The sequence below is a fragment of the Solanum verrucosum genome, unplaced genomic scaffold (assembly GCF_900185275.1).
Source record: "Solanum verrucosum unplaced genomic scaffold, falcon-dt-bn FXZP01000102.1, whole genome shotgun sequence".
Lineage (NCBI taxonomy): Eukaryota > Viridiplantae > Streptophyta > Magnoliopsida > Solanales > Solanaceae > Solanum > Solanum verrucosum.
In genome coordinates, this window is record NW_026019930.1 from 4,682,400 (window position 1) to 4,754,488 (window position 72,089).

Below are 72,089 nucleotides of genomic sequence, written 5' to 3' on the forward strand. Positions count from 1 at the left end.
AATGAAGAAAAATAGTGGGATGTAGTACAACCTTTAGAGAGAGGCGAGAGCAAGAATATTTTATTTAATTGCAAAGGCTGAAGATACTTGGGTTTAGAGACGCGTGATTTCATTCATTTTGTTGTGGCTATGGTAATAGTGTCACAAATCTGTCGGATTGGTTAGAAACTATTGAAAAAGACTTGAGAAATGAGTGTACAAACATTAGCTCGAGTGTGATAATAAGTGCCTTGTTTTGTTTCAAGTTTAATAATGAGTACGATTGAAATTTTAGTGGAAAGATATTGTAAGATCGATGGGGATGCGATCAATGATAAGCGAAGATTCAGGATTTCATAAAAATCTTCAAGGTATAAACTAATGTTGATAGATAAGGGGATTGTGTTATACGGTTGAGTTTACCATTCAGAGTTTTCATTGTAAGTCTACATTCGTGGTGATATATTTTATCAAGGTATGAATGTGTAAAGTGAGGAATGATCAATTGTATCAGGTATTGAGCATGTGAAAGGACTTACACTTAGTTTGAGTCATAAAGTTTATTACGGTTGACTGTTAAGTACCTAAGAAAGGTTTTCCGTTAAAAGTGTTGGTTTAGAGTAACGTAAATGATTGGAGTGTTCATGATGGTTGTTAGTATTGAGAGTGTGAACCTCAGTGAAAGGACATGAAGAGTATGTGGAGTCAACTAAATGGAAATGTCTGGTATCGACTCTTCATAGGAAAACCTTTGGTGTTATTCAATACTTATTATGTAAATTCTTACGTGACCATCTATTTCTTTTTGTACACGGTTGTGAGTATGATTCAATAGATATGTTCACGTGTGTTTTCACTTTTGTGGGTGGATCCCTAGTGGTGGATCAGGTGTATTGATCCTGCGATGTTCTCTTGGTTGAGTAGGATAACTTTGGAAGACGTGGTTAATTCAGATGACTTATGTGGTGTGATCTTGGAGTTCTTAAAGTATTTTAGTGGTTCTACTTGTACCACCTTACTTATGAGAATTTATAGAAGAGCTACTTTGCGTATTTATGGTTGTCCGACAATCTTGATATTCATCCTGTCGTCGAGGTCATGTATCGATTATGTGTGATTGCATATGGGGATCATTGAATCCAATTCTACTATTCTTAAGAGGTAATCTACAATTGCTAAATCTAGCATTTAGATAGTGTTGTTGGATGGTTTGTATGTTTGGACATAACTCTCAAGGAGTATCTGATGTCTGAAGATTGAAATTTTTGTAACTTAAGCTCATGGAAATTTATGTTGTGGGGTGGAGATATTGTTAAGAACAATGATTGTTTGAGTATCATGAGCGTGTGTTGGTTGGTTTAGGTTCACCTCTAATTGTGGCGAGTTTTGATTTTGGATTTTATCATGGTTATGTGAGAAAGGATTCGTCCTAATGTTTGTGTCAAAGTCCTTGATAACATGTTGCATACATGTGTACGATCAACTTTGGTGGTTATTAGGAATAGCTTTGTTGTTAGTTAAGTGCACATACAACAATATTTAGCACTTGAGTATTGAGATGACTTCATGGAGGCATTGTATGGGAGGATATGTAGGTGTTCAATTGGTTGGTTTGAGGTTGAAGATGTGAAACCTTTGAGAGTTGATTTGGTGAAAGATGCTCAGGGGAAGGTGAGAAGTATCCAATCTAAGCTTCTAGCAGCCCAGAGTCAACATAAAAAGTATGTGGGACAAGTATCCCAGTTATTCGATGATTCAAATACTACTTTATTCTTGCTTTAGCCCTTTTCTCCTAGTTTGTCACTCGGGGACGAGTGATGGGTAAATTAGTATCTATTGTAACGACTTGTTCCCGTCATTATAGAAAAACCAATGGAGAAAGAAATGGGGCCAAAAAACTTTTAAGTAGTAACTTTGGATTTCCTAGCATAGTTCAGATTTGGACAAAATCGGAGTCAGTGAGGTATAGTGAAATCTGGTAACAAATGAGAGATCTAATTAAGAATTTGATTACATGAGTAGTTAGATAAGTCGTTAAGGAATCCGTACGACTTTACGAAATTTAATTCGGGTGAGTAGAACTCCCGAAATTGATCTTAGCGTGAATGGTATTTTCTGAGTGTTGTTGGTTAAAGGTGTATTGTGAAATGAGGGTCTTGGAATTATTAAAATAACTCACTGTTTCGTGCAAGACGCTTTGGCGGTGGTTTTGGTCGCTCTGGCGATGCCACTGTAGCGGGGTGAGGGTCGCTGTGGCTGGCCAGATGCGACTTAAAGTCATAAATAAACCCTAAAAATATTTTATTTTGTACTTTTCGACTTTGAGAGCTAGGAGACTACCCCCGGAGAGTTCTTGATCATTTTTTTACCATTCTTGAGGCTAAAGGTAAGGATTTTACTCCCCAAATCCACGTTTCGATCCGTAGAATGTAAATTCATGAGTAATTATCGATAGGGGAGTGTTTTGATCTGGAATTTATGGTGGAAAAAGCCCTAATATGGGTATGGGGATCAAGGGTTTGGTCTAGGGTTATTGGGTTTGTTATAATCCAGATAATTAGGCCTTTGATTGTTGATCATTGCGTATAAATTATTGTTTGTAGACCTAGAACAAGCGGAAAGAATTCGGAAATAGAAGATTCAAGTGCCTTAGGGGATTCAAGCTTGAATTCGAGGTAGGCGATGATTGTGATTTCATATTGGTGTGATATATGTTTGTAATTGCTCATTATAATACATGTATGTATGCGAATGTTGCATTATTGATCACCCTAATTGTAAATGAGGATAATTGAATAATTGTATGCCATGAATCACCTCTTGTTGTATGATTGTGAGAATATACATTGTGATTGTGATTGTGATTGTGGTTTGTTGAATGGATTGTGTGTTACGTTTCGACACACTAACTTGGATAGGTTACCACGTTTCGGCATAAATATGGAATCGGTTGCCACGTTTCGGCATAAATATGGGATCGGTTGCCACGTTTCGGCATAAATATGGGATCGGTTGCCACGTTTTCAGCATAAACATTGGATCGCATACCATGTTCCGGTATGCTAACAGTTTGGGTGTGGGTTCCATGAGAGGACCATTGAATTGGGTTTCGTGAGAGGACTATTGAATTGTGTTGTGTATCTACTTGTGATGATTACGTTCATATCTAATGATGATTGATATTGGAAGACTGTATGTTGCTCTAAATTGATAACCAATGTGTATTATTGAGAACGTGTGATGCTACATTGATCCTGAAAGGATGACTAATATTGTATATGTTCGGTATATGCCTGTTTTATAATGTTGTGGTTACTTGCATGTGTTTCACTTATTGGGATAGCCGCGTGATCCTATCAGTACACTGTGGTTGTGTACTAATACTGCACTTGCTTGTTCTTTGTTGAGTACAGGGCATTTTCAGGTGACTATTGATAGACCTCAGCTAGATGATTGTTGAGCGTGATCGGATTCAACGGTGAGCTAGTTCTTTCAGGCTGCCATGAACCTTTCTTGTTTAAGTCCACTCTCTTCGGACTCAGACTATTTGTTAAAGGTGTTTGTTTAGTTTTAGGGTTGTACCCCTTGTTCTTAGACTTGTCGTTTATAGAGTTTTGGTACAATAACTTTCAGGTTCTAGGGGTTGGTTAGTTGATTGTTAAAACCTTGGAGTTTATGGTGACTCCATTTTTATAGTCATTTAAACCTTCTTCCGTATCTTTAAATTTCTTAGTTTTCATAAAGTTTGTTTGTTTGGGTTGTAGTAATGATTCTCCCACCGGAGGGTTTGTGTGGGTGTCAATCACGACGATCTGGGTTGTGACATCATGTGCTTGATATCTTACTAATTTTCTTATAAATGAAATAAATATGGTATAGAGTATGGTTTTGATGGATTAAATAAGAGAGGAAACACTATTAAATAAAAAGTGTGGGGACTATAATTTGTGTAAATGAAAAAAATTAAAAATTGCTATATAGTAAGAATTATGGTTAAATAATCTTTTTTCAATTCTTGATGGTTTGCATACGTAGTTGTCAAAATAAAATTAAAAGGCATTTTTAGTAATTTAACTTTTGATTTGAAGGTTTTTCATTCTTTACAGACATTTAAGATTTTTAACATGCACATTATGCATAAATTTTATATCAGTTATTATATTTCTCACGTGTCTAATATCTCACTTCTTTTCTTATAGATGAAACAAAAGCATTATTAAGTAAAAAGTGTGTGGACTGTAATATGTGTAAATGAAAAATTTGTAACTAGCAATATAGTAAAGAACTTTGTATTTACTATATTGTCAAAGTAAAACTTTGTATTTTCTTTTGGTGTTTAAAGCCTCTGGGTCCATTGATAATGACTTAGATTTTGTTATTAGCAATCTCATATATTGAGTTGAAAAACAAAAAAAATCATTTAGGATTGTTCAACTTATTAGAAGTATAATTAAAATGTTTGTTGCTCTGCCGTGCATAATAATATAATAATTATCTTTAGCTAAATAATTTTTTTTGTAACTGATCAAGGTATAGTTTTACTTTCTTATCATATATAATTACTTTTACGAGGAAATATGTCAAAAATATTAAGTCATAATTATTTTGAAATAAAGTATGCTTAATTGATGATTTGATATTATTAGACTATATTTGATTTGTATATTCATTCACTTATATATACTGTTTATGATATATATGACACTATATGTACAATACATTTTTTCAAGTAAGGAAAAATTTATTGTAATCACAAAATAAATAAAAAATGATTTTATTTATTAAGATTGTGAGTATAATTTTGTTTATTTCTTAATTATTTTCTTTAATTTTTCTCTATTATTTGAGGACCACTAATAACATATTTTTCAAACATAAGTTGATTCGGATATCCTTTAAATATATTTGATAACAATGTAAACTTTGAGAAATACTGTATTTGATATCTTAGTTTCTCTATGAATATTTCAGAATTAGTTTATGAGATATTGAGCAGTCCACTTCAAGGAATATGGGTCCCTTTTAATAAACCTGAGCAACGTTTTAAGGTATAGTAGCATTCAAGTTTCTTTTTCTTCTACTTAACCATTTCAAGTTTAATTAGAATGGGGACTAAAGTAGAACAACTAAAATACTATTTCCTTCGTCTCATTTTATGTGAGGTAGTTTGACTCGACACGGAGTTTAAGAAAGAAAGAAAGACTTTTAAATCATTTCAATAAAGGTAAAATAAATATTTTATCGTTAAATTGTTACTTTATATATAGAAATGTGTCATTCTTTTTTGGGATTAACTAAAAAGGAAAGTAAGTCACATAAACTTGGACAGAGGGAGTATATAATTTTCCGACATAAAATATATTTTTTTTACTTATGATGATATTATTGCATCAGAAGTCATGATATCTACGATATATATGTGACTTTAAAATTTGTTTCTTTCAAATTCTAAGTTGGTGCACATTTTATAATTACTCATTTATAGTTTAATGCTTTATGGAAAAAAATCTTATTATTTATTCAAGTAATTATGTTTTTTTAATCGTAAATTAATACGGAAATGCATGATTACCATGTCCACCCGCCCCCCCCCCCCCACCCCAAAATGAATTGGATGATACATAGTTTCGAAAGCTTGTATTTGTTCATGATTAAATTTAATTGTGCATCAAATTTTTCGAACCTTTGAGAAGGATTTTCACAAATTATTATTCAATTATTCTTTGTATTGTGAAAGAATATTTTGACGCAACTGTTAATTCATCTTAGATATATCACATACACTGATACACACAATTTAATATACACATATAATTAGTGGCGGAGTCAGGATTTTCAATAAGGGGGTTCAAAATCTGAAGGAGTAAGCATACGAGCTAGTCGAAGGGGGTTCGACATCTATTATATACATCTAAAAAATAATTTAACCATGTATATGTAGTAATATTTTCCGTCGAAGGGGGTTCGGATGAACCCCTAAAGACATGCTGGCTCCGCTCCTGCGTATAACACGTATATCGATAAATTAGTATAAAAAAAAATCTCAACAATTCACTTAATATGAACTAGAAAGATGTGTAATAATTATAATGTGTATATATAAATAATTGAAGTGATGAAAGTCACTTTCAAATTTGCATAGGATACCTTTGAGATGGAACATTATTTACGATGTCTACCTAGCAGATCTCTCTATATATGTGTATTGTATTATTTTAATTAAATAATTAGGATAAGCATGTCGCTTGTTGGGATCACCAAACACCTAATGAATCTTTCCACGTGAAGTGTTCTTTCCCCCTCACTACTTCACCACTTTCCCAATCATTAACTTTCATCTATACTATAAAAAAAACAGTTGAATCAATTTTCGTATCTAATTTATTTATTTGTATGGAATCCACAGATCCAATACTAAAGAAATTACTGCCAAAAACATATTAATTAATTATGAACATGCAACATAATTATTTGTTCCTAGCATGACTTGTGAAGAAGAGTAAAAGTTACATTTCTTTCTACGTGACTGCAGTGTACTGTGTAAGGAATGATAACAACTACTAGGTTAGTACAATCCTACTTTTTCTAGTTTAAAATTAAATATAAGTTTAAAATTATTTTAAATTATTTTCAATCTATTTTTATGGAAAATATAAATAATTAAGAACCCCATTAACTAAAAACTAAATATGAAAAAAAATCCCAATAATTTTTCTAAAAATTTAAATAACTTACTTGTTTAGAATTAAAAACACTGAAACAAAACTAGAAAACCCGACATAATATAATGTTGAGGTGTGGGGGTTCCCTTGTTAATCTTAACTCTTCCAAGACCATTAATACTGTGGGGGTTGGGTGGGTTGACCAAGGGATACCGAGACAGGAATCGGGATCAGAAAAAAAATAATGAACTTGAAATGTTAAATTTATAGGTTTATTTTTTTGTTTACTCTTATTAGATGAGTCATTTTTTTTCTTAAAAAAGAAGTTGTTTTCGTAGAAAAAAATATAATGGCCAAAACCAATTATGAAATTTTTTTGAAAGCATTTTCTTAAAAATGTTTTCTACATTCATCCATAGTGTATATAATAGACAATAGTACTGGTAATATTTTATTTAGCGTTATGTCTGTCCCAATGATTGTGGGCATATAATGTTTTCTTCCCCTGCCCTATGTAACAGTAATTTATATATACTCTAGGCTGACCTAATAATACATCATTATACTTTTAAGCTACTTATAAACTACCCTTTCAATAATTTCCTTAATTAATAATATAGTTTTTGTTGTCTTTCTAATAACTCTTACGGTATGTTTGGTTATTTTTCTAGTCCAATAGGCCGTCCCTTGGAAAGTTGTTTTTTTTCACTTGTTAGCATGTGAGAAATGTAATACTATTATTTTCTATTTTACATAATATGAAATCTAGCAATCCAGTCACTCTACGTACAATAAATAAACAACTGGTTTAGTTTGTCTCATCTTTTCTAGTCCTTTTAACACTAATATTTCAAAAATATTAAAAACTATTCAAAAAATCGATGAACAAAGTCGTTATTATTTTATGAAAAATTGGTGTCAAATGGATGAACTGTGCAACATCGGTTTCGTCGTAATTACAAACCGGTGCTAATCAAGTCGTTATTAATGTTTCCATTGCTTGTTTTATACTCCATTCATTATCTGATTCTTCCTCCCCGCTTGTTTCATTTTTCTCAATTGATTCTTCCTCAACATTTGGGATGAAAATTACCTCATCATCATCAACTTCTTCTAATATGTGTTTAGGATGTTGTAGACTATTTTCTAACTCCACCTTCACTGGTTGATGAACAGTTGCCACATCGTTTTGGTATGCTGGTTGCACCCAATTTTTGTCTTCCAAAATTTAATTTATTACTATTTCAAACAATTTGTTATTTTAGAAATTTTACAATATGTTCTTAAGATTAATTTCAAGGTAATTTTGCAATAATAGGTTTATATAATTTTCATTTTAAACAAATAGTTGCATAATTAGTTTTTATTTTAAAATAATTAGGTTTTATGTCAAAATAATTATTTTACATCGTTAAAGTTAAGAAGCTCAATAAATTAAGGGCAAATTACAAAAATCACATATTTTTAAGGTAAAATTACAATTTATCCCTTAAAAGTTTATAATTACAGAAATCCCTCAAACGGATACAATAATATAAGCGATGATACATTAATCGGATGCGCGAGATACATTAATCGTTAAGTAAGATACATTAAATTTTATACATGATACACTAATCTGATGTACATTTTATACATGATACACTAATCTGATGTGCGAGATACACTAATCTGATGCGCGAAAATGAGGGATTTTGGAGATTTGTAAAACTTATAGGGGATAATAATAATAAGTAAACTAAAAGGTGAAATTTCTGTAATTTATGAAGTATAATTTATCTAGTTCCCGTTGTATCAACTTTGTATCAATTCGAGTCAAATTCAATTTAATGAAAATATAAATAAACCCCGGTCCCTCAATTCATACCATTTTGAGATTATTATTATTCTCAAAATAACCCAACACCCGGATCCTATTTTCTTTTGAGCAACTTTCACATATAGCAAACATAAAAATCATATTTGTATGTTATAACTATGGTTTGCATAATTGCGCTCCATATCAAATTTTATGTTTGCTATGGAGCTTTTGATTTGTATGATTCGCTTGATACATCCAATTTTATACAAATTGTTCAGTTTTGTATAAATTCATTTATACATTGTAATTTGTATAATAAGATATGTATTTGTATAATTATAAGTGTGTGTGTGTGTGTATATATATATATATATATATATATATATATATATATATATATTTGTATTTGTATATATATTTTTCTCTCGCTTTATACAAACACAAACACATTTTATACCGAATGGGTAATTGTATACCGAAAATGACTAATTGTATATCGAACCAGATGACAAAAAAATGGAATGTTTATTGCGAATTACAAATAAAATAAATTATGGCTATAACATTTAATTTGAATTAATAGTTTGTTAATTCATACAATTTTCCCATTTCTTTTTTCTTAACTTGGACCACATACCCAAAACACCTTCTATATACTCTTCTCTCTCTCTTTTTCCAAATCCACACCCTTTTGTTGTATATTCATAAAAATTTCATTCAGAATCTTTGTTGTAAATCATTATTAATTAAGGATGTTATATGTGATCCACGAAAGTTAACTAAAACCTACCTCATAGAATAATAATTTCTCACTATAATATAGTAATTATATCTATTAAAACATTCATATATTTTAAAACTTCTATAAAATAAATATATACACAAATATATATATAACTAAAGAATTATTCCATAAATATCTAACACATATTAGAAAGGTCATACAATTTTTTTCTTTTCAAATTCTAATTTAAATCAAATGCTCTTGAATCACACACAATGTTACAAAAAAAAAACTCTAATTTAGGCTCTTTAAGCCTTCAAAACGGAAAGGAGGACAATCACAAATACCAGAGATGTTACACATAATACTTCTCTGATTGATAACATTCTGGTTCTTATGAATTTCCATATGAATCTCCATATTTGGATTTTCTCTTAGTTGTTTTTGTCCAAGCATAATTGATGTAATTTTTTGAAAAATTCATGAATATTTAAGACCATATTCATAAAAAATGGAACTCTCATCCAAATTCATGTATCTCCTCAAATTCTGTCTATGTTTGTATGAAACTCATGATAATCGTTTATTTATCTCCTTAAGAATCTTTTCATGCAAATTAATTTCATTTTATGAGTTTGCCACCAGGTTCTCGCATCCATCTGACTTAAATCTGTGAGTTATCGAGAAACTTGAGATAACTATTGGAATATATACTACTAACCATATGTTTTAGTCTTTTAGATATGTATTTATTATAGAATAATTATTTATTTAGTTTTAATAGATCATATATTCGCTTATGATGTTTACATACGTATATACACTACTAAAAAACTGCTAAAAAACGACAGATAGAAAAGCGACGGACGGCGTCGCTTTGGAGCGACGCCATTTGCCACATTGTCCGTCGCTTTTTAATAAAAATAATTATTTTTAAAATTATTTTTCAAAAAGCGACGGACGGCATCTCTTAGTCCATCGCTTTTATTCGCGGATTTTTGCGCCATATATATAATTAATTAATAATTAATTGATTAATTATTTTTTTAAAGGAGTGACAAACAGCATCTCTAAGTCCGTCACTTTTTGGTCAACATGACTGGTCAAACATTTAAGAAAAGAGACAGACATCGTCTCTTAGTCCGTCGCTTTTTTGGTCAAATTTTTTTTAAAAAGCGACGGACAAAGAGACGTTGTCCGTCGCTTTTCTTAAAATATCGTTGACCAGATCGGGATTTTCTTATTTTCTTCTCTCTCTCTTCTCTCTTCACTCTTATTCTCTCCCTTCTCTCTATCGATCTCCCTCCACCGGTTGCCGCCTCCACCGTCGCCGTCGCTGCCCTTGCCTATTGCCGCCAGTTGCCGCTAGTCGCCGTCCGTCACCTCCCGTCGCTGTCTCTCCACTTTGTTAAGGTTGGTGTTTAATTTTAGGTTTTTTTTTCAATTCTAGTGATTATAGTTGGTTGTTAGTTAGTATATTATTGTTTTAGTTTGTTGGGTTGTGTTATTATTAATTTGATTTGATTATTGTTAGTTAGGTAGAGAACTGGAGATTTTTTATTTTAGGGTTTTCTTTTAAATTGGGCATTTTTAAATTGGGTATTGTAATTAGTGAATGAATTAGGGTTTTTTGATTTTAGGACTAGTTTGAACTTGAGACTATGTAGTTTGATTGTGAATTGAGATTTTTTTTTTAATTTGATTGAAATATTGTTAGTTAGTAAAGTGTTGATTTGAAGTTAGAAATTAGTAATTGAAGTGTATATGATGAATGTTTGAATATCATGACTATATAGTGATGAATGTTTGAATGTCATGAATATATATTGATCGATGAGGTTTTTTTTGAATTAGAACTTGAATATATAACTAATTGTTGGATTAGAAGTTTATATATAACTAGATATGAACTTGAATTTAGAACTTGAACTTGAAACTTGAATATAACTAATTAATTCTTGGATTAAAATTTTATATATAACTAATTTTAGAAATTGGATATGAATTATTGAATTTAATTAGAACTTGAATTTTTGTAGGATTTTAGAACTTTAATTAGGTTGTGACCTTTAGAAATTTTGAATTATTGTAGGATTTTAGAACTTTAGGTTGTGAACTTTAGAAATCTTGAATTATTGTAGGATTTTAGAACTTAAAGTTGTGAACTTTAGAGAACTTGAATTTTTGTAGGATTTTTGAACTTTATAAGGTTGAGAACGTTAGAAATCTTGAATTATTGTAGGATTTTAGAACTTTAAGTTGTTAACTTTAGAGAACTTGAATTTTTGTAGGATTTTAGAACTTTAGGTTGTGAAACGTTATAAATCTTGAATTATTGTAGAATATTAGAACTTTAAGTTGTGAATTATAGAGAACTTGAATTTTTGTAGGATTTTAGAACTTTAAGTTGTGAACTTTAGAGAACTTGAATTACTGTAGGATTTTAGAACTTTAGGTTGTGAACTTTAGAAATCTTGAATTATTGTAAGATTTTAGAACTTAAAGTTGTGAACTTTAGAAATCTTGAATTATTGTAAGATTTTAGAACTTAAAGTTGTAAACTTTAGAGAACTTGAATTTTTGTAGGATTTTAGACTTTATAAGGTTGTGAGCGTTAGAAATCTTGAATTTTTGTAGGATTTTAGAACTTTAAGTTGTGAACTTTAGAGAACTTGAATTACTGTAGGATTTTAGAACTTTAGGTTGTGAACTTTAGAAATCTTGAATTATTGTAGGATTTTAGAACTTAAAGTTGTGAACTTTAGAGAACTTGAATTTTTGTAGGATTTTAGACTTTATAAGGTTGTGAGCGTTAGAAATCTTGAATTATTGTAGGATTTTAGAACTTTAAGTTGTGAACTTTAAAGAACTTTATTTTTTGTAGGATTTTAGAACTTTAGAAATCTTGAATTATTGTAGGATTTTAGAACTTAAAGTTGTGAACTTTAAAGAACTTGAATTTTTGTAGGATTTTCGACTTTATAAGGTTGTGAGCGTTAGAAATCTTGAATTATTGTAGGATTTTAGAACTTTAAGTTGTGAACTTTAGAAATTTTGAATTTTTGTAGGATTTTAAAACTTAAGTTGTGAGCTTTAGAGAACTTGAATTTTTGTAGGATTTTAGAACTTTAAGTTGTGAACTTTAGAGAACTTGAATTTTTGTAGGAACTTTAGGTTATGAAACGTTAGAAATCTTGAATAATTGTAGAATTTTAGAACTTTAAATTGTGAATTTTAGAAAACTTGAATCTTTGTAGGATTTTAGAACTTTAAGTTGTGAATTTTAGAAAACTTGAATCTTTGTAGGATTTTAGAACTTTAAGTTGTGAACTTTAGAGAACTTGAATTATTGTAGGATTTTAGAACTTTAGGTTGTGAACTTTAGAAATCTTGAATTATTGTTGGATTTTAGAACTTAAATTTGTGAACTTTAGAGAACTTGAATTTTTGTAGAATTTTAGAACTTTATAAGGTTGTGAGAGTTAAAATCTTGAATTATTGTAGGATTTTAGAACTTTAAGTTGTGAACTTTAGAGAATTTGAATTTTTGTAGGAACTTTAGGTTGTGAAACGTTAGAAGTCTTGAATTATTGTAGAATTTTAGAAACTTTAAGTTGTGAATTTTAGAGAACTTGAATTTTTGTAGAATTTTAGAGCTTTAGGTTGTGAACTTTAGAAATCTTGAATTATTGTAGGATTTTAGAACTTTAGGTTGTGAACTTTAGAAATCTTGAATTATTGTGGAATTTTAGAACTTTAAGTTGTGAACTTTAGAAATCTTGAATTATTGTAGGATTTTAAACTTTAGGTTGTGAACTTTAGAAATCTTAATTTATAAAATTTATGAACTAATTATTAGGTTGAACTTTAGAAATCTTGATAAAATATAGTCTTTATGAATTATTTGTAATTTTGAAACGAATTTTGAAAGACTTTATAAGTCTTTAAATTGTGATTTAGATATTTTTGAATGTTAATTTAAGTTTGTTGTTTTATATTTTGTGTTGCTTCTTTATAATGTTTTGTGTTTGATTGGGGCTGAATTGAATTGCTTTTGCAGGTGGGTAGGCCAGTTTCTGTTGTAAAATAAATTTCAAAAAAAGCAATGGACAGGGTGATTTTGTCCGTCGCTTTTCTAGATTTTATTTTTTTTAAAACTCAAAAAAGTGACGGACAGGGTCCTTTAGTCCGTCGCTTTTTTTAATTTAATTTTTTTTAAAACCCAGAAAAGCAACGGATATGGTCCTTTAGTTCGTCGCTTTTTTGGGTTTTTCAAAATTTTATTTCCAAAAAAGCGACGGACGGCGTCTCATTGTCCGTCGCTTTTCAAGATTCTACAAAAATTAAAAATTAATTAAAGCGACGGACTTCTTCTTTTTTTTTAAAAAAATAATTAAAAAAGCGACGGACGGCGTCATATTCTTCAATAAAAAATTAAAAAAATAATCAAAAGCGACGCAGTCCGTCGCTTTTGGAAAAACGTCGAGCCAAAAAACGACGAGATTGACTGCATCGCTTTTGGCCAAAAAAGCGTCGGAGTGATAGTAGATGCTTTTTTTCGTCTCTTTTTGGCAGCTTTTAGTAGTGATAGTAGATGATTAAGTATATAGAATTTTAGCTTATACACAGAGGATTAAAACATCAATTCTTATAAGTATAAAGTTTTTTGTTTACAATCTAAGATGGAAATTGGACATGTCACCTGTACGAATGTAGCACAAGATTATATATAATTTATCTTGATTATGAAAGCGATATAATTCCAACTTCTTGTGCTAGTGCATTTGTATGTGTTGAACCGAGTAGAGATAGTTCCTTTAGATTGATTGACAAAAACATCTTCTCTAAACTATTAAATGTACTTATATTCTTAATCCTGATATATATATATATATATATATATATATATATATATATATATATATATATATATATATATATATTGTCACGCCCCGAGCCTACATCCTAGACGCGACTAGCACTCGAGAACCATTGCTCGCCCCAACTCTCAGCGAAAGATTTTCTCAATAATAGATAAACTCAAAAGTAGAAACTTTACTCATATTCTTAAAATAAATAAATCATAAATGTGTTAAAAACACTCACTGGACAAAAGAAGCAACCCAAGTCTAGAACATTAACAAATGAAAATGAAACAAACTTCTCAAAACTCTACTATCTATGAAGCATCTACTAACTGAGATGTACGTTGGGAGAAGACCCACGACATCTTAATAAACAAAACTAAAATGTAAGCTCAATGTGAAACCCTCCGAAAAGTAAGGAGACTCACCAAATCTTAGTTGGAACACGAATGGATCAACGGAGCGCCAGTTGCTGCTCTTGATTACCTGTGTCTGCATCATAAAATGAAGCAGACCAAATGACATTAGTACATTGAATGTACGAGCATGTAAGGGGAACACTGAACATAACATAACAACTTGAACATTGAAAGAAGGAAACATACTCACCTCAACTCAACTCAACCTCAACTCATGGATACTTAACTCAATACAATATAAAAGCAACAATAAAGATGCAGTTTATATAAAACAGTATACAACAACTCAATGTATTTAAAAATACAATAATAATATTATGTCTTTTAGTGTAGTTTTATGTGTCATCTAATTTATCAACTATATTATTTGCAATTGTAAGCTTCCGCATGATGCTCTAATCACTTTCGAACCCAACAGTTCTTCCTTCAGATTCCATAACAACACCAAAAGCACATAGATTCCATCAATAAAACATGAAGAGTAAAATCAAATATGAACAATTCTTATCCCTAACACACTAAACTAAAATGAAAAAAAAAATAGAAAGCTAAAGACAACTTCAGAGGTTATTTCGCAAGATTGAACTGTGTAAAATGATGGTCTCCAAGAAGAAACTAAGGTTAATTCAAAAAATTTCTTTCCTCAAATTTCAACTATGTCAAACGAATATATTCTAAAATTCCAAAGAACAGAGGATTTGAGAATGAAAAAAAAAACACTTTAAAGTACACATGTTCAAAGGAGAAGGATCAAAAAATCAATACAAACCATTAATCTAGGAAAAAAAGAGAGGGTAAAATTGAGAATTTTCAATTTAATACAACTAACAAAATTTCTTGTAAAACTCTAAAATGTAGTGTTAGTATACCCACACTCTCATTTCTAATAAGACTAGAAAAAATGGCCCGTGTCACCACGGGCCCAATATTATTAAAACCAAACTTATTAATATATTTCTGTCAAAATAACAAATATTAGGATAAAGTTATATATAGCATAAACTCATATGGAATTTTTTTTTAGTTAAACTGCACTATATATATTTAAATAAAAGAAATATATTTTTATTTTTTCGTGACCTTGCTCTTTCTTTTCGTAACGTCTACTTAATTACTTCCTCTATTTCATATTAACTGAGTTTTCTGGATCTTTTTAATTGTTCAAAATAATCGAATTGTCCCAAGTTCAAGATAGATGTTTGAAATTTTTTTCATATTTGCTCTTTTCTTTAATGGAGTTTGATATTTTTTAAGAGTTAAATTGAACTACTTACAAAGTTATGTTTATGATTTACAAAAGATAATTTTGGAAATTATGGTTTAAATTATGTCCTTCAATTTTTTTTTTAATAAGTATGCGCTGTCTCAGAAATTCAGTTAATATAGAATAAAGAGAGTATAAAAAAACAATTGAACTATTCTTCAATAAGTGTTGGATCCTTACTGTTATTAAGACTCTACTATTTCATTCATTCATTTTCGGTGCAAAGCCTTCCAGCTAGGGAACTTCTCATCGTAGAGAATTCTTCTTTCGATAATTTCATTTACATCTTCAAAAAATGTGACCGTGACTCATAAAATTTTCATCGATCGTCTTATGACTATAAATATTTTGATGATATGGAAAACACACAAACACAATGAATTTTTAACCCATGAATCATAGTAATAAGCCATGAGAAACTTAATTCGAAAAGAAAATTATTAAGTACTACAAATAAAATCTCGGCATTAGTTAAAAATATTTAGGATCAGTTTAGTCCAACAGAAATGAGAATGGACATTGCTACTTGATTTTTGGTATACTTCCGAGATTCATGTGTAACATTTGCAAAAAAATAAAAATATCCTTGATTTTCTCAAATATAATAAACATTGAGCAAAATTATACAATATATGACAATTTAATATTAATTTTATTAACACTAAACAATACTAATTACCGCAAAATGTTCGAGTTCTACACGTTTGTTAATAATTTTCTCCACTTGAATATTTTCATGTACAAAAACTGACCAACAGGACCCACATCTACGATATAGTGTAGGCATTATACAATGGGTCCCACTATATTCACTGTCACTTTAGTGTAGGGCATTTTCCGTAATTTTTATAGAAAAGAAGGTACTTTTTTGAAGTCATTAATATTGTGCAAATATCAAAGCACAAAAGACAGCCTTTTCAAACAAACTTTATCTTATAAAATGCTTTATAGACAATTATACCCTCACACTTTTCACTTAATGTCAAAAAACTGACATGAAACTGCCTCAAACTCTCTCTTCTAATATATATAAATATAAAAGTAATAAATAATAAATATAATAAATAGATTCTATGTACAGTTAAATAGCTACTCCCTCCGTCCCATTTTATATGAGGTACTTTGATTTGACACAGGGTTTAAGAAAGAAAAAAATACTTTTAAAACTTGTGGTCCAAAATGAATGATAGAAATTTGTGTGACTGTAAATTATTTTATTAATAAAATAAACATTTTATAGTTAAATTGTTACTTTATATAAAAATGTATCATTCTTTTTTAGATTGACTAAAAATGATAGTAAGTCACATAAATTGAGACATATGAAATATATCTTTTAGTAGAATAGGTAGATAGATTTTCTATTGCTTTATTAGATATTTTGGGTCAACGATAAATTGATTAGCATTTAGTAATTGATATATCAGGACCAAATCTATCTACTCTACTCCTTAATACTATTTCGGTCATTTTCTTAGTTAGCAACCCGTTTCCCTAAGCCACAAAAACTATTTTTTAATACTCTTTCAATAAATCTCTGTTAAGTACTTTATACTTATATGTCAAGACGAAAATGAATAATGTTTAGATTGTAGAATGCAAGCTTTTGTGTGTGCTACAATGAGCAGACCTTTTACTACCGCCGCCTTGGTAGCTCCGGTCACCCACTCTCTTCTTCCTCGTCATCTCCGCCTCTCAAATCTGCCTCCATCTCTCACTGCAACAACCGACACTAGTACGTTTCGCCGACGTTTCTTCTCGCCGTACAATTTCCGACCTGTTTCCGGTCCGGTGACAGCCGGTTTAGGTGGTTTTGATGTTACCGGAGATGGTGGTTCAATGTTTCAGGATGCTGGAGCGACGGCTTTGGTTATCGCCGGCGCTTATGCTTTTGTCTCCACTTTTGATTTCTTATCCGAGCGGAAGCTAATTGAACAGGTCTTCTATCTCTCTCTTACTCACAAACACACGTTAGTATTATACTGTATCGGATTCACAAATATGTCATGAGTGTACAATCTGATTTGATTTTACTTAGCAGGGTAGAGGACCAGATAAGGTGTGAGTATGTATGATAAAAATCTTTTATTCCATCAAAATCAGCACTAGCTTAGAAGTTTCTACTGTTCATGAAAACTTTGTGAATTTGTTTCTTACCTGGAATTACGACAAGTATTTCCGCGGATTGCCCCTAATAGGGGTTGGTCTTTGATTTTTGCTCGTTTAATGAAAATTTGTGACCAAAGTGTCATTATGTATGACCTTATTTGGTAAAATATAAGTTTAGAGGACTTGTCCCACATAAATTATGTAGGAAAAAGTTAAGTGTCGCATGACCTAATTGTTGGGGTTGGAAAAGTGTGAGTGGTAAATGAAGTCTTTTTTTCTCTAAAAGATGCAATTTGAATAACCTTTTTTCACATTGAATGGATTGTAACCTTTTCTATTAACGGTGACTTTTCTGATTAGTGATGAATTTATTATTAAGACACGATGAAGTGTATTGTTGGAGAGGAAATTAGAATTTGGCAATAAAAAGTTAATGATGAGTTATCTACTACCTAACTCTTCAAAATTGGGCTTATTTTAATCGTATTGACTTGGTCTCTCAAGAAATGTAAAACCAGGGTTGCCCATGTTCTATGCATTAGCTTTGGTACACTATTTCAACCCTATTGTGTATTGAAGTCTGTATTGTTAATACATGAAATCCATTGTATTAGTAATGCAAGAGCTTTGATGCATGCATTAGCTTGATTAAAGACTTAATTACCCTTCAAAATAAAATTAAATATCTTTTACCTCATACTTGTAGAGGGTATCTTTATAAATAAATATATTTTCACAAAAAATTATGCAATGTATACTATATTTAATACACCAAACCAAAAAATGCATAAGAATTAATCTTTGCTACAAGCATTACTAATACACTCTATTTCTTATACACCCTACCAAACTTACACTAAAAGAATTTTTTTTTTTGATGACAAGGGAAATCCGCAGCCGCTACCCTTTGGGTGCGCACAGGGTAAAACCCTCGCTCCTATGCAATAGCTTGCAAACCACATAGGAGAGGTAACCTGCACTAGGCAAGCCCGGTGCGACGAGCTCGACCCAGAAGGCAAACCCCTTGCTTTCGCTGGCAAGGGGTTTCGAACTTGAGACCTCCAACATGGAAGTCCCATTCCTATTTATTTTATTTAATACAACTTCGCTCAATCCTAAATTAGTTGGGTTAGCTATATGAATCATCTATATCCGTTTCACTCAGTTTGATCCCTTCATTCCATTATTTATTCGTTTATCTAATGATTTGACTAGGAAACTTTCAACAACTTGTGGGTTGAGAACCATGAAGTCTCAGTTTCAAATCTCTAGGTGGATAGAGTTACCTTAGTACCTGTTATTGGAGGAAGGCGGCAGGTATCCCGTGGAATGCTGGTACAGACACCACATTTATAAAAAAAAAAATAGAGGAAGGGGCCTATCAAAAATAAAATAGAGAAACGGGTGAGACATTTTAGGCATGAAGCAAAAGCTCACAGAAATTAGAACATTCTATGAATAGTTAAGATACTTTCTTTTGGGAGCGAGGAGGGAGAAAGGAAAAAGATAGAGGGATTGTGGTCTTGTGTGATGTCAGCACTAATGGTTCTTTTAACACATTATAACGATCACTTGATTTTCATTGTTTCTCGTGATATTTATTTTCCCCTCCGTTCATCGAAACAGAACTTAAGCAGAAAGCTGGTCCACATATTGTCTGGTCTGCTTTTTATGGCTTCCTGGCCGATTTTCAGGTATTGTTATGTCATTATTGATGAATACAGATCCATCTTTGAATGTTCTTACTGATGATTTAGATCTTAGATTAGTGCATCAAGATGGGCTCGCTACTTTGCTTCTGTAGTTCCACTTACAAACTGCCTGAGACTTGTGATTCATGGCCTATCTTTGGCTACTGATGAGGGGCTTATAAAATCTGTTACTAGGGAAGGAAAGCCAGAGTAAGTTCCCTTTGCCGCCTTGTTCAACAGATACATGGCATTGATTCCTCTCTTACGTTTTAGCCATTTCCTTGCAGAGAATTGCTGAGAGGGCCTCTATATTATGTTTTAGTGTTAATTTTGTGTGCGGTTCTCTTTTGGCGTGAGTCACCAGTTGGAGTAATTTCATTAGCAATGATGTGTGGTGGTGATGGTAAGAGCTGAAGCTCATATCACTTGGTCTATGGTGAGAACTTTTTACACTTATTGTTTTTTAAACTTTGTTCTATGTAGGAATCGCTGATATTGTTGGAAGAAGGTTTGGGTCCACAAAATTACCTTATAATAAACAGAAAAGTTGGGCTGGTAGCCTCTCCATGTTTGTTCTCGGTTTCCTGGTATCGGTTGGGTAGGTTTTGGTCCTTGTGCTGTTTGTTTTTGTTTAGATATTGAATTTGTTGTAACATTTATGCTGATACTAGACTTTTTCATATGGTGAAAGGATGCTGTATTACTTCTCGGCGTTGGGATATTTTCAGTTGGATTGGGTTTCAACTGTAGAAAGAGTAGCTTTGGTGTCATTTATAGCAACTATGGTGGAGTCTCTCCCTATAACTGGAATGGTAGACGATAACATTTCTGTTCCTTTGGTAAGCATGGTTGCAGCATCATTGGCTTTTGCTTATTAGAATGTTGTTATCTTCCCGGGACTATGCTGTCATTGAATAAGTTTCTTACATAATTCCTGCTTTATCTTCTTCTTGTGGTGCTCTTATCTTATGTATATGCTCAGATGGTCTTTGATGCCCAAACATATCAATTAGTGAAAGATAACACAGGTTCATTTTAGATATTCACAAGTCACAACTTGTTGTCTCTCTATGCAAATCCCCTTCCCCTTCTAACTAAAATTTTAAGAAATAAACATATATCCATTTAAACATTTCCGCTCTGTTTGACCCAAACTGCTAAAAATATAATATTAACCCTTTTATTCTCCTGCTTTCTCCTCTGCCTTTTTTATTTTATTTTATGGTTTCAGCCTTTCTTTTAGTAAATGTCTGTTAAATAGGAATTAGATTGTGATTAAAATATTATTAGCAGGATGCAGTGAGATTTTATCAAGAGAGAATCCATGGAAAAGCACCGGATAATAATATATGCGAGTTCTCTTTTTCTTTATCCTTTTGCCTTCATTTAAAATCATTTAAAGCTAAAAAAGCTAATGATCAATAATAATAATAATAAAAAGAATCCGGAGACAAGAGGGAATAATTAAGTGAGATCAGAAATTGAGCTGCCCCTAACTAAAAGGAGGATGAAGAGGCTGAAATTGAGGAATTAAAAAAATAAACGCGGAGGAGAAGAATGAGGAGACGAGAGAATAATTTTGGAGAATAAAGCTAAAATAAAAGGGTCAATATTATTTTAGCAAGCCGGATCAAGTGGTGCAGGATATATGTTTATTTCTTTAAATTTTAGTTAGAAATAAAAATTTCAAGTCAGCAAATTTTAATGAAAAAAATAATTAAATAGATTGAGTGACTTTGTAGGCGAAGATCTCATAGTTGACTGACTTTTGTGTTGAAAATTAAAGTTACGTGACTTTCTATGAAAATAATTGATTGTTGAGTGACCATCATATATATTAACTCAGTAATAATCTAAAAATTAGCTAATGAGGTAATAATTGTTCAAGTAGATGGAGAAACTCACCTATGAAGGGTCATTGCATGATCAAACACTCGATACCTATTATGCATTTGGATTTGTATAATCTAGACATATTTTTTTTTATAACTATATGAGGCATAAAGGTAATCACTAGGGTGTCCATAGTTCGGTTTGGATCGACTATTGATTAAAATCAAAACCAAATCAATTTAGTCGGTTTTTAAATTTCTAAAATTAAACCAAACCAAACGAAAAAATAATTGTCAGTTTGGTTCATTTTTTCAATTTTTCGTTTTTGAAAGTAATAAATTTTTTTTTGAGGACATACGTATCTCGATAGACAAACACCTAGAACATGAACAACCTACCGTGGATTCAATTAAGCAATAGTAGAGTTATTATGACACGAACAAAGTGATTCAATTAAGCTAAAGTGTGACTATCTTATGTGAGGTAGGATAGTTAAGACTAAAGTAATAGATTTTGATGGACATAGGGTTGTAACAATTGGGCTAAAATTTAAGTGTTGTGCTTGAGAAAATGGTATAGTTAACGACTTAAGTTAATTAAAATTTATCAAAATATTTATATTTTATTTATGAATATTATAGTAAATAATTATAAAAATTATAAATATAATTTCTCGGATCATATATTTTCGTCCTATACACTTATAATTATACAAATACAGATTGTCCCCTGCTAGTTTTCTTTTGTCTTTCTCTCTTCCTCGCTTTATACAAACACATATTATACAATTGATTCTTTTGTATATGTATACCGAAACAAATTATACAATTGATTTTTTTGTATATGTATACCAAAATATACATATTACATACAAATATGTTTTTTATGTTTGCTAAATCTAAAATTTACTTTTTTAATAAGAGATGTATTCACTCTAAAAACACAAACTTAAATGATATATTTCCCCTTTTACTTTGGTTAAATCGTAATTGAAACATAACTAGGATAATTTTAGAGATATGTCTTAAATTATACTTTATTACACCAACTTCCGTATAATTTTATCTTCGTCATTTTGATTTCTTTATAACATTCTTTTAACTTATTTATTATTAATATAAAAAAATAATTTGCCCTTATTGATTACTCTTTTATTTAATTTACTATGAACATCCTATCTGAGAAAATAAATTCTTCGTATATTTGCTAGTTTTTAATTTGAATCCAAGGAAATTTAATAAATATTTTGCATAATGTCATTAATCTATGAAAATAATCTCTTAGGGCTACTTACAAAATTGAATAAAAATAAATTACTTTTTCACATCTTTTAAATAAAAATGAAGTTCTCTTAAGTAAAAGTAAAAATCTGTTGTGAAAAGATAAAACTAAAAATAAAATTTTGTAAAAGAATGTAGCACAAAATCTCTCGTGTCATGTTGTGATTAACAAAAGAAAAATAAAGATTGAATTCATAAATAGATACCTAAAATTGACATAATTTTTCATTTTGACACTTTAAACAAGAGATAATACCTATTGATCACTTGCAATTTCAAAAATATAATGTATGCGTTACTCTGAATTAAATGACATTTTTATTTGTGCTCGAAATAATTCTGAAACAATGAATTTTGAGTTGAAAAAATAATAGTAAAAACTATTTTGTCCATTTCATATTTACTTGGTCTATGTTGATTTGACAGGCATCTATGTTGTCAAAAACAGCTCTATTGTGAGGAGTGGTTTTGAAATAACTGAGAATTCACCAACTTCTTTCAGTTCTTGCATACAAATGAAATGTGGATGTGCACTTCATCAAAAAGAAGAAGAAAAAAGATTATGTACTATACTGGAGACCTGTAAATTGAGTTTATATTGACAAGTATTTTTGTAGGAGAATCCAACAGCTTTGGATCCCTCTACAATTTCATTTCATTTTAAAAGAGGTATGGTCGAAATGCAGATAAATAGATATCACCGGTTCTGGAGAGTTTCAATTGCCTTTTTCCACTGCATTGCTCGTTGTTTAGCATCCTCGAAAGACATAACTTTCTTTGGCTGTATGATCACAAGATGCATGAACATACAAAGATTGAGAGTTAACTTAAAATTCATTTATCAAAAGCAATCATTAAAATTGATTGGGGCTCTTGAGAAAACAAAAACAGGCAATTAGGACTTAACTGTGCAAACCTTGAACTGTGAAGGGCTTATGACTTGAATATTAAGATCGTTAGAATTGTCCGACCATATAATATTCCCTTTGACCACCAACTTTGAGGGGTCTACGTAGATCAACTTTGGCTTATTTGTCAGGATAAGCTGAACTTTCTTGCTTGTAAGCTTCTGTATCTTTTTCACATTGGAAATCATAAGAACAGATTCACCAGGCTCCAAAAACTGCTTCCTGTTGATGCATCACCAGAAACACGTTGACATGCATTACTGATACACAAGGACTGAAAGAGGGATAAAGTTGCGCAAAATAACAAAACAAAGGAATCGGCCTAAAGCAATCCATGTGCATGAACCTGCCCATAATAAAGTGTGCAGTTGAGGGTTGCCATGTCCCGCTTACCAAGTCCAGAAGAGTAGTTGAAATGTTACAACATAGGCTTAGCAGAGTAGGAACAAGCTTCTACGGGAAACTTAATGTAAGACACTCAATGTTATTTGCACTACAAATTGATCCTAACGAATTAATGAAGCAAAGACAACTTCCCTTTTCCCCAATTAGGAAACATAAAGAGCATCTGAAGTTGAATACGACACTTTTTTACATGTTCAAACACAAATATCAAAGTATAGTTGTACACAAACCACAAGGTCAACCATAGTTAAAAGTCAAAACCAAGAGTTAACAGCTAAGATATCCCACAGGTGTTAAACCTACCATTTTGAATCAAATGAGTCGATTGAAGCAAGCCTGGTAACGCTACCAACTTCAGAAGAGGATGTTGTACCACCATTTCCATCATTAGTTCTAGCTGAACCATCCCCAATATGTGAGGGATTCCATGAAGGATCTTGATCTTCACCACTGCTACGAGTAGAGTGCCCCTGAAGATTTGAGATACCCTTTTAATACTTCTATAAATAATCAACTCTTTAAGAAAATTTAGATAAAGCTTCAAGGATAAAAATAAAATTGCCATACTTTTGGCTCTGCAGCAAGCCGTGGAGGAGTTTGTAACCTTAAATTATCCCAATCAACCCCGCTAAAGAAAGGATGGTTTTTCAGTGAAGCATAACCATCAGGTCCAGCACCTGGTCTTCGGCTAGGATCAATATCCTGAGTCGTTTGGATGCAAGTTAATAGGCAAAAGAGATTTTCTGATATGTACAAATGTATAACGTGTGTATTTTTGGGAAATATAAACACAGGCACATTTATGTGCTTCTTTTACTTGGAATGAAATGCAATTTTAAGACTACATTCTATTGGAATGTTGAAGATGTTTATCAATTGTGTTCTGCATTATTTTAGAATTGGCATATACATGCCATGTTGGACACAATATTCTCTCTACCTGCCATAAAAAGAAAAGGTATGTAGTCCTACAGACACGAATACTGTAGTCTAAGACCCAAAATAGCAAAAAGATGCATGCATTGGATGTTTCATAAAGCTAGATAGACAAACAAATATGTTTCTATCTAAGATCTTATCCCTGCTTCAAGTCTAAGGGGCACACCAAAAAAAAACCTGAACATGTAAACCAAGCCAAAGTTTTGGTTGGCTTAGGGGTTGCAAGCTCATATAATCCAATTACACAAAGAGAAACCTATGTCAATCAAGATGCAAAAGTCATCCTTCATTAAATAAGGCCCAGTGGTGTATATTGCTGGTGTTATGCTCGTGGAATAGAAAGGGTTTAGCGAATCACCAAAGTGCACTAGTCAAAAATATTTGCCTAAGCTCATCGATGTATTAATCAACTGATATAATAAATCGAGATGCATTTCAGAAAAGGACAAAACGAAGAATGGGGGAAGAAAGAAGAAGGAACCACAAGATGCAAGTAAATATTAAAGATGAATTATAACTTACGAGCAACTGATCAATGAGATCTCTGGCTTCATTTGAAAAATGATTTGGGAACCTGATATCTCTGGCAATGATTCTTTGAAAAATGAGCCATTCACTGGTATCTTTAAAAGGAGAAAATCCTGAAAGCATTTGATATAAGGTGCAGCCAAGTGCCCAGAGATCATTTCTGGTAAAACACGTCCAAAAGGAATGATTATGTTTTCATTAAAAAATGCATAATTCAGTCAATACCATCAAAGTGTATAGAAACTAATACCAATCAGCTAAGATTCAGAAAGAAGTAAAAAGACTTGGCTTTTTCAAGGGAAGGGTCCATACCCAAAAGTTGCAGGAGAAGAATTTAAAACTTCAGGAGGGACATATGCAGCTGTCCCCACAAAAGTGCATGCCTTGTCATCTGGAGGAAAGAAAGAGCACTGATTCAGCAACGAAAATGACATCAAAATACACTATTTTGTGCCAATATGATTCTGATTTCTCGCAACAAGCAAGGTATACCTGATGCTGCATTTGGAAGTACTGTTATTCTGCTATCCTGCATGGGTTTTACACTGCCAAAGTCCGCGATTTTAATACGTCCATCTGAAGTGAGTAGCAGGTTCTCTGGCTGCCATAAATAAAAACTTTCAAAATTGTCCTAGAATATTCTGTTGACACCGCAATCACATAGTAAAAGTACCTTAATATCTCGATGAATCAATCCCATACTGTGTATATATTCAAGAGAATCTGCCACTTCAGCTGCATAAAAACGTGCTTCATCCTCAGACAAACGACCTTTCTGCACAAACCAAAATAAAATTTTAATAGGAAACGATTTACTGGCTTTCCAAGCAAAAGAGAATAGTAGTGGATTGTGGAATTGTTCACACACTTCCGAAATGGGAAATCCTTCACTGCCAATGATATCAGAATAACTGGACAAGGAGTATTTAGAAAGATGATTGTTCTTTCCAGAAGGAACAGAAGGCTATATCAGATTCAGGAAGTCAACCACATTACAAAGTTCAAGAAGAAAATATATGTTACCAAGACAAATCCGAATATGCCACAAGCGATTCACTAGTGATAACATTTTTTTTTTCTGTTTTATGTTGTGATTTTCGATGCTTATGGGAGAAACTAAAAGAACATGTATATCAAATTTCTTCATTTACTCACCCTGGTAATTTGATCAAAAAGCTCGCCACCTTCACAGGACTCTAGTGCCATGTCTTCACAATAGGGTAACATGAAATTAGAAGGAGAAACATCAATATTCGACAAGAAATGCCAGGCATAAAGAGTGGAAAAATATCCTTAAAAGAGATGTGCAAAATACTAAACATATCAGCAAATATGTGAAAAAAACTCACATAGTGAAAAAGTGTCTTGGAAGGTGAAAAATAGTCGCACAATACCAGGATGATCCAGCTGATCAAGTACAATTCTTTCTAATTTCACATAGGCAGTCTTATTTTCTTTAGTGATGAACTTTTTGTCCATGATCTTCAAGGCATAAACATTCCCCGTGTCTTTCTTTTTTGCTCTGACAACCTGATAGTGTACACAATTTGTATCCAAAACCACAATAACAATTCATGATTTATTTACCCAGTGGAAAAGCAAGAGGGGTGAAAGAAGAAAAACCACATATAAGAAGAGTTTTGCTAGTTACTAATATAGGCTAATAAGACGACCCTCAACAGTTTTGTGCAATAGGAAATACAATCCCTGAACTGGACCTCTGCTTTAGGAGTGTGATCACCAATTAATACCACCAAGAATTGCTTGAAAACTAAAACACATCTCAAAGATGAACTCACTAAAAAAAAATTCTTTAATCTAAAAGAGACTACTTCTGCAACAAATAGCTACTCTTCATTTTTTTTCCGTTTTCCTTCTGTGCGAGACATTTGGCAGATACTTTATTACAAAAACATATACTAGCTGTTTTCAACTATTGACTATTAAGAGAATGATGGAGAAAAGCTAGAAATGAATAAAGACATCTTGAAGATGAATAAAAATGACACCCGAAATCAACAAGATAACTCATTATATCGAAAAGCATGGTAAGACATAACAAATGAAAAGAAAATCCATGGTCGACATTTCAATTAATACCAGACTCCATACCCCTCACAAGGGAGGCTAAACCATAATGAGCAAAAAAATAAAGCAAGATGATAAAACCAGGGAACATCACCACACTTAAGCACAAAAAGGAAAAAGGGAAAAGTTGAGCAGAATCTCAAACTAGACTTCTTCCAAAATACCGAATAAAGACATAATAAAAAGGATTAAAATCTGACCTTTGAATAAGAACCAACTCCATAGATCTTTCCCAATTCAAAATCTTGGATTGTGAAATTTTCCTGAGGTGCTCTGAATGCAAAGCTCTTAGATCTTTGAGGATTTGGTAAAGTGTTCTCTATCCTAAGCTTTGAATCTAATTCTTGCTCCATCATCAGCTGCTCCTCCTCTTTCCCTCCACCAATGCCAACATTTCACATTAAAATTCCTTCTCTCACCACCACCACTTTTATCAAATTTTATGCATATATTTTTAAATTTGTTTTATATATGGAATGCTATCACTACTTTCCTTCTTTCTCCCCCAAGAAAATCGGGGGTTTCAATCCCTGCAAAAATATTCAGTCCCTGAAAATTTTGGCAAAAAAAAAAAAAAATTATCAATTTTTACCAGCCGAAATAAAGAGAACCCATCACACATCAGCTCAGATTTTCTTCATATTTTACACCTCTCTTTATTTTCCCTTTTCCATAGGAGAAACAAAAACAAATGATTCCTTATACATGCATATATCCCCACAAAAAAAGGAAGGAAAAAAAACCACCTACATGTATGTATATGCAAAAATGTTTGCATTTCAAATGTATTTTCTTTTTCTTTTCAAACCCTAGAAAGGGAAGCTGAAACAAATTATGAATTTGGTTGTATGAAGAACACATGAAAATGAATGATGGGTACCTTCTCATTTCATTACCAATCAATTTCTGAGATGATTCATTTTCTTGTTTCATCAAATTAACCTCAAAAATTGTGTGTGAAGAATAATGACATAAATATAAAGGTCCTGAAAAGTAGGAAAAGGTGAGAAGGATCTGCTGTCTATGATTGGGGAGCCCTTCAAAAATGGCAACAGTTACATAGCTGCTGCCATGGCTTTGCTTTGTGAGAAAATTTTAATATGGTTGAGACCCAATGTGAGGCACCTTAATTTTTTGACAGGTGTTTTAGTGGTCTCATTTTAACACCCACACTCTTCATTTTTCAAATTCCTCCCTTTTCCTCCTAATAAATATTTTACTTCTCTTTCTTTTAAATAGTCTTACATTTTTATTTTCCAAAAGTCAAATAGAAATATGTAAATTAATATTAATTCAAGTTTTAGCCCTTTTTCCCGTGATTGCTAATATGATTAAAAATTTGAACTCCATTATAATTATAGTCTTTTCTTTTCTTGATTTATATATTTTTTTGGACGATTATTTTTAGACTTTTAACTTAAATTTCAATAATAAGTGCAACACCAAGTACAAAATATTTCAAAAAAAAATGAAGAACAAGTAATTTTAGAATACTTATAGGTATGCTCTCACTTACTCATTTGTGAGCTTTTTTTTGGTATAATTTTATTTTAAGAATTAGTTCTGATTGATGACAGTTGAATTAACTAATAATTAAAGGACTAAAAACAAGTCATTTTGAACATAAAATCAATTTTTAAAATCATCACAATAAAATTACAAATCAAATTAGAAAGTGAAAAAATAAAATAAAATTTATATAAAGGTAACACCTAGATTACAAATAAAAAGAGCAAAAAATTAATTTCACAACACACACTATATAAAGAGAAATATTTTTATAATAAGTTTGGTGGTTTTTCAATCTATTTTTTACTTTAAAACCAAAACTGATTATGTCAAATTTTTTAAAAATAAATTGAAGTAAAAGAAATATTCAACTTGACTAGATTTTTATTTAGTTCAATTTTTTATATTCAGTGAATACTTGTTAATACAAATATAAAGTGTGTGTGAATTTCTCATTCAAAATTTATCTTTTAAAGGTATCCTAGGGACTTGATTCAATTTTTTGAGATCTAAAATGAAAATTTTCAAAGATTTTTTTTCCTAAGGCTACGAGGAATAATTATGTTTTAGTTGAATTGGTTGAGAGGTGGAAATTTTTTATATTGATTTAGTTGAGGGACAAAAATGATTAATGGGAAAGAAAGAGCTAATCAAGTTACTAATTAATAAAGAGCGCAAAGAATTAAAAAAAGTGTGAAAAAGAGAGGAATATTGGACGGAGAAGAGCTAAAATACTTTGGAGGGAAAGGGGGGAATTTGGGGAAAAAATAAGGTGCGAGAGTATGTGGTGTCCAACCCATTAAAATACTTGTAAGAAATTTAAGGGTCTCACACAACTATTGTTAGTTGTGTCTAGTGGTGGCAAATGGGCGGGTTGAGTTAAATTTGGGCGGGTTGAAAATGGGTAATAATTCAACCCGCCCATATTTAATATGGGTAAAAATATATTGGGTAACAAATGAGTTGGGTAAAATAGTACTCTACTTAAGAATTCAACATAGAGAAAATATTTTAGTGTAACACCCCGACTTTTTAAAACATCTAAATTAACTCGTACCTTCGTGAAAGACAAAGAGGGTGTCACGACCCGAGCCTACACCCCGGACGTGACACGGCGTACAAGACTCCAAAAAGTCTCATACAAGCCTCATAGCATGCCATCACATAAGATAATAGAAATAATATGTAATTTAAAAGTCTTTTAATCCCATACAATTGAAAACATTATTTAAAACAACGGAAGTCAACTTGTCTCACATGGCCATATAAAACAATCTTTGAATCAAAAGTAGGGTCACGGCCCTTTACAATAGAACTCTAACAAATGTCTAGTACAATGAAGAAAAGGAACATCAACAAAGCATTTGTCCTCGAATCCATGAGGACATACCACTAGCCTTGGAAGAACTCAAACCAAGCCCTTGAACTAGAGAGAATCAACTCACTTGCCAGAACCTACACTTTGTAGAAAAATAGAAGAAATATGGGTTAGCACATTTAATGTACTAAGTATGATAGTCATGCAAAAACCATGCTTAAAACGAACATTTTGGTTGAAAACCATACAATATGCCTTTGAGAAAACTTCATGAACATAAGTATAAGAGGCATAAGATACAACATTTTCAACATATAAGCCATTTCATCACATTAGAACATAATCAACATATAAGCCATTTCCTCACATTAGAGCCTTCACCTTAAGTAACCCTAAGCTATACTTGTGCAATGTGTGAATGGCGTCCCATACCACCATCCATACTAAGTACCACTTTGAGGCCACCAAAAGTGAACTTATCATTCTTCCTTTTCATCTTTAGGCCATACTCATACATAAGGAACATAAACCTTTCATAAGTCATGACAAGGAAAGTAACTCATAATACAGTCCAAGTAAAGCATGCATCATTACATTAAGCATATAAGTCAACATTCTTCATTAGCTTCATTAAGAGCACATTCATTTAGTAGTCATTAAGACATTAGCGAACTCACCATGGCCCTCTCAAGGCCTAATCGTGCAATGCATGAATGACATCCCATACTACCACCCACACTTCATAGAACCTCTCAAATAACCATAGTGCACATCTCACATGATGCGAATAAGCGTTTAATCGACATAGACCATGAGAGCAAACCATGGAATCCGATGTACTATCCCACATCGTAAGGGTTGATCTACCTACCTAAGGTAGAACCGGTAACATTTTAGCTTAGGTGGAACCACTAGCTAATATCATATGTGGGCACATAGTTATGGGATAATAAAGATGTTTATTGAAACCCGACCTAAACGTGGGGAGAGCTTCCATCTTACCAAATCCACTCGGTGCTTAGCCTTCATTCCCATAAAGTATTTCATTACTTTAACATCGTTACACATGAGAGGGTGCCATTGGCCTACCAACCCAACGTACATTGATTAACCCATGAAAGGGCACCATAAACCTACCGATTCAAGGTACATTAGTTGACAATGAAAGGGTGCCATAAGCCTATCGATTCAAGGTACATTTTTAAGGTAGCTCATTGAATCCTCATGAAAGGGTGCCATAAGTCTACCAATTCAAGGTTCATCATTAACATTCATGGAAGGGTGCCATAAGACTACCGATCCCAAAGTTCATTAACATCATTTATGGAAGGGTGCCATAAGCCTACCGATCCCAAGGTTCATTAACATCATTTATGGAAGGGTTCCATTAGCCTACCGATCCAAGATACATCATTAGAATAGGTCATAGACTTATCATGCAAGGGCTACCAACATTAGGTCTACCGATTCATGTTCATTAAGTCTAGACACATTCATAACACAAGAAGAGGATGCCTAAGCCTACCAATTCAAGATGTAATATTACATAGAAGAAACCGTTCACATTCTATCATCATCATTCATGAGTGTTAATTGAGAATATGCTTTCAATAATAACACACTTACATTCTAAACAAGTTCATAATACTTTCATTGAGATCACATACACATCATATCATAATCATACATAAATCCTTCATGAAATTGCCCTCCAAGGCTATGAATCAATCTCAACCCAAAAATCTAGAATACTACACTAGATAAGGGAATTAACATGATTCAATAACTAATTCAATATAGACATAAGCAATTCAACATACTTTCATGATCAATCAATTCACAATCACAATTCAAAACTTAGGATTTTGGGGAAAACATGGGGTCATAGGAGAAATTCACCATAATTCATCATTAATTCAAAAATCCATTCATAATTCATCATATATAAACCTTTGAAAACGTTTTGGAATTGAACCCATGCTTAGAATGAAAGCCCTTTTGGGGGATTTTGGAGACTTGAAATCATCTTTTGATAGGGCTCCTTGAATGAAACTTAATAAAGGTACAGACTACCATACCTTTAGGGAAGAAACTCCAGGAAAATTGAGTGAGAATGGTGAGATCTTGAGCTTGAAAACTTGAGTTCTTCTTCTCCAATGGTGGTTTCTAGAGAGAGAATATTTGGAGAGGTAGTTTCTAATTTTTTTGAGTGTTTGGGAATAATGAATTGAAAAAGGTGTTTTAATACTTTTAAAAGCCTTTAAATACTTTAATTAATCAATAATAACCATCCCCTAACTTAACTAATCTTAAAAGGAATTTACTAAGTTGCCCCTTCACTTGGCCGAATTGGACAACAACACAGTGGTGACCTACGAAACGCCACCCACAGACCGTGGATGGGTTCACGAGCCATACTGGCACTTCATGGTTTGGTTCTGGAGCTTTTCATCTAGGCCCTTGACCTACTTATGGATTCACGGGGTGTGAATGAACCTACGGGGCGTAGGTCACAACTTTTTTGACAACTTTTGGTATTTTGGCAGCTTTGGGGGTTAGACTTTAGGGTCCTCCTCAAGGACCCTAATTAGTTGGTCCTTGGGGAGTCGTACCCTAACGTTTTAACCCCTAAACCCCTCAACCTAAGCTCGTGAACTCATTTAACAACTTCAAACCCCATATAAAATTTAAACACACACTAGTTAAGCTCTAGTTTCACCTATTCGTTTTATGGGTCGTTACATTATCTCCCCCTTAGGAACATTTGCGTCGAATGACACTTTAAACACTTTAAAGGAAATAAAGACTCAAGACTAGCACCCATCATGCATGCAACATCATAATCAATACACAAACCTAGGAGGAAATTAACATCAACTCCACATCAATAAGCTCAATGCAACACAAGGAAGTAGGAACTACATCTACAAACTCATTATGCACGAACATTAACATATCTCATTTCATCGGAGGAATTTCCTTCTCCAACTCACATCATGCTCATTACAACATCAGAAAGCAAATTATGCAATTTTTCTCAAAGACACCTTTAAGCATGTTCAACAATTCAACTCATGAAGCATTTAGGCAACTCATTATAGATGCACATCAACATGAGGAATAAAAATCATGAAAACTCAATTTCTCATTAAACATACATTCATCAAGAACATGCATAACATAAGGAGACCATGGAAACACATAATCACACATGACTCCAAAACATGAAACAAGCTACAAGGAACTCTTGGTCTCAAGCTTGAATAGGAATAGAAGAAAGTGATAAGGATATCAGAACTCTCAACAACCTTACTATTCAACATACCATCTCCCCCTTTGAAGTAAACCCATACTAAGGCTAACATGAAAATAACATAGGGACCTTAATAAGATATTCAAACTATAAGAAACCATCAACATACCGGTGCCTTCATCCAGAAGAGCTCTTTTGTCCTCTCTAGCTTGAAGTACATAGAAATGATTTTTCTTTAGAGCATTAGGATCTGGGCCATTAAGAGAAGCTTGTTTGGCCTCTCTTCCTTTGGCCGGAAGATTAGGACAATCTTTCACTTGGTGATCAATCTTCCCACAGCCATAGCACCCATTAGTACCGGCTAGGCACTTTCCATAATGCTTTTTCCCAGAAGTGGTGCAAATAGGTTTAGGAAATGGAGACCCACTACCTTTCTCCTGGTTAACCCTAGGAGTGCTTGAAGAATCTTGGTTAAAGGCTCTCTTTTTGAACCTTGGTTGACCTTTCTCATTGGACGTAGTTCTCTTCATCTCCCTTCTCTTCTTTTTATGTTTGGACTCCTCAATAGATTGATCGTATACCATGAGCCTAGATATGTTCATGTCTTCATGGAGCATTGTCGTACGACACTTTTCCTCAACTACGTCGAAAACTCCCATTACATACCTACTCAGCTCATTGAGTCAAGATACATTCATAACACAAGAAGAGGATGCCTAAGTCTACTAATTCAAGATGTAACATTACATAGAAGAAACCGTTCACATTCTATCATTATCATTCATGAATGTTAATTGAGAATATTCTTTTAATAATAACACAATTACATTCTAAACATGTTCACAATACTTTCATTGAGATCACACACACATACTTCACATCATAATCAAACATAAATCCTTCATGAAATTGCCCTCCAAGTCTATGAATCAATCTCAACCCAAACATCTAGAATACTACACTAGATAAGGGAATTAACATGATTCAATAACTAATTCAATATAGACATAAACAATTCAACATACTTTCATAATCAATCAATTCACAATCACAATTCACAACTTTGGATTTTGGGGAAACATGTGTTCATAGGAGAAATTCACCATAATTCATCATTAATTCAACAATTCATTCATAATTCATCATATATAAACCTTTGAAAATGTTTTGGAATTGAACCCATGCTTAGAATGAAAACCTTAGGTTTTTGGAGGATTTTGCAAACTTGAAATCAATTTTTGGTAGGGCTCTTTGAATGAAACTTAATCAAGGATGAATACTATCATATATTTAGGGAAGAAAATCCACAAAAATTGAGTGAGAATGGTGAGATCTTGAGCTTGAAATCTTGAATCCTTCTTTTCCAATGGTGGTTTCTAGAGAGAGAATATTTGGAGAGGTAGTTTCTAATTTTTTTGAGTGTTTGGGAATAATGAATTGAAAAAGGTGTTTTAATACTTTTAAAAGCCTTAAAATACTTTAATTAATAAATAATAACCGTCCCCTAACTTAACTAACCTTAAAAGGAATTTACTAAGTTGCCCCTCCACTTTGCCGAATCGGACAACAACACAGTGTTGACCTACGAAACCCCACCCACGAACCGTGGGTGGGTCCACGAGCCGTACTAGCACTTCTTGGTTTGGGTCTGTTACTTGTCATCTAGTCCCTTGACCTACGGATGGGTTCCATGGGGTTGAATGGATCGTACCATCCGTGGGTCACAACTTTTTGTATTTTGGTAGCTTTGGCGGTTAGACTTTAGGGTCCTCCTCAAGGACCCTTAGTTGGTCCCCTAAACCCCTCAACCTAAGCTCGGGAACTCATTTAACAACATCAAACTCCATATCAAACTCAAACACACACTAGTTAAGCTCTAGTTTCACCTATTTGTTTTCCGAGTCATTAAAAAAGGTGAGTAATAAATTAAGAATGATGTGGTATGTCATATTTTATGTGTTCAAGGGTTGTATCTTAAGTTTTGAAGTTAGGTAAGTCACAAAATAAAAATAGGAAAAGGGACAAATATACCCCCGAACTTTCAAAAATGGTATGCCAATACCATTCGTCATACTTTTAGTCCATTAATGCCCTCGCCGTCCAATAATCAGTGCACATTTACCCCTCCCACTAATGGACGACTCATTTTGTACATGTGGTGCAATCTTACACCTCAACCCAGGTTGACCAAATATTTAACCCAAATTTCAAATACCCATTTAACCCGCCCCATTACCCATTTAACAAACTATCTACAACCTAAAGAAAAAGGCCCATTTACTTTATCTTCTCTTCTTTCTCGCAGGTCACCGCCATCCCCCACCCCCTCACCCCCCTTCTTCTTCTTCTTCTTTTATCTTTCCATATACTCTTTCAATCATCTTTAAACAAAAGAGAAAACACTGGATTTAATTTTCTACGCAATATTTTCTTATTATAAAAAAATATTTGACAAATCAGACTTCGGAGGCAAGCATATTTGGAAGAATATTGTGTTTGATATGGGCATGAGTGCTGAAGATTTTTTAGCCCTCTTTTACCCCCTTAAGTTGTCAATAAAAGAAATCATTTCGAAGATAAATGCCCTTCTATTTGAATTAGGTCATCCTCTGTAAATTCAAACTAAATCTAGATGTTATTTTACTTTATTTACTATCAAAACTTGTTAAGAAAAAAACATTTTACTTCATAAAACACAATATGTTTCAACAAGTTCATTCAAATATGTGTTTTCCAGCTCTATTTATTTTTGGAATTAATGGATAAATTTTTGCCAACAATAACCAAAACTTCCTCTACCTTTGAGTCAACCCTTGAATTATGGGTACATGGGTTTTTTCTTTAGGTTTGTAGATAGTTTGTTAAATGGGTAATGGGGAGGGTTAAATGAGTATTTAAAATTTGGGTTAAATATTTGGTCAATCGGAATTGAGGGGTAGGATTGTGCCACGTGTACAAAATGAGTTTTCCGTTAGTGGGAGGGGTAAATGTGCACTTATTATTGGATGACGAGGGCATTAATGGGCGAAAAGTACGACGGAGGGTATTAACATACCATTTTCGAAAGTTTGGGGGGTTTATTTGTCCCTTTTCCCAACAAAAATTAGCGAAAGTTATCGTAGGTCTCTTTTTAAAGATTTCTCTAAAATTTGCGTCAAATGTCTCGGAGACTTTCTCCCAATCTATAAAGAGTTATGGGGCCCACTACCCATCAAATCGAAGGACTACAAGTCTAGTTTACAACGCATCAAAGCGTTTGTTCGTACGACTTCAGAATAGAGAGATATTCACATTTTTGCTAGACTGCACAAGCAGGTACGTGAGGTGTGTGCCTTAGGTTGGTTGAACCTTATAAGATAACATCTTCTTCATTTTTCTTCATTCCACCTCGTAAGAAACCCATAAAAATCAGAGAATTACTCCTTAAATCATCCTTGTGTGTTCAAGATCTCTTCTTGGTTCCTTATCGAAAAATTTCCTACGTCGGGAGCTCGTCATTTTGGTATAGTTTTCATGGTGAATTGAGCGGTATAGCTCCGTGGAGGTTGTGGCAACAAGGTTTTTTTCAGTGGTTTGATTTTATTCAAGTGTTCTGAGCGTGTAAAGAAAGGTAGGAACCATCTTTTATTAGTTTATGGATACCTTAGGTCTTGGATAGTAATTTACGATAGGAATCCGTATATATTGTCGAATTGTCATAGTAATTATTGTCCTTAATTACTGATTGATTTTACTTTTTTTTTAAAGTTGTAGTGGTACGAACAGAGGTATTTTCTACATAAATTATAAAGGAAAAGGTATGTTAAGGCTATTTCCTTCGTTCGGCATGTTTCCAATAGAGTTTGGGAGTGATATAATAGGGTAGTTAATGTTGGTGATCTTGTAGATGTAATTGTGAGTGGTTGGCTGATTGAGTGGTTATAAACCCTTATTTTAGGGACTCATAATTTGTTAAGAACAACCCTAAGTTAGGAACGACTTTGAGACTATTCATATATATTATTTATAGCTAAATTGCAAGCCTTTAGCCTATTCAATTATTTGTTGTCGCCCTTGGGGCTATTGTGGTTAGTTATTGAGATATGAACTGTATATGGGGGTTATGATGTTGTCTAATAGGACTATGCAATTGCCTATGAGGGCTATGTATTGTCCACGGGGCTATATTATGCCAAAGAGTGTTATGTGTTGCCTACGAGGCTATTTTAATGCCAAAGAGTGTTATGTGTTGCTTATAGGGCTATGTTGGTGCAAAAGAGGGCTATCTGCAGCCCACAGAGCTATGATGTTGCCTAAGAGGGTTATGCGCTGCCTACGAGGCTATATCGTTGCCAAAAAAGGCTATGTGACTTCTTGCAAAGACAAAGGGCTGCCGATAGGGGTATGTAGATTGATTTGGCACCTTCTGGCTTATGAGGTACTAGGTAGGTGGTATGTTATTTGTACCTGCCGAGCATATGGGGTCTTGGTTAGGTTATTGTTTGATCATTTTTGTATTTTCAGATTCAGTTGTGGTTTAGCATGCCTATCTAAATTTTGATTTCCTTACCTGATTGCTTTTGGTATATTATGATACTTGCTCATTTAGTCTATAACCTTTCATACTCTGTACATTATTTTGTATTGATGCCCCATTGCCTGGGGGGCGCTGAATTCATGCATGCTAGTCCCGACGGACAACCCATTAGACCTCCTCAGCACCATAATTGATTTCTATCCGGTTGATTATCCCCTTTCCTCCGGAGCTGCCAGAGTTGGGAGGCTTGTTAGGTTTTGTCGTATATATTTTTATGGGTAGGTTGGTGCCCTGTCCCATTAATCTTTACTACTCTTAGAGGCTTGCAGACTAGTGTGTGGGATGCATAGCTATGTTATGGCCATGTTGGCCTAGTTTGTATGTTTGTTGAAGCTTGTGAGTTGTTTGATGTATTGTCTTGATATATACCTGCTTTTAGTTTTGGTATGGAGATCATGGTGGCCTCGACGACCCAATCAAGACTTTTGTGCTAGTTGGCTATTTCTTTATATGAACTCTTGGGAGTAGCTGTTTCTTTTATAAAACTGTTGACAGGGGCCTTGTTGACTGAGGGTTAGTTTTAAGCCGAGATATACTTATTTGTTTTCTTGATTGTGTATGGCTACCATGCACTAGTAGAAAATGGTTCAGCAAGGTCGGCTCGGGCCTGAGTTTTGGTATTAGGAGCCAGTTGCACCCCTTGAGTTTGGGGCGTGACATACTTGGTATCAGAGCAACGTCGTATCCTAGAGAGTCTACAAACTGTATCTAGTAGAGTCTTGTTTATAAATGTGTTGTGCACCACATTAGATAAGCAAGAAGCTACTGGGCATGTTAGAATGACTATTCTTCTTTTGCTCACCTTGTGCTATAGAGCGGTGTCTTAGGGGTTGAGGTTTCTGGCTTATAATTGATATTGGTATGCAGATAGAGATGTCTGACACCAGAAAGGCCACAACTAGCCAGGGGCTAGATATAACTGCAGGCGAGGGTACTGGGAAGGTACTATAGATAGAGGTAGCCCATTGTGAAACCTAGGGGGAAATATCTTCTCAGCCCCCTATAGCTTCTTCACCGCTTCAGGAGTCTCCGAGGGTTAAAAGACCCCCGACTTCACTAGCAGTACCACCTCTAGTTCCTCCTATTCCATTTTACCAGGATTTCAAGAGTGCAGTATGTATGTTAGCACAGTTAGTAGCTGCACAACGCCTGCCAGTTGCACTAGATGTTGCCGGACCTTCTGAAGGGCTCGGAAGTTTGAGAGTTCGTGAATTTCTTGCCTTGAATCCTCCACACTTTATAGGGATAAATCATAGAGAGGACCCTCAACACTTTGTTTACTAACTTCATAGGATCTTCAGAGTCATGCATGCCTCAGCGACTGAGTCAGTTGAGTTAGCAACATTTCGATTGCGTGATGTTGTAGTATGGTGGTACGAAAGTTGGGAGAGATCTAGGGGAAAAGATGCATCGCTACCAACTTGGGATAGCTTTACAGAAGCTTTCATAGATCACTATTTGCCTCGAGAGATTAGGGATGGCCGGGTGGACCAGTTTCTGAACCTCCGATAGGGCAGCATGAGTGTTCGAGAGTACAGGTTGAGATTTGACTCATTGGCTAGATATGCACCAACATTTGTTGATATGATGCATGACAGGGTGTATAGATTTGTAGGAGGGCTTGACTCAGACTATATCGACATTTGTTCTACCGATGCAATAAATGATAATATGGATATCTCGCAAATTCAGGCCTTTGCATAAGGCATAGAAGATCGCCGACATCTACAGTATATAAGCGAGAGGGTCGAGAGAGAGAGAGAGAGACGGAAGAGGGCTAGGCATGTTGGTTCACAAGGATATTTTTAGGGTGGTACCAGACCCCGATATTCTAGTAGACCACCTAGATCTCCACCACAACAGTTCCAAGGTAGTAGATTTGATCGTCAGGGACAGTCAGTCTCAGGTGAGGGTTCATGACCATCAGCCTCTCAGCAGCAGAGAGGTTCAGGCCAGGTTAGGACAACACTGCCGCGTTGTGCTACTTGAGGTAGGATGCATTTCGGGAGGTGCAGGTAGGGTTCCACATGTTGTTATTCTTGTGGACAGGAGGGGCATGGGTGGAGGAACTGCCTAACCATAGGTTAGGGTGGTATAGGTCAGTAGACTGGGTCAGTAGTAGGTTCCTCCTCATTAGCATAGTCTACAGGGTGTGGACCCCACACTTCAACAGGTAGATGCAAAGCTAGAGAGGGAGCATTTAGTTCTGGTAGTGGCCAGAACTGTACATATTCACTAGTCGGACGACAAGACTTAGAGTCATCACCAGATGTTGTGACAGGTGCATTAATTGTTTGCTTCCATTGTGTTTATGGTTTGATAGATCCTGGATCTACTCTGTCTTATGTTACTCCATTTATTTCGGGGAAGTTATGTATAGTAGCAGAGTCATTAGATCGACCCTTTATTGTATCTACACCAGTTGGTGAGTCTATTATTGCTAGGAGAGTCTATCGAGGTTATACGATAGAAATTATCGACCGTCAAACCTCTGTAGACCTGGTAGAGTTAAATATGGTCAATTTCGATGTCATTATGGGTATGGACTGGTTAGCGTCTTGTTATGCTAATGTTGAGTGCCAACAAAGATTGTTAGATTCCATTTTCCAGGAGAGGCAGTTCGGGAATTGAAAGGCGATACAACAACGCCGAAAGGTAGGTTTATTTCCTATCTTAAGGCGAGGAGGATGATTACTAAGGGTTGTATTTATCATCTTGTTCGCGTTCATGATATAGATGCAGAACCACCGACTCTTCAGTCTATTCCGGTAGTTAATGAGTTTCTAGATGTATTTCCAGACGAGCTTCCTGATATCCCTCTAGAATGGGAAATTGATTTTTCTATCGATATGCTATCAGGTACACAACTCATATTTATCCTTCCTTATAGAATGACTCCTACTGGGATGAAGAAGTTGAAGGATCCGTTGAAAGATTTGCTTGATAAAGGCTTTATTAGGCCCAGTGCTTCACCATGGGGTGCACCAGTATTATTTGTGAGAAAAAAAGATGGCTCGCTGAGGATATGTATCGATGATCGATAGCTGAACAAGGATACTATAAATAATAGGTATCCCTTTCTGAGGATCGATGACTTGTTTGATCAACTACAAGGTGCTAAGTACTTCTCAAAGATTGATTTGAGATCAGGGTACCATCACATACGAGTTCGGGTGAAATATATTCTGAAGACATATTTTAGAACTAGATATGGACATTTTGAGTTTTTGGTTAAGTCTTTTGGATTGACCAATACCCTGGCAGTGTTTATGGACCTAATGAATAACATATTCAGGTTGTATGTAGGTACGTTCGTGATTCTATTTATTGATGATATTTTGTTCTATTCGCATTCAAAAGTTGAGCATGCAGATCATTTGCGAGCAGTCCATCAAGTTCTTCGAGAGCAGGAACTTTACGCAAAATTCTCTAAGTGTGAATTCTGGTTGAGCTGTATGGCTTTCGTAGTCCATATTGTATCAGATACAGGCATTACGGTTGATACACAAAAGATTGAGGTCGTAAAGACTTGTCTAGACCCATTACTCTGACTGAGGTTCGTAGTTTCTTAGGATTAGTTAGGTAATACAAAAGGTTTGTAGAGGGGTTCTCTTCACTTTCAGCACCATTAACGAAGCTGACTCAAAAAGCAGCTAAGTTCCAGTGGACTGAGGCTTGCGAGCATGGCTTCCAGGAGCTGAATGATAGGTTGACATCAGCACCAATTCTAGTATTGCTAGAGGGTTCAGAGGGCTATGTGGGTAATACAAAAGGTTTGTAGAGGGGTTCTCTTCACTTTCAGCACCATTAACGAAGCTGACTAAAAAAACAGCTAAGTTCCAGTGGACTGAGGCATGAGAGCATAGCTTCCAGGAGCTGAATGATAGGTTGACATCAACACTAGTTCTAGCATTGCTAGAGGGTTCAGAGGGCTATGTGGTGTACTGTGATGCTTATGGTATTGGGTTGGGATGTGTTCTAATGCAACATGGTAAGGTTATCGCATATGCTTCAAGGCAGCTAAGGAAGCATGAGAAGAACTATCTGATCCATGATTTAGAGTTGGCTGTAGTTGTGCATGCGTTAAAAGATATGGAGACACTATTTGTATGGCGTTCATGTTAACATCTTCACAGATCATAAAAGCCTTCAATATATCTTTAGACAGAAAGATTTAAATCTGCGACAACGCCGATGGCTTGAGTTACCGAAAGACTACGACGTGGATATTTTATATCATCTAGGAAAGGCGAATGTGGTAGCTGATGCCCTTAATCAAAGATCTATGGGTAGTTTATCCTATTTAGTGTTGAAAAATGTGAACTAGTGCGAGAGCTTCATCAGTTAGCTATCTTGGGAGTCAGATTGTTAGAGGCAGACGATAGTGGGGTCACAATTCAGGACACAGCCGTATCATCTCTAGTTATGGAGGTAAAAACATGGCAACAAGAAGATCCTGGCTTAGAGCAGCTCAGAGCCAAGGCTCAGGGTCAACAGTCTTTATCATTTGATATAGCAAGAGATGGAGTCCTCAAATATATAGGTCGATTGTGTGTTTCAGATGTTGCACAGTGATCTTAGGCATATTTATATGCCTAAGTTGTCAATAATTACCCATAAAGTGCTTAAGTTGAGGAATAATCTTGAGTCTATTAGCTTGATTTTTGGTATAACTTGTGATAATTGTGCACTAACACACATGATTAGTTTTTTCAGGAGCACTCGAAGGAATTAGAGTTGGAATGAAGAAAGAAGGAGGAAAGATGTGCAAGAAAATGGCCAAGGCAAAAACCACGAGTGGTTGGCGCACTGGTTGGCGCGACGCGCCACTAGTGGTACTTTAGAGTCCCTCCTCAGGCGCGCTGAGAGACGCGACACACCAAGGAGGGGACATCAGAGTCAAGAGAGAGGCGCGCTGAGAGGCGCGACACATCCATCTTTTGCCAACTTTGCCAAGTTTTAAACATTAAATAAGATTCCTAATTTGAGTAGGATTTGTTCCTATCTTTTCCTACTATTATAAATAGATCTTTAGGGCTCCATAATTAGCTTTCAACTTTTGATTTAGTGTGCAAGAGCAAGAATTCAAGTTTGTAATAGGTTTAATTCTTTAACTCTTCTATTTTCTGGAATTTGCATGAACTATTGTAATTTCTTATTTTCTAATAGCATGAGTGGCTAAACACCCTAGTTCTGGGGTTGTAGCTACGAATTGATTGTTGACTATTTAAGGTTGTTGAATTAATTTTTGGTTGTCATTATAAGTTAATTATATATTCTTGTTTTAGTAATTTATGCTTGCGCACCATAAGATAAATTTTGTGTCTAATCTTAAAATCAAGAGAGGAGAGATTAGATAGACCAGAGAATATAGAGACCTTGGTCTACCCATTAGATTGAGGTGATTAGTGTTCAGGAGTGATGATTAGACGAACACCTTGCTTAGTTATGAAATAGGATGAAATCTTAGTGCTCGGCAGTTAGTTTATTTGTCCCCGCTCAACGATGTAGTTAGATATCTAACTGGGGTAGGCTACGAGAGGTGTATAACCTGGATCATACTATCAACCCTATAAATCAATAACTTGACAACTGAAATTGATTCTAAGCTAATAACATGATACAAGATATTCAGTATATGCTGCAACCCTGGAATTGCTTTTAACTTGCTTGAAACATTATATCAAAGTTGTTCACAATTACTTATGTTTAATTAGTGCATAATTATTAGTAGATAAACAATAAATCATCAACTCTTGAAAAACTTACTTTTTGCTTTTAAGTGAGTGAATATAAGTTGATCATAAGTCCCTTGGGAACGATAACTCGTTTCTTTAAGAATCTATATTACTTGCGCGACCTCGTACACTTGTGTGTATATTGGGATCCAACACACGGCTTCGACATTAGATTATGAAAGAGGAACATAATTCCCATTATTCTATTCACCCTGGTTCGACGAAGATGTGCCATGATATTAAGGAAATCTATTGGTGGCACGAGATAAAGAAGGACGTTGCTGAGTTTGTTGCACAGTGTCCTAACTACCAACAGGTGAAGGTTGAGCACCACAAGACCATTGGGTTAGTCTAAGAGATAGCCATTCCTTTGTGGAAGTGGGAAGCAATTAATATGGATTTTAGTACAGGGTTACCTCGATCGCGTCGTAAGTTTGACTCTATTTGGGTAATAGTTGACAAACTAACAAAATCAGCCCACTTCTTACAAGTCAAGACTACTTTCACAACTGGAGATTATGCAGTGCTTTACATCCGAGAGATTGTTAGGTTGCATGGCGTCCCAATATCTATTATCTCGGATAAAGGAGCACAATTTACCGCTAACTTTTGGAAGTCTTTCCAGAAAGGTTTAGGGATGCAATTTAATCTCCATACCGCCTTTCACCCTCAGACATATGGCCAAGCTGAACGCACCATTTTAACACTTGAGGACATGTTACGGGCATGCATGCTGGACTTTAATGGAAGTTGGGATGGCCACTTACCTTTTATTGAGTTCGCATATGATAATAGTTATCATTCTAGCATCGGGATGACACCTTATGAGACTTTTTATGGGCGAAAATGTAGATTCCCCATTAGATGGTTCGAGGTAGGTGAGTCAAGGTTGATTGGACCTGACTTAGTACGACATACAGTGGAGCAGGTTAAGCTCATTCGGGAGAGGTTTCTAACAACTTAAAGCCGACAGAAGTCATACTCAGATATGTGACGAAAGGACTTAGAGTTTTTTGTCGGTGACTGGGTATTCTTAAAAATCTCGCCTATGAAAGGTGTTATGAGATTTAGCAAAAAAGGCAAGCTTAGTCCAAGATTCATTGGGCTATATCAGATCTTTCAGATGGTAGGACGAGAAACTTATGAGTTAGGATTGCCTTCAGGGCTAGAATCTGTTCATTCAGTTTTCAATGTATCGATGCTACGGAAGTGTGCAAAAGACTCTTCTCGGGTTGTCCCAGTTGAGGATGTTCAGATCACATAGGAGTTTTCGTATGAAGAAACTCCAGTTGCCATATTAGATCAACAAGTCCGTAAATTGAGGACCAAAGAGGTAGCTTCGGTTAAAGTATTGTGGAGAAACAGGAATATATAAGAGGTGACTTGGAAGCTGAGGATGGCATGATGTCCAAATATCCTCACTTGTTTCATATCCCAAGGTGATCGCATATCAATTTATATTAGTGCAGTGAGGTAAGATACCTATCTGGTTTTTCTATATTATTTCTTATTATTATGGTTGTTATCGTTGTATTTTTTCTCGCACTGTTATTTTGGAACTATATTGCTTAGCTATTTATGTCGTCCTGTGAGACGCCTAGGTTAGAATTTCTGCGTTTCAGGTTCCTGGATAGTCACATTTACAAAGGATACTCTGCCTAAATTTTGGCAATTCCTAAGGACTTAACCGTGTGACTCAGATTTTTCATTCGAGGACGAATGTTTCTAAGCGAGGGATGGATGTAACACCCCGACTTTTTGAAACATCTAAATTAACTTGTACCTTCGTCGACAGACAAAGAGGGTGAGTAATAAATTAAGAATGATGTGGTATGTCATATTTTATGTGTTAAAGGGTTGTATCTCAAGTTTTGAAGTTAGGTAAGTCACAAAATAAAAATTGGTGAAAGTTATCGTAAGTCTCTTTTTAAAAGATTTCTCTGAAATTTGGGTCAAATGTCTCGGAGGTTTTCTCTCAATCTATAAAGAGTTATGGGGCCCACTACCCATCAAATCGAAGGACTACGAGTCTAGTTTCAAATGCATCAAATCGTTTGTTTATACGACTTCAGTATAGAGAGATATTCACATTTTTGCTAGACTGCGCAAGCAGGCACGTGAGGTGGGCCCCCTAGGTCGGTGGAACCTTATAAGATAGTATCTTCTTCATTTTTCTTCATTCCAGCTCGTAAGAAACCCACAAAAATCAGAGAATTACTCCTCAAATCATCCTTGTGTGTTCAAGATCTCTTCTTGGCTCCTTATCAAAAATTGTCCTACGTCGCGAGCTCATCGTTTTGGTATAGTTTTCATGGTGAATTGAGCAGTGTAGCTCCGTTGAGGTTGTGGCAGCAAGGTTTTTTTCAGTGGTTTGATTTTATTCAAGTGTTATGAGTGTGTAAGGAAAGGTAGGAACCATGTTTTATCAGTTTATGGATACCTTAGGTCTTGGATAGTAATTTACGATAGGAATTCGTATCGATTGTCGAATTGTCGTAGTAATTCTTGTCCTTAATTACTGATTGATTTTACTTTTTTTAGTATTGTAGTGGTGTGGACAGAGGTATTTTCAGCATAAATTATAAAGGAAAATGTATGTTAAGCCTATTCCTTTTGTTCGGCATGTTTCGTTAGAGCTTCAGAGTGATATAATAGGGTAGTTAATGTTGGTGATCTTGTAGATGATTGAGTGGTTATAAACCCTCATTTTAGAGACGCGTAATCTGTTAAAAATGACCCGAAGGTAGGAACAACTTGGAGACAATTCATATATATTGTTTATAGCTAAATTGCTCGCCTTTAGCCTATTCAATTGTTGTTGTCTCCCTTGGAGCTATTGTGGTTAGCTGTTGAGCTATGAACTGCCTATGGGGGCTATGATGTTGTCTAATAGGACTATGTTACTGCCTATTAGGGTTTTGTGTTGCCCACGGGGCTATATTGATGCCAAAGAGTGTTATGTGTTGCCTACGGGGCTATTTTAACGCCAAAGAGGGCTATGTTGATGCAAAAGAGGGCTATGTGCAGCCCACAAAGCTATGATGTTGTCTAAGAGGGCTATGTGCTACCTACGGGGCTATATCGTTGCCAAAATGGGCTATGTGACTTCTTACAAAGACAATGGGCTACCGATAGGGGTAAATAGATTGATTTGGCACCTTCTAGGCTTATGGGGGACTAGGTAGATGGTATGTTGTTTGTACCTGCCGAGCATATGGGGGCTTGGTTAGGTTGCTGTTTGATCATTTTTGTATTTTTAGATTCAATAGTGGTTTAGCATGCCTATCTAAAATTTGATTTCCTTACCTCATTGCTTTTGGTATATTATGATACTTGCTCATTTAGTTTATAACCTTTCATACTTTGTACATTATTTCATACTGATGCCCCATTGCCTGGGGGCCACTGCATTCATGCATGCAGGTCCCGAAAGACGACCAGTAGACCTCCTCAGCAGCAGGATCAACTTCTATCCGGTTGGCTAGCCCCTTTCCTCCGGAGCTGCCCGAGTTGGGAGGTTTGTTAGCTTTTATTGTATATATTTTTATAGGTAGGATGGGGTCTATCCCTCCAATATTTACTACTCTTAAAGGCTTGCAGACTAGTGTGTGGGGTTTATAGCTACGTTATGGCCATGATGGCCTAGTTTATTGGTTTGTTGAAGCTTGTGAGTCGTTTGGTGTATTGTCTTAATATATACTTGCTTTCAGTTTTGGTATAGAGATCATGGTGGCCTTGACGTCCCAATTAGGACTTCTGTGCTAGTTGGCTATTTCTTTATATGAACTCATGGGAGTAGTTGTTTCTTTTATAAATCTGTTGACAGGGGCCTTGCCAGTCGAAGGCTTACTTTTAAGACGAGATATACTTGTTTGTTTTATTGATTGCGTGTGGCGTCCATGCGCTAGTAGCAAATGGTTCAGCAGGGTCGGCTCGAGACTAAGTTTTGGCATTAGGAGCCAGTTGCGCCCTTTGAGTTTGGGGCGTGACATTTAGTCTATTTTTAGACGAAAAATGTTAAAAATACTTCATTTAGTTTTACTGTATCATATAAAGCAAAAAAAAAAATCCTATAACTTTTCAATATAAAATAAATTTATGTAATAACATGGGGAAAATATTTTTAATTTCAAAGTAAATGAATATTTGCATTTTAGGACTAACACATGCTTAAAACATTTTAAGCAATGTCAACACTAATACATGATTTGCTTATTTGATACTATTATTTATTATCTAATATAAAATTAAACAAATAAAAAAATATAATTACAATTAACAAAAGAAATGTACATTTAAAATATATAGTTTTGGAGACTTCACCTTTTCAATTATAGAGAAAAATAATTAGTTCTATAGAAGAACATAAAAAGGAAGAGAAGCCACAAATTTTTAGTCGATATCATGAATTTTGAGTGAATAAAATTTAGAAGCTTAACCCATTTGACTAATCCATATTTTACCCATATTTTTATGGGTTGAATATGGGTATCAACCCATATTTTACCCATGTAAAAGTCACTCACCCAACCCATTTAAATATGGGCGGGTTGGACGGGTTACCAAAATATGGGCTCATTTTACCGGCACTAGTTGTGTCTCAACCATATTAAATTTTTTAGAATTGTGATGAGTCAAAATCATTGGATTTTCCAAATTAGGCTCCATCTTTTTTGGTTCAACACTTTACTTCATTTGTCATATTTGGTACTTCTTTTGTCTTTCTTTATTGTTAATCTTACAAAAATTATGATGGCATAAGACTATTTTGCCTTTTTAATTCGAGTTAGTATCTAAGAAGTCCCCCTAAACTATCCAAACTAAACTATAAGGTGTTAGTAGAGATGTCAATATTAAGTGGTCCAATTCATCCGAGCTAGTTTATAAGGACTTTGAAATTTGACGGGCTATATCAGGCTGTCCATTATTTTAGTGGGCTAGAAAACATTAAGTTCAACCTATCATGTAACGATTGTTAATACCCAATTTTGACTTAATATTTTTAAAATTTGTAACTTTTAAGTTTTATTTATTCAATAGTTTAAAATACATTTTTTTTTCAATTTTAAATAAGTTTATCGATATTTATCCTTATTTCTCAAAATTTCAAGATTTTTATTAGTTAATTTTAATTATATTATTTTTTGTCACAATCAATTGAATATGTTGTAAATATCGTGTCTTTGATTAAGTCATTAATTTATGTTAAATTGCATTTTTACATGTCATTTTATTTTATTCGTTTTATTTGTTACTCACCACGACTTCAACTCCAGCTACACACCCCGCGCCAGCAGTACGCCAGGGTCACCTGCCCCCACCCTTTTTCCGTCGTTTGCTCCGTCTAAGTCCTTTTGAAGTGTACCTTTACTCCCTATTGATTATAACTACTCTAAACTACATCTAAACATCGAGAGTTACGTGAATCATAACTCTTTAATTCATAATTCGAATTCAAGGTAGAGTTAAGAGTTAAGTTTTGAGAGTTCTTTTGAGTCATTTTGAGGAGTCTTTTACAATCTTTTAAAACTTCTTTTAAGACTTGAGTACTTGAGTTTGAGGATGAGGAGAGTAGAGTTAATTTTTTTAAATGATATATGGGAACTAAGTATTCCCAAGAGTAAATGTTTTTACATTTAAGAAGAGAGGAAACACCGATTTTCAAAAGAGTTCATGAGGAGCTTTCAGTACTATCTATTTTAAGAGAAACCTTTTGAGTAATAATCTCAAAGTTGAGGATGAAAAAATGTTTTAAAAAAAATCATATGAGCTAAGTTATATTTTGGGAGTAGTATTGAGCACCTGATATGAGGGAGAGTTTAAACAACTCATAGCCCCCATAAACCATGTAGCCAACGTGGGTTGAATGGGCCATACTTTTTAGATGATTCCTTATTACTTTTTAAGCATAGCTTAGTGGATCCACTTAGTTGAGGAGTTCTATACTCCGGCAAGGTATAAGATAGTTCTAGCAGCGTGGGCGAGATGTTGTATCATCACATAGCTCATAGTGATAGTTGTCGGTTATAGAATCTCCCAAACAAAGTTTATTTTGTATTTTTATATACAAATTGAGTTATATTGTATTTCCAATACATTGAGTTGTTATCTACCATTTTAAACGTTTTTTTTATATCACATTATTGTTATTGCGCTTACATTGAAATGAGTTGAGATTGAGTTGAGGTTGAGTTGAGTTTAGACGAGGTAAGTTGTTTCTTCAGTTCCAGTTCAAGCTTATGTCATGTTTTAGATTTCCCCTTGCATGCTCATACATTCCATGTACTGACGCCATTTGGCTTGCATCTTTCATGATGCATATACAAGTAACCAGGATCATCAACCAATGCTTCGTTGATCTAGTCGAGTTCCAGATTTGTTTGGTGAGCCTCCTTGCTTTCGGAGGATCCCTCAGTTATTTCTGTCATGTTATTTCATTTTTTTTTAGGATGATCGGGGGTCTTGTACCGACATCCCTCATAGTATTAGAGGCTTTATAGATAGATATACAATAGTTCTTGAGTCTTTTCATTTTCAGTTGTTAATGTTTTAAAGACTTGAGTTTCCTATTTCTAGGTAGTTGATTATTCTTATATATTCCGAGTTTATCTTTTGAGACATTTGAGTTAAGTTTATCTTATGTGGAGTAAGTCTTCACCTGAGAGTTGAGCCATGCCAAGGGTTCACTTGGGGCCAACAATGATTCTCGAGTGTCAGCCACGTCCAAGGTATAGGCTCGAGACGTGACAAATATCTTTTAAAATATCTCTATCAACAAAGACATGTTAGAATGATAATCTATGCTAGAAGTGTCCCTTACCTTAAACCTTAAGTAGCTAACTGAAGAAAGCGTGAAAGTAAGCATTCAAATAACTCTATGTTATATTTTGAGAGGAAAAAGCTCATGTAAGATTGGAAGAAAGACTTTCCATGAAAAAACAACTATATATATTTCTCTTTTTAGATTCTCATTCTGAAATTCGATTCACGGGCAAAAAAAGCATGGGCACTACGGCAATAGGTTTGCATTGCGATAACTATGATTTACTTTTATGTATAGAATTTATTAGTAACACCTAGATACAACATGAAATTACAGAAGACATCATGATTAAGTATATGTGCATGGTGTTCTGATGGACGACTTTGAATAAAATGTAATCAGAATAACTTGGATATGTGTGTCTTGCATATGATGATAACTATGAATAAGTATCAGTATGACTAATATAAATGTGTTAATTTGAATCGTGTTCATTTAATTGCTAAAAAGAAATTAAAAATCACTATAATAAAGAAGGAATAAATTTATGTCACAACCCAAAGTAGACCCTAGGCGTAACATGGCATATAGAACCCCGAGAGGTCCTACACAAGTCACTTAGCATACATCATACAAGACAAATAAAGATTGTAAAAGATAAAATTTTATCATCAAAAGAGTTTGACAAAGCGGAAGTTTAACATAAGTCTCAAAGCCATCAAATACATCATAAGCAAAGTAATTGGGAACATAACCCATATATCACATACAAAGTCTGAAAATAGAAATGAAATAAAAGTAATAAAAGAGTCTCAATCGTTAGAACATAAGGACTCACCAATCTTCAAAAGCCCAAAATGATCAACTAGCCACGAGTATAGGAGGTAGGAGCGTCGGACCCTACATTAGTGAAACAATGTAGGCACAAGTATGCATTAGCACATGGAATGTACTAAGTATGATAACAATGCATAAGAGTTATGAAATCATGCTAAAAAAGATTTTACATGACGTGCAATGACCAAGCTAAATCGTAAGATAACATGTTAGAAAACATAAGTCATAGTCATGGTCAATGCAAGCTAAACATCTTTAGAACACTCGTGAGATACTTTAGAAAGTAGCCTTAGTTCCCTATTATGGGAAGTGTACCATATAACTGACATAGACTATGTGAGCTATAACATGGAATCCAATGTTTATCTTACACCGAATGTCCTTACTTGCCAAGGTAAAAACCATAAACTTGAGCTAAAGTGGATCCACTAGCTAATGTCTATCTAAGACAATCATCCTATGATGATACATAGTTATGAGATAAAGAGATTGCTACTAGAAATCTGGTCTCTACTAACGAGAGAGTCTCCATCTCAATACTTTCTCAGTGCTAAGAAACAATCCCACCAAATAGTCATTAATCTTTTTAAGTTTATCATCCATGGAAAGGCACAATTAAACAATCAATCCAAGTTAAAGTTCATTAGAATAACTCATTAATCTTGATGCAACTTAGGAGAGAAAATCTTTCAACCTTATGAATCATTTTGTGAGAAATCCTTTCACAATCATGTTCTTAGTCGTATGTGAGAAAACCTTTCACAACAATAACAACAACATTGATGATTAACTCTCAAAGCAATCTTAAATTTTTTACATCAATTTCATTAAAAGAACATGCATATCTTAATAAATTCATCTTTCATAGTTCATAAGCTTCATCATAGTATCATATTCTAAAATCAGGAGCATGCATAGGCTTATGAGAATTCAAATTAAAAACATATAATTACTTCAATTCATGTATAAAAGATGGAAAACAATCAATTGAAAATCATAATTAAAAAGAACCAATGAAGATTGAATAAAATCCTAACTTTGATTGACAATCTCACTAGTAAAATTGGGGATTTTAGGAATCCTATGGAGGAAAGGACTCCATAAGTGAATACTAACATACCTTGATATCAAAAGCCCACAAAGAATGGAGGATTAGAGACTTGAAATTGAATCCTAGGTCTTCTTCTTCTTCCTTAGGTTGAGAGTAATTTAGGAAGTAAATTTGGTTATGTTTAGGGAAATTAGGAGAATGGGGTTAAAGTGGGTAGTTTTAGGACTCGAAAGGTTTATATAGGGCTTAGGGTAGAAGGAAAAACGATGTAGTTTTGATCTAAAATGATTAGGGAAAATACTTAAAAGACCCTTAAAAATAAATGTTTATTTGGTCTACGAGTCAGACCTACGAACTGTAGAACTTTCTGCGGTCCGTACTGGTAAACCGTAGACCAAGTTCTAGGACCTTAAAATTTACCCAACTTTGACGGAACCCTTCTACGGTCCATAGGAGTTCCTACGGTCCGTAGACCTAACCGTAGAACTCAACTTTGACTCTTAAAATTTCACTAAGCTTGGGAGTCACCTACGAGATCTATCCACAACTCGTGCATATGATGACGAGTCTTCCTGGTGAATCGTACAAAGGGTACTGGGACTTGTTTTGAAATATTTTCCCCTCTTTCTATGGTTTCCATTTATGTACCATAGACGGCCTGTAGAACCTTCTACGGTCCGTAGATGGGACCTGTAAAACCAGACTTCAATCCAAAAATTTATTTTCTTCCTTTTCAAAATTTCGAGGTGTTACAACTTGAGAATTGAATAAAGTAAATTTTTTATGTTTTATTTTATGTTTGTGATGAAGTAAAGTTATACTTAAAAATTGTCATGAAAAAGGAATATTTGTTTAATAGTATCGATGCGTTGATTGGGTGAGCCAAAAAAATTGTATGGTTAGTCAATTATAATGTATTAGGCAAAAAAGAGAAATGAATGGTAATGAAGTGTTTGAATGTGATATTAATAATGTCACGACCCAGGGCTACCCCCTAGACGTAACATGACATACTTGACCCTCAAGGGGTCTCATACAAGCCCTTAGCATCATAACATAGGTAATAGAAATAAAATACGGAACAATTTTAATCTTTTACAATCAAAGTCATTTTTCATAAACGCAAAAGGAAGTCTTTACTAAACCTTTTTCTCAAACCATCTAACATAATACTTGGATAAAACTCTTGGGATGCAGCCCATACAAAGTCTAAAACATAAAGAAATGACATAAAGGAAACATGGGTTTGTCCTCGAAGATATGAGGACTCACCAATTCTTCAACTCTTCCTGCACCTAGAAACCTAAGTTCCAAAGCAACTCAATCTTCGAAACCCTATATTTGATTAAAATATAGGTAATATGCGTTAGTACAAAATGTACCAAGTATGAAAGCTAGCACAACGTCATAAGAGCATCTCAAAATGGTTAGTCAACATAAGAATTAAGCATAAGAGATAATAACATGTTCATAACATAATCATCACATTCATAGCATGGTCTCCAACATAACCATCATATACAAACATAAGTCAACATAAGACATAGTTAATGAGCATAGGAGATAAATCATAATCATAATAGACATAATTGACTCTTAGTCATCCATACCATAATGGCACCATTCTCCAGAAACATCAAAGCACACTTGTGCAATGCATAAAAGGCATCCCATACTACCATTCACACTAAGCATAACCTTGAAGTCATCCTAGTGATATTCACCCTACTTTGGTCTTACTATTTGCTTAACTCACATAACTAAGGGAATCTCTCACCTTTAGTCAACTAGAACAAGGAAGGCAACTATGGCACAATCTTATCTCAACTCATTCTCTTTAGTAACCCTAAGTCATACTTGTGCAATGCAATTATAGCATCCCATAATACTAATCATGCAAAGTACCACTTTTAGGTCCTCTTACTAAAACTTCTTGGTTTGGAACCTAGTTCCTCTCTTTCACTTTATAACACTATGAGGTACTCTCTTAAGCACATCTGAGTTCTTTATTAGCTTGAACCATATGAGACTACTTTTAGTATGTCTAAGTTCATTACTAGCATGGACCCTATGAGATACGACCTTAAGCATGTCTAAGTCCACTTATACACTTGAACACTATGAGGTACTTCACTAAGTAAGTATTAGTTCAATTTTGCTTTAGAACACTATGAGATACTTCACTAAGTAAGTCTTAGTTAAATGGATATGGAGATTGCTACTAGGAACCTTGACTCAACTCGTAGAGGCTCTCATCTCATGAGACCTAACTTTGGGAAAACCCACACTCTACTACGTAAGAGGTCCCCCTTTAACTTGGATAGTCCTCACATCAACTAGGTGTGGTTCTCCTTTCTACTTGGAGCCCGGACCCTATCTTGTGTGACACTCCATCTTATCTTCAATATCCACTTGGAGCCAAGCATACACCCCAATGTTTACTTGTTAAGCCTTGATTAACAGTCATCTCTCATGGAAGAATGTCCTAGACAATCAATCCATGTTTAAGTGATTCTATCACTTTCATCTATCAAGCATTCATAAGGTAGGTTAGGTGAGTATAGACCTTTCACCACAATTCTACCTATTAGACTTCTATTCTCTTTTAGACTTTTACTCTCAAAGACTTAACATCAATAGTCAATCACATTAACTTCACCCTAAAGCCATAGCTATCATGATCACACACCTTACTCTTAAGGTTTCTTTCTTTATACCTAGATTTCAAGGTATTTTGATGACATCTTCAATTACTAGGTGATTCTAGTCACAATTGATCATAAAGGTTCAAATTCAACTTTACGTGTCAAGATTCATCATATACAATAGAGTCTAATTCAATTCATGATTATATGATCTTAACTTTGATCAATTACTACGCATGACATTGATTTAGGAAGATTACCTATGGACCTTCAACTTTGCCTCTAATGGCATAATTGAGATCACATTCATAAATTTAGATTAGGGTTTACCATAGAAATCACATGAAATCAACATAATATCATAAAACAATGCTAATACAATCATAATTAGGCATTATCCACTAGATTGGAATCATACACAATCCCTACCCATAATGCAAGCACAACCCTAACTAGAATTGGGTTTTTGACTTCTCAATTGGGGGGAAAACTAAGGGGGATCTATGGGGAAGAACCCATATATGAATAATATAAACATACCTCTTTTCAAATCCCTAAACAAAGCTTGAATCAATGGAGAAACACTGTCCTCTTCTCTTCTCTTCTTCTTCTTCTTCTTCTAAAGAGAGAATATTTGGAGAGTAATTTGGGGCCTTAGATGAATGATTTAAATTGATTAGTTTAGGGGTCTATTAACCTTATATAGGTGGTAATTTAACTAACTAACCGACCTACCTTAACCCCTAATAAATACACTTAACTTAAAACTAAAACACCTAAAACTGGCATGACCTACGTATCCCCACCTACGGACGGTAGATGGGTTGACGGACCATATTGCACCCTTCGTGGGTGTGGTATGTGGCTTAAGGCTGAAGGTCTGTGCAGGCCTTTACCCACGACCCCACCTACGCGGCGTGGGTCCACCTACGGCCAGTAGGTGGCCAAGTGTAGGTCTACCCAAATTTTGCATATTAGGGGCTGCTTTTGGGGTCCCCTCAAGGATCCCTTGGGTGGTCCTTGGGTGGTCGTACCCGGACGTTTAACCCCTAAAATCCCTATTCTAAGTATGGAAATCATTTCTACGAGTTTAACCCTCATACGAAACTCCAAAACTCCCATACAAGTCTCTAGAACTCACTATTTCAACTTGCTAGTTTTCGGGTGTTACAAATAAGTGGGGATGAATCGGGTGAGAAGGTGATTTTTTAAAATATTAATAAAAACTAGTTGGATTGAGTATTGCTACGAAATTAATTAATGTGTCATGAAAGTATTAATGTATGTGTAGTAATTGTAATAGTCAAAGATATTACTTGGAGTTGGTGATCCCATTTTTCACTGAAGTTGATTAGTCCCTTATATGTGATTAGTGTTGGTGATCCCATTTTTCACTTAACCGTCCAATCCGTTCATTAAATATGGATTGAATGAGTGATTTTTAAATATGGATAATATTTGGATTTGTTACTCATATTTAACCCATTAAAATATGAGTATTTATGGGTAAACTACGGATCAAATATTGGCATTGCAGATTTTTCTCTAACCTCTCAAAAGATGTGACTTTTTTCAAGATTTTAAAAGCGATTTTTAGCATCAACTTCGTTGTTTCATCCACGAATCACAGTCACAAAGTTAATCTGGTAAGTCTCTCAATTTCTCCCCCATGAATCCCTTTTCCTCATCTTCCCTCTTTCTCTTCCTTTTTTTTTTTTTTGAAATTTTAGGGCTAGAATTTGTGATTAATCTCCTGAAATTTTCTTCCTCGTTTCTGAATAACATTGTGGCAAAAGATTATTTATTTATAAGAATTGTCAATGTAGTTTACAGTTTGCATTTTTTTTTTATAGAATATTAAATTTCATGCTTGAATTTTTATTACAAAACATTAATTTCATGCTTTTGACACTTCTTTTTGGTCTGTCCTTTGTATATGAGATTTTATTTATGTTAGGAAAAGATGCCAATGAAGACTAATGAGGACATCTATAAGGAATCTTGTGAGATTAGTTCATCAGTCCCTACAGAACGAGCAAAAAAAATAAACTTATGATGTTTGAATTTTTTTCTGAAATTGCCTCATGCTACAAGTAATGAAAGGTTAAAAGCTCAATGTAAGATATGTAAGTAGATCATTTTAGCATACTTTATTTCCGGAACTTCGAATCTGAAACTGCATATTAGTTTACACTTAAGACAAAGCACAAGAGCATTAATCAATTGATTAAACATTTTATCGTGAGAAAGTATATGCGGTCATTCTAAAGCATAATTATCCATTCAGCTTTGGCGAACATCAAGAAAATAGGAATATCCATTTATACTTAAATATAACTGTGAAAATCATTTCAAGAAATACCGGCAAGTCTGATATTTTGAAGAAGTATGATAAGAAAAAAGAATATCTAAAATATGAGCTTGCAGTGATTCCTAGTAGAGTGTGTTTGACTTCAGACATGTGGATTTCTCTAGGGTCAAATGGATATATGTGTTTAACTGCTCATTATGTTGATTCGAATGGAATTCTTCAAAAAAAAAAAGTGTTGATTTTTCTTCATGTGCACCCTTCATATTCTTGTGTTATTTTGGGTCATTTACTAATTGAGTTCATTAAGGAATGAGGTATTGAAAAAAAAATTTCTCTCTTACTTTGAATAATGCTACTTGTAATAGGGGTATGGACTAATTTAAAGAACACTTATCTTTAATGCAAAAACTAGTTTGTGATGGAAAGTTCTTTCATATTCATTGTGGAAACTATATCTTGAATTTAATTGTGAAGGTGGGTTTGGAGAAAGTTAATGCAACTATGTAAATATTAGAGAATATGTTAAACATATTAAACATTTGGAAGGAAGAATTTTAATGTTTGTGAAATGCACAAAAAATCTTGGGCTACCATGTTCAGAAAAGCTTCATCAAGACATGGCAATCTGTTGGAATTTCACTTATCTAATGCTTGAAAGTGTGATCCTCTACCAACAAGCTTATATTTAATATAAATGGATTGATACTGATTTTAACACATGTTCTTTCTGAGGAGGAATGGAAAATAGTAGAGACGATTGCTCAATTTTTGAAACCACTTTTATAACATTACTACATTGTTCTCTGGAAGCCAATATCCAACTGCTAATTTGTATCTACATAACGTGTGAAAAATTTAGAAGTAATTAGAGGAAGAAAAACAAAATTATGATCCAATTATGAGTGAAATAGCTACATCAACGTTAAAAAAATTCAAACAATATTGGAAATCTTACAATATGATCTTATCACTAGCCATTATTCTTGATCCTCGATATAAGCTTAAGTTTGTGAAATTTATCTTCTCTAAAATTGATCTTAAGACTGTTGAAGCAAAGGTAAAAATTGTTAAAGATCATTTACATTTGTAATTCAAAGAATGTTATATACCTTCAACCTCATTTTCCTTGTCGGGGGAAACTAGAAATGAAATGAGGGATGAACTTGAAGAGTTTGATAACCAACCGGGGTGTAGTAAAAATAAAACACAACTGGATTTGTACTTGGAGGATGTCACGACCCAGACCATCATGATTGACACCCACACTAACCCTCCGGTGGGAGAACCACTACTACAACCCAAGCTAAGCAACTTAACCAAAAACTAAGGCATTTAAAGATACAGAAGCAGATTTAAATGCTAAGGAAAGAAATAGGGAGTTCCCATAAAGTCCAAACAAAAGTCTAACAACCAAAACAAATGCGGAATAATACCTAGAACCTGAAAGTCAATGTACCAAAACATCTAAAGTTCAACAAGTCTAAGAAAATGGGTACAACCCAATTAAACATAAGAAATCCTAATGCACTAGTCTAAGTCCGAAATGGGGACATAAACGAAAAGAGAACTCATGGCATCCCGGAAGAACCGGCTCACCCTTGAATTTGAACAATCACTGATCTTCTAAACGAGGTCTGTCAATAGCCGCTTGAAGATGCCATGTACTCAACAAGGAAAGAGCAAGCAGTATCAGTACACAACCACATTGTACTGGTAGGATCATGCGACTATCCCAATAAGTGCAACATACATAAGTCATTACAATAAAATAATAACATACATACACCGAACATATACAATATCAATATCATTTACGAACAACGAACATTTTCACAATTCTAAATATCACAGTTATGTCAAATCAATGGTCCTCTCATGGAACCCAAACCCAAATTGTTAGCATACCAGTACGTGGTATCCGATCTAATGTTTATGCCGAAATGTGGCAACCGATCCCATAATTATGCCGAAACGTGGCAACTGATCCAAGTTAGTGTGTCGGTACGCAACACCCGATCCATTCAACAAGCCACGATCAAAATCACAAAGTACATTCTCATAACCATACAATCAAGTCATGATTCATGGCATTCATCATTCATCTATCCTCATTTACAATTAGTGTGATCAATAATGCAACATTCACATACATACATGTATTATAATGAAGCAAGAACAAACATATATCACACAACATGAAATCACAATCATCACCTACCTCGAACAAAGCTTGAAATCCCCTAAGAAACTTGATCCTTCCCTTTACGAATTGTTTCTGCTTGTTTTTGGTCTACAACAATCAATATAATGCTAGGATCAACATACAAGACTTAATTACTCGGATCATAATCAATAAGATCAACCCTAGGTTAAACCCTTGATCCCCATACCCCAAATTAGGGCTTTTTCCACCATAATTCCCAAATCAAAACCCTCCCCCATCGATAATTACCCATTAGATTATGATCTACGGATCGAAAAATTGATTCGGGGAGTTAAAACCTTACCTTTAGCCTTAAGAATGGTGAAAACCCATCAAGAAAGCACCTGGGATCGTCTCTTAGCTCTCAAAGTCGAAAAGTGCAGAATAAAATGTTTTTGGGGTTTATTTCTGACTTAAATCGCGACTGTCCCGCCACAACGGTACTCACCCCGCTACAAAGGCCCCACCCTGGCGGGAATAATCCCGTCTTAGCGTCTTGCACGGAACCAGTGAGTTGATTTAAGAATTTCAAACTCCCATTTCACAACACACCTTTAACCAACGATACTCAGAAACTACTCGTTCACGCTAAGATCAGTTTCGGGAGTTTTACTCACCCGAAATCAATTTCGTAAAGTCGTACGGTTTCCTTAACGTCTTAGCTATCTACTTATATGATCAATATCATAATTAAATCACCCAATTGTTACCAGATTTCCCTAGACCTTACTAACTCCGATTTCATCCAAATCTGGACTAGATTGGGAAATTCCAAGTTACTACGAAAAAGTTTTCCGGCCCAAAATTTTTCCTGTTGAATTTTCTATAACGACGGGAACAGGTCGTTACAGAGGAGCCGAATATTGACCGTAAAGTAAATTCAAATTTGGATATACGTTCCCATTGGAAGGAAAATAGACTAAGGTATTCTGAACTCTCATTGATGGCAAGGGGCGTCTTGAGTAGACCTATTACCATACTAGCCTTTAAATCTATCTTTAGCATTGAATGGCATATTATTTTAAAATTTACGAGTTCTACTTTACCTGCAAATGTGGAGGCGAAGTTATGTACTAGCTAGAGATTGACTTTATGGGCAAGAACGTAAAACACTCTACACATATTACATATTTATTTTGTATTGATACAAATTGGTGTTCCAGTAAATAATTTTCCTTCCTTGTGTTTGTTTTCTTAAAGTTCCACTGAATCTGATTCTGATGATAATGAGATTGTAGTAGACCTCAGGCCGTATTTTGATAGAGTGCAACATGCTTGCAATTGATCTTTAGGATGACATGTTTTAGGCGGGGTATGCTTTCATAAATTTTTCATTTGAAAGTTTGACAGGAATCAATCTATATATAATAATAAAGCTGAATATGAAATCGGTGATATGACGCTCTCTATGAGCTTCAATTCTATTTATTTTTTTGTGATTTTTTTAACCTTTTCTTTAATTTTAAAATACAAAAAAAATTCACCTAAAAATTTAACGAATATTAAAAATAATCATATTTAATTATATCTTTATCAATAGCCATATTTAATTTATTTTGTCATTAATGCTAGTATTCTCTTTTCCTAAGTATTTCTCAATTTCTCATCAAGTATTACAAATCTTTTCATTTGATTTTTAAAATTTCTGACAAACTATTCACGATAGTTAATTTTATGGTTTTTTAATGGTCATTCCTTTCTTTGTTTTTTTTCACTTTTTTTTTATTTATTCAATTCAAGAAATTTATATCTTTATATAATATACATGTATTTCTTTTATCTTCTTTATTTGTCTTTTTTCTTATTTATTTAATTTTTAAGTTTCACTTTCATAACTTAAATCTATTAAATTTCTATTCTTAATAATATTATTAATTCCATGACTTATAAGTTTTCATATTCATAACTCCAACTATTAAATTATAAAATTTAAGATACTTTATGATATCTTTCCATTTTTATCTATATAAATTCACAAGTTTTTGTTTCATGAAATCCTAACTTATGATTATTCTTTATATCTTTATGTTTCATTGTTCTTTGTAGTATTATTATATTGTCAAATTCATGCTTTAACTTGACAAGATGAAGAATACTTGAATATTGATTAGTTTGTCAAAAGAAGAGGGTGTCAGACAAGAGCTCAAAAAAGTGGGCATTGATTCTGTATTGTTATTTTTATCTATTTACTTATGATGAGGTCCTAAGGAAGATGTGTTTGTTTATGTTTTCTCCATGTAACTTCTTTAGTTTGAATTTTATAATTTTTTATTATTGCAAGTCTGTATTTTTGTTTAGATACAAATTAGTTTTTGTAACTTTGTGTGTAATAATACTAACTATTAACAAAGGTTCACAAATATTATTGCACATAGAACTATTTATATTTTCTTTAAAGATTCCTCCATTTTTGTCTATATAAATTCATAATTTTATATTTCATCAAACCCTTGCTCATGATTATTCTTTTTATTTCATATTTGAAGTAGTGTTTTCCTTAATTCTTAAAGTCTTTCTCACGTAACTGTTGAGATATAAGTTAAAGAGTCAAAGAGGCACCTAAACGTTTCTTATTTCAAGTTAAATAACAAACATTGAAGAAGAGTATTAAGTACTACTAAAACTACACTATGAAACTTGGCCTTTCTGTCTCTCTTTTGATCTTACACATAGCAAGAACTTGGACTTCCAGATTGAGGAGAAAGAGAGACAGAAAGGCCATGTGAATTTTCCAGCGCGTGTTAATCCGATAAGAAAGATAGGAAAATGAAAGTGAAGTAATTGAATTATTTTTCTTGTTTTATTTGTTTTGTTTTCTTCAAAGCTCAAACGAATGAAAATATTCGCGTTGATATTTTTTTACTTCAATTTCCGGGATTTTCATTACATGAAAATTAAAGTTTTACTTTTTAGATATAGAAAGTGCAATTCAATTTCATTTTGTTAAGTGAAAAAAGTACAGAAAATTGGGCTAAAAAAAAGTATAACAAAGACTTTTCACATATTTTTTCTTTGTTAGCATCACTTCTACTCATAAAAAGATAATATATTTTAATATTTTAAGTGTTTTTTTCTTTATTATTTAACCCATAACCTACACCTCTTTAATTTTTATTTTTAATAATATTCAAGACTCTCATGATTTTGATGTCCATAACCTCCAAACATTAATTTGTAGGTTTATGATGTCTTATGCTATTTCTCTATTATGCCTATATAAATTCATATTTAGTTTTATGGAGATTCACATTCAAGATTATCATTTCCCTTCTTCATCATATTTTTAGACATTACAATTTCCATATTTTATCAAATTATTTTTATACATCTTACAATCCATTTCAACTATCATATTATTACCGGTTAAATTTTTTTTTTTTTTTTTTTTTTTACATTATAAACGTTATGTTATTCATTATCTTTTTAAGTATAAGTGAGAAAAAAATTAAAAATTATAATTTAAAAATCAGTTCTCTATCTTCAATCTACCATATTCCATAAAATTATATATATATATATGTAAGCTAATTAATACATATGTACGGAATGTAAATTACACAAAATGATCAGCTTTGTTTTCCATTTTATTTTTTAAATTCTACTTTTTAAATCTATAATAATTCCGGCACATAAATACAGTTATTTTACTTTGTTATGGATGTACTATGTTCTTCTCTTTTTCCGATAATAAATACAGTTATTTTTACTTTGTTATGGATGTACTGTGTTCTTCTCTTTTTCCGATATAATTTTTTTAATGAGTTTTGTTTATCTTCAGGCTGGTTATATGACATTGATCAATTTATATTTAACGGAAAAAGAAAAAGTGCTTTTACTTCCTTCATGTAATAGTATATTCTACTTGTTACAAATTGGTTCGGTGTGAATAATAAGATCGACTAAAATCTAAATTTTGATCTATTTAATTAAGTATGAACTAAAACCTCTTTTATATTCAAATATTATGTAAGATTATGACCGCGCATAGAGCGGCCAAGTTACCTAGTATGTAATGAACTTGGATGCATAGGACTTGCACTTATATGCAGCGGAATGCTTAAATTTTTTTTTGTATTCAGTTAGATCTAGGTCAGAAATGAGAATCAGTTTCTGATAGTTCATTGCAGGAACCCAACTTATTTTTCAAAATTGTTTCACCTTGTGCAGCAAGCCTAAATGTATTTTGGAGGAAGTGGAAACACCGCGGAGATGAAGAAAGAGGTTGCGAGATCAACTATGATGACATTTTGCTTATGTTTTCTGTTTATTATATCAATAAGGTGTGTGAGTCTATTATGTTTTCAGGCATTAGACGTGTTGCAAAAATATCGTGAATTAACTAGCACAGAATCACAAAAAAAGAAAATAGAGAAGAAGAATAACACAATGATTTAATGAAGTTCAACTAGGCCTACTCCTCCGGTAAAAGTAGAGAGAGTTTTCCACTATGAAAGAAAAGAAGAAGCTTGCAATGCTTTCAAGCCTTTGGGACTACATTGTGTATCATGTACCATGCCTTAGAATTCTGAACTATATCCCCATATATAGATCCCAAGTAGTCCCAAACCTATAAGGAAAAAGTTTTCCCAATGCTATAAGGACAATATTTTCCTTTTCCTAACCTATTAGGACAAAGGGTCTGCTAAACTATAGGAGTTATAGCTTCCTAGAATATACAAGGAAAAACTCAAGACATAATAAACAAATCAGCCACTTGGCTTGAATTTCTTTCGTCAATTTAAATAACGCCTCTCTGCTTTGCTCCCAGCCCTCCAAAAGGCTTATTGAGTACAACTCGCACCAATAAGTCTAGGCAATGCCTAAACTTATTGGTTCGGATTGTCTTGGTCATCATATCTTCTGGATTATCATGTGGAGACACTTTATTCACAACAACAACTCCTTTAGATATAATTTCTCGGATAAAATGATTTCTGACTACCATATGTTTTGTCTGCTCCAAGCCTTATACCTTCATTTCATTTTCATTAATTACGTGGTGTCCTGGTTGGTTGTGAAAGCAAGTTTAAGGTGTCTGGACATGAATTATATTCACTTTTTATGCAATACATTGACCAAAAAAATGTAAAATATACATTGAAGTTGAATTTCAGAAATTTCAAGAATTTGCAAAACCAAAAAAAACCTCATTTTTCACTCAAAATTACTCATAGAATTTTAGTGAGGGTATAGAGACAGTACAAGAGCGACTCTTGTCATCACTTCATTTATGATCAGTGGACGATGCTGCTGAATAAACGTGTTCATTATACTCAACCTTACTTTTTTGCACCTTTGGTGTGGATGTTCTAATTACAATACGAGTGATATATAGGTGATTTTCTCGTTCATTTAAAGTCTTGGAAGTAATTGCTTTGTTGTTCTGCCATTTCCAGACTTCCTATATATCTTTATATTTTGTTATCGTCCTTAATTATTATTCTCAAAGAGTATAGTACTTTATCCCACATTTTGAATCATGTACTCATTTCACCAAATTTTGGAATGTTGATTTTGTTTTGTTTTCATTTTGTTTAAGACTTACTTCCTCTTTTGATTTATTAAATTTCGCATTTTCTACTTAATTAATTGGTTATTAAAGAATTGATTTGCCTACTCAAGTAAATTTGAGATAGGGTGATATCATGGTCCGGAATTTTTGGATCGTGGCATATAGAAACTATTAGCGAGCCATAGTCATTACTGGGGTTGTTCAAATCAAATCAAATCGTAATTCGAATCAAATCGATTAAAAATCCAACATTTGATTTGGTTTGGTTATGTTTGATTTTAAATTTTGAAAATTGATACTATTTGGTTTGGGTTTGGTTTTACTAAAAATAATCGCAAAAATAGCCAAACCGTGTATTTGTATTTGTATATACAATTTTCTCTCGTTTTATACAAACACAAATGCAATTTATTCATTTGTGTTTGTATAAATTGAGAGGCGAGTGAGAGTGGCGAGCGAGATTCTCCGGGGGAGAGAGGCGAACGAAAAGATATATGTATATACAATTTTCTCTCACTTTATACAAACACAAACACGTTTTATACATTTGTGTTTGTATAAAAGTGAGAGAGGCGAGGGAGCCAGCGAGAAATGAGAGTGGCGAGCGAGAATTTCAGGGAAAGAGGCGAATGGCAACAGTTTGCTACTGGTTACAATTAAATCAAACATACTCTGGTTATAGCATTTAATTTGAATTAATAGTTTATCATTTTATACAATTTTTCTTATTAAAAAAGTGGTGTGTATATACTTTTGTCGTCTAATAAATAGTGCGTGTATAATATATATATATATATATATATATTGATGTATATGCATTTTATTATTAAAATAAAAGATTAAGTGCATATGTTAGTGAGTAAAAATTGTGGTACAAGATGACTATTAATTCTTGTAACTTATATGATCAATAGTTTTTGTATCTCACGACCATTACTTTGTTGTAACCCATATGACCATTGGTTTTTTCAAATTTATGTAACATCTATCAGAGTCAACTATCCATATTACTACCCTTCATTCTACCTATTGATTACATGGAATACTTTTTCACTTATAAATAATGATGCAACTTCCTTTGTGTTGGGTAGGGGAAGAAATATGGTAAGTGTGAAAAACATTATAGTGTGTAGTAGTGAAAGAGAGAGTTGAGTCAAAGAAAATATTTCAAGTCTTCAACTATATGCATTATATAAAAGAGAGTAATTATATGTTTAAGAAATGAGTTTTTTTGTGGAGCTTTGAACTCTTCAAGTACTCCGGAGTTGTGAGTTGTAGGGCAGTTGTACCCTGAAGGGGACAAGTCAAGAGATATATTGTTGGATTGATGTAGATTATGCCACAATGGACTTGAATTTTCTTAAAGAGAGCGAGATATCCACGCCTTAGCCTAAATGAATATTTATTCATTTTTGTTCATTGTATTTTCAACTGTAATTTATTATAGTTGTGATATGTATACCAACATATACTCTCATCATCTAACAAATGGTGCATAATTACCCTTTTTGCTAATAAAGTAAAATAAATAAATCAATTCATAAACATAATTTTTTACTTAAAAAATAACCCATGACTTTAGAAAATTATCTTACAAATTCTTTGACCACTCTAGACTAGGGGTGTATCGGTCGGTTCGGTTTTGAAGTATATCGGTTGACTTATTGGTTTTCGCTTTGTAGAGATGCTAAACCGTTATAGAACCATTAAGATATTGGCTTATCGGTTATTGGTTTATCGGTTATTGATCGTTATCGGTTCGGTTATCGATTTAACCGTTAAGATTTGACACAAAAATAAATTAATGAAAATCACTTAGAAAATAAATTAATGAAAATCACTTAGAAACAAGGTGACAAATCGAATGAATCATGTACATGAGTTCACAAGTTGCATTTTGCTCAAAAGCAAACATTTTTACATTGTAGAATAACCAAGATTTTGAGAAAGCCAAAAATAAAAATAGGAAACTAAACTCTAAGTCAAGGACTTTATATACAAAATGGTATAAATATAATTATTTAATTTACTATCTGGTTATCGGTTAACCCATTGAGAAAAAACCTCAAACCGTTAAGAATTGATAATCCGTTAACAAAAAAATAAAAATCGTTATCTGAACCACTAAACCAATAACCCATTACTGATAAACTAATATCTTTTTTTTGGTTCGAATTATCAATTTCGATTCGATTTTGAACAACCCTACTCTAGACCCCATCTAACTAAAAAAATCCAATCCTTCTTTTATTCAAATCGGGTCCAAAACCATTTATGACTGAGTAAAAAGATGAGTGAGGTAATATTTTTTTAAAATTAAAAATTTAGTTCGATTTTAGAGGAGTGTAAAATGCAATTTGACTAATTAATAAAAAAGAGACACGCCCAGTGGGACTCGAACCCACAATCGCCTGATTAGAAGTCAGACGCCTTATCCATTAGGCCATGGGCGCTACTTCGCTATTGTTTCACTGTTTATTTTATGTAATTTATGATGTACCCGTAATCATTGTATTCCTTTGTTCATACATATATTTTCAAAAATTGTAAAAATATTTGAAAATTATTTTACATAAGTGCCTTTTTTTTTATTGAATTAACCCATTATTTAAAATCCAAATTTAGAATATATAATTGAAGTTTGAAAACTAGATTTTAGATTTTTTTAAAGCTTTCACTCAATTTTTTTTAATAGATTTTCATGTCCAAACATAACTTTAACTTTCAAACCCCTTATAGAACTTTTTTTAATTATTTTTTTAAATCAGCAGGACGAACTTTTATTGATATAAGCAGCAAATGAAAACGGAGACTTAACATTATCTCTAGTCCCCTTATGCGTTTTGAGAGAGAGGGGTAAATCACTCCCCAGTAAAGTATTTGCAAACAAAATGAAAAATGAAGAGAAAAAGTAAATCTGGTCCTCATATCGGATTTCTGTTTGGTTTGAGCATGAAGGAGGCAAGTTTCCATCTATCCATTTGAAGAAGCCCTCTAACCTTTCTTGGTTCATAATTTTCGGTCACCGTCCTTTATTACTCCACAGTTTCCTTCTAGACAACTACCATCGATCACTATTGACCTTGCAATACAATGTTGGTGGCTTAGTCCATTTCACTATTTTGGCAGATTATATTCTATGTGTCATAGGATATATATTCGATTAGATTATGTAGTATCTCCCACTCACTACACACTTTCAAATTTCTACCCCATGCATGCATGATGTCTAGCTACTATAGAAAGTCGGATAAACAACTCTGATCTTCTTATTGAGAGGGCTTCACTTCCATACCGAGATGCACACTTGGATCTCCAAAGCTCTCAAGTGATAATCGCTGGCATTATTTTTTCCATGAATGAGGCAACCATATTAATTAAGAGAGTGTTCTATGGCTCTACCATTGTAGTAGCATCTGAGGGTATTGAAAGTACCTGATTTGAATACCAAACAGTCCCGTAAACCTTGTCTATATATATTCAAAGTCACATGCGCAAAATAAATGCTCATTTAATTCCTGATCTGAGGGAATCGAAAGTACCTGATTTGAATACCAAACAGTCCCGGAAACCTTGTCTGTATATTCAAAGTCACATGCGTAAAATAAATGCTCATTTAATTCCAATTGTGTGATTGGAGGGGAGCAATAGTAACACCTCCTTTCCGGATTATGACCAAACTTGGACGGACACCCTTCCTTTTGTTTTTTGTGATATAGTCTGACTTGTCTCTCTTTTGCCTGAAGAGTTCCCATGCTGAGAAAAATGCCACTACTAGTAGCACTCCAAACAGCTTTGTCCAGAGACCCTCGGCTTAAGGAAATGACTTGTTTGTCAACAATGTTTCTAACTGACGGTGGTACCACCCATTTGTAGTGACTCATATTGCCACATTTCATTCCTAAATATTTCTTTTATCAGGATATTCTTGGGATTGCTACTGTTAGAATGTATGCATCCACTATCAGTTAACGGACCAGGTCCTTTGACTCAGCAAGAATAGTAACTAAAATAAAAGTGCAGAAAATAAATAGCTCAAAGTAAATTAAGAACAAAGATTTTACGGAAACTCCCTTGCTCAAGGGCGGTGAAAATCACGACCTGTACTCACAGGATTTCAACCCAAACTCCATTTCACTCAAACGGAGCAATGATTTAGATTACAAACTCTTGTAACCTAGGAATTTACCTCTAAATCCCTTCCCCCTCAATGTAGCAACTCTACTACAAAGAAAGAACTAAGCAATAACTCTATTGCCCACTAAACCACCCGACTCTAGATGATTTAGACTTCAACTAAGCAACAACAATGTTGCCCACTAAATCAATCAACTTTAACTGATTTAGACTTTTCTCTTGAAATGAACAAAGATCCAATTCATTTATAGCTTAGGAATAGATTTACAATTTAAGCACATAAGACACAAAGCTCTAAATACAATAAGACGCTTCAGCACTCCATCAGGTCCCTTGTTGATATGAGCAGTGTTCTTCCTTGAAGATGGCCTTCTCTTTTCAAGCTTATGAATTTTCAGAGAAAATCCAAGTTTTTGTTTGCCAAATCTTTATTTGTGTTTTATGTTAGTAGATTATATTAAATGAACACAAAACTCTTGAGACGACCCCATTGGCTAAGAGCTTGCTTCTCTAAAAGGACGTGCACCAACCACAGTAGAGGTGGCAACTTTTCTGACAATTGTCTTGTCGTCCTTTTCATATACGCAGTCTTGCAGGGACCAGGTCCCTTGCAATGTTCTTTGTGAGTTCTTGAGAAGACTTGTTAAATCTCTTTCTCTTTTGAATGAATGAATCTTCTTGTTGTTTGTCATTTTGATTATATCGACCAAAAAGAATTATTGTCCATTGGACAAACAATCTCGTTCGTTTCTATTGGTGAAGTACGCTGACGACTTCACCAACCCACTGACAGGAGTTGTACACCATTATGAATCTGGACGAGAGAACTCTGCCAAGGAGCGGGTCCCTGCATTTGTGAGCCATTGAAACAAACAGTCTTGTCCGCTTTTCTTATTGGTGTAGTACACTGACCTTTTCACCTACCACCTGACATGACAGCTTTACAGTTACCCCATTTGAATCTAGACGAGAAAACTCTGTTAAGGACCAGGTCCCTGCATTTGTAAGGATCATCAAAACACCTAAAATATAACATTTTCCCCTTTTTTGATGATGACACACAAATGTTCCTCACACTGAGTTTATTCATTCATTTTCCATGTCTTCAATCCCAATAACAAGGATCTGGTCCCTTGTTAGATCCATAAGGCTGTTAAATCATCAAAACTTAACATCAGTTCCAAAATAACATTTGCTCCCTTTTTGATGATAACAGACTTATTCACATTCTTCCCCCTTTCACCAGTTCCCCCTATCAGCATGCCTCTTCAGGTAACTAGATTGGTCCCCCTTTTGCATCATTTTCGAAGTTTGTCAAATCATCAAAACTTCACATCAACAACAAAATAGCATTTTCTCCCTTTTTGATGATGACAAACTTTTTCAACTTCTTCCCTTTATCGGCATGACCATGTCCTCTTCAAATAGCACTTGATTCCCCCTATCGGCATGACCATGTTATCATTGATCTCATACCTTAACAATCATACCCTAACAATTTTCCCCCTTTTGACATCATAAAAAAGGTTAAAGTAGTAAACCAAGTTTGTTGCCAGAAATGTAGTTTACGCAAATTCATGGCCACTTGGGCAACACTGAGCATGAGTAAAAATGCATAAAGTAATGAGACAAGCACTACAACAAATAGGATATATAGCTACAAAATCACTAATTGCTCGCTTTTAGTGAAAAAATTTACTTTTCGTGCTTAAATATATGAGACACATACTTTTAATGACGAAACATAAAAATTCATAGCTAAGTTTTGTCCACTAAAGTTTTCCACCAAAAAATTAATTGGCGCCATTTGTTAAGTAGTGTTAGTCACGAATTTAAAGTTATCAGTGACACATTATTTCGTCACTAATAATGTATCTAATTCATGACAAATTATTTTTTGTCTTAAAATTTATTAGTTTTTGGACACAAAAAAATTCATCTAAAAACATATGTTGTTAAAATATCAACAAATTAGAGTTCGTAGTTAAATATTATAAGTTTTAGCTATAAAAATTTCGATTTAATTATGACATTTATTTTTGTCACTAATAATATAAATAATTGGTGACAAAGATTTTATTGTCTCTAATCAATCTGTGATTTAGTGACAAAAAAAAGTGTCACAAAATATGTAAGGTGTTAAATAGAGACGACTTAAAATTTATAGTGAATAACTCAACTATTTTCTACGAAAAAAATTAATAGCTAAATACAATTTTTTTGGCTACAATTGTTCATAATTACAAGTGACAACTTACAAAAAGAATAGTACAAGTGCTTCATAAGAAATAGACAGAGTCCATTCATTAATTGGTGAGGGAAAATATTAAAATCAACGAATTCAGTCGATTTTGTAAAAATGAAAAAGTTCAATTTATCCATTTTCTTAAATTATGCAATTATAAAATGCATCATTTGAAAAATACAATCCAGGTTATAAGTACCCTGAGTGGGTTACGGTTCTACCTCTATATTGCTAATATTTATTGGTTTAACACTTTTGTTTTTTATTTGATACACTTTCATCGATAAAGACGATAGAAAAAATAATTTCTCAAAGTTTAGGTGTTGATTTTTGAGCATGTCTATTGATTTGTGGTTGGTAAACTGCAGAGACTAAGTCGATCTATTTGCTTCTTCCTAAAAATATGTACATGTTTCATAGTAATTCCACATACGTACATAGAGCAACTATACATAGATAACATCGACTTACAAGCTTAGACTTTGCAAAGGTGCGA

The 72,089-nt window shown here is 33.7% G+C and overlaps 2 protein-coding genes and 1 non-coding gene across 3 annotated transcripts; 1 reads left to right on the forward strand and 2 right to left on the reverse strand.

Annotated features, from left to right (window-relative positions):
• The first annotated feature begins 17,299 nt into the window (after window positions 1–17,299).
• LOC125831277 (probable phytol kinase 1, chloroplastic) lies at window positions 17,300–20,425 on the forward strand. The gene is made up of 6 exons (XM_049510474.1): window positions 17,300–17,652; window positions 19,450–19,517; window positions 19,593–19,724; window positions 19,802–19,917; window positions 19,998–20,112; window positions 20,206–20,425. The coding sequence occupies exons 1-6, from the start codon at window positions 17,311–17,313 to the stop codon at window positions 20,390–20,392; spliced, it is 960 nt and encodes a 319-aa protein (XP_049366431.1). The 5' UTR covers window positions 17,300–17,310; the 3' UTR covers window positions 20,393–20,425.
• A 2,842-nt stretch (window positions 20,426–23,267) lies between these two features.
• LOC125831209 (3-phosphoinositide-dependent protein kinase 2-like) lies at window positions 23,268–28,444 on the reverse strand. Its single transcript, XM_049510400.1, has 12 exons — window positions 28,376–28,444; window positions 27,696–28,044; window positions 26,757–26,937; window positions 26,563–26,615; window positions 26,081–26,182; window positions 25,900–26,008; window positions 25,720–25,798; window positions 25,402–25,567; window positions 24,508–24,642; window positions 24,244–24,410; window positions 23,535–23,757; window positions 23,268–23,408 (listed from the first exon to the last, which is right to left on the reverse strand). The coding sequence occupies exons 2-12, from the start codon at window positions 27,849–27,851 to the stop codon at window positions 23,325–23,327; spliced, it is 1,455 nt and encodes a 484-aa protein (XP_049366357.1). The 5' UTR covers window positions 27,852–28,044; window positions 28,376–28,444; the 3' UTR covers window positions 23,268–23,324.
• Window positions 28,445–67,591: 39,147 nt separating this feature from the next.
• Window positions 67,592–67,664, reverse strand: TRNAR-UCU (transfer RNA arginine (anticodon UCU)). The gene has a single exon. It is a non-coding gene; the product is annotated as a tRNA-Arg (tRNA).
• Between the last annotated feature and the right edge of the window lie 4,425 nt (window positions 67,665–72,089).

Coding starts and splice junctions, on each gene's coding strand:
- LOC125831209 (XM_049510400.1), bottom strand. CDS start 27,851: ATGATGGAGCAAGAATTAGATTCAAAGCTTAGGATAGAGAACACTTTA. Junction 26,616..26,756: donor CCAAGACACTTTTTCACTAT/GTGAGTTTTTTT, acceptor CCTATTGTGAAG/ACATGGCACTAGAGTCCTGT. Junction 26,183..26,562: donor TTTTTGATCAAATTACCAGG/GTGAGTAAATGA, acceptor TGGTTTGTGCAG/AAAGGTCGTTTGTCTGAGGA.
- LOC125831277 (XM_049510474.1), top strand. CDS start 17,311: ATGCAAGCTTTTGTGTGTGCTACAATGAGCAGACCTTTTACTACCGCC. Junction 19,918..19,997: donor AATGATGTGTGGTGGTGATG/GTAAGAGCTGAA, acceptor TGTTCTATGTAG/GAATCGCTGATATTGTTGGA. Junction 20,113..20,205: donor GGTTTCCTGGTATCGGTTGG/GTAGGTTTTGGT, acceptor ATATGGTGAAAG/GATGCTGTATTACTTCTCGG.